The 72089-nt window shown below is 40.2% G+C and overlaps 1 protein-coding gene across 1 annotated transcript in view; it reads right to left on the bottom strand.

The window, feature by feature from the left end:
* Positions 1-70150: 70150 nt before the first annotated feature.
* Positions 70151-72089, bottom strand: part of LOC134609398 (uncharacterized) — a 2793-nt gene continuing 854 nt past the window's right edge. The window contains exons 1-2 of the mRNA XM_063453075.1: positions 71779-72089; positions 70151-70803 (exon numbers count right to left, since the gene is read on the bottom strand). The exon at positions 71779-72089 is cut by the window's right edge and continues 854 nt beyond it. Coding sequence (XP_063309145.1) covers positions 70151-70803; positions 71779-72089 — 964 coding nt within the window. The remainder of the gene's footprint in view (positions 70804-71778) is intronic.

Genomic DNA, 72089 nt, shown 5'->3' with positions numbered 1-72089 from the left:
AATATTGCACATGCAGTAAACTTGTAGAACGCATACAGAAAAGAGGAGAAATAAAAAAATATATATTTCTCCTCATTATTTTTAATGTGTACCCTGTTTGCCCCTTGAATTGAAGAGTATTGTAATGTAAATACATTTTAATATAATTTTAAAAGAAAACAGAACATTGTGTGAAAAGGGTAACACAAAGATAAACACTCTCGAGAAGTCATGACAATCTTGAGAGGAGTCTGACGCTCACTGAGCAGAGTTTAGTAGGGACAGATAGTGAAGTGGGAGAAGATAAGACAGCTGGGGAACAGTTTGGCGAAGTAGCAGAGGGGGAGGTAAGAAAAAAGTCCTGACTTTTTGCAACCTAGCAGATTTGTCTGTTTGAGTGAAGATGTTGGGAGCATCAGCTCAGGAGTAGCTGTACTAGGGGAAGCTGTTCCTTCTAACAGCTGAGAGAACAGGCCCTCTAGTATGGGTGTGGATGAGAATGAAAGGAAGGCTAGACAGGTTGTGGTGGTAGGGGACTCTATTATTAATAGAGTAGATAGGGTAATCTGCTGTCCTGATCGACTCAGTTTTCTCGTCATGTTGCTGACAGAGATTATTGGGAGGGGCTGGAGATGACACGGCTGTCATGGTCCATATTAGAGGACCTTAAATAATAAGTTCAGGGTATTAGGTAGCAAACTTAAGAAAAGGACCTCCAAGATAGTATTTTCAGAGATATTCCCTTTGCCACGGGCTACAGTGGAAAGGCAGTGGGAAATTAAATAAATGACTAAAGTCTTCGCGGTTTGGGTTTTTTAGAGCACTGGGCCAATTATGCGCTTGGGTACAGTCTTTATAGCCTTCATGGATTGAGCCTAAATGGGAGAGGGTCTGCAGTGCTGGGGGGACAAGATTGCTAGAAGGTTGGAGGATATTTTAAACTAGTGGTAGGGGGAAGGGACATAGTGATCTACAAAATGGAGATAGGACAGAAAGTAGATGGACTGTAGCTCAGTACAAGGGGGGTGGAGATGTGGGGAGGTGCAACATTAGAATTGAGGAGGTAGGTAATTGTAAAAAAAAATTACATAAAATACAAGTGACTCATGATAATATTAAATGTATAAACATAAAAACATAGAATGTGACGGCAGATAAGAACCATTAAGCTCATCTAGTCTGCCCAATTTTCTAAATACTTTCATTAGACCCTGGCCTTATTTTAAAGCTAGAATAGCCTGATGCCTATCCCACGCATGCCTAAACTCCTTCACTGTGTTAACCTCTACTACTTCAGCTGGAAGGCTATGCCATGCATCCACTAGTCTCTTAGTAAGGTAATACTTCCTAAAATTATTTTTAAACCTTTGCCCTTCTAATTTAAGACTATGTCCTTTTGTTGTGGTAGTTTTTCTTCTTTTAAATATAGTCTGCTTCTTTACTGTGTTGATTCCCTTTATGTATTTAAATGTTTTGTCTTTCCTCCAAGCTATACATGTTAAGATCCTTTAACCTTTCCTTGTAAGTTTTATCCTGCAATCCATGAACCAGTTTAGTAGTCCTTCTGGAGATAAGGTCTCCAGTACTGCGTACAATACTCCAAGTAAAGTCTCACCAGTGTTCTGTACAATGGCATGAGCACTTCCCTCTTTCTACTGCTAATGCCTCTCCCTATATAACCAAGCATTATACTAGCATTTCCTACTGCTCTATTACATTGTCTGCCTACCTCTAAGTCATCTGAAATAATTACCCCTAAATCCCTTTACTCAGATGTTGAGGCTAGGACTCTATCAAATATTCTGTACTCTGCCCATGGATTTTTACATCCAAGATGTATTATTTTGTATCAACATTAACTCCTTAAGGACTGAGCCAAATGTACATGTTGTGATCAAAACAAAACATAGACAAAATCTGGAATTTGATTATATGTCTGTTCAACTGTACTGCGACTCTTTCATATTAAGTGCACCCACACTTATTATATATCATTTTATTCAGGGAAGCAGAGTTTTCATTTAACATCAAATATTTAGGTGTGCAACATAATTTAATATGAATAAAATATAAAAATATGGGAGGAAATAAGATTTTTTTACAATTTTTTATTCTATGTGACATTTTAACTGTGAATTTCATAATACTGTTTGCTTTTACTGCAATAAAATACACATATTTGTATTCATCCATATCTCACGTTTAAAACAGTACCCCATATGTACAGGTGTTATGGTGTTTTGGGAAGTTACAGGGTCAAATATAGCATGTTACATTTTTCAGTTTTTTTCAAATTTAGATTTGCCAGATTGATTACGTTGCCTTTGAGAACGTATGGTAGCCTAGGAATGAGAATTACCCCAATGATGGCATACCATTTGCAGTAGTATTTGCAGTAGTCCAAGTTATTTCAAATGGGGTATGTCCAGTCTTTTTTAGTAGACACTTGGTCACAAACACTGGCCAAAGTTAGTGATAATATTTGATTGTGTGTGAAGAATACAGAAAACTAATTTGAATGCCAATTTTGGCCAGTGTTTGTGACTAGGTAGCTACAAAAAAAAAGACTGGACATACCCCATTTGCAATACCTAACAAAATATATATATTTTTTTTACTTTCCCACTTGCAGGTCCCCCTGCAGGCAGATCCACAGCCAGCTATAGGAGGCCATTTGATGGGCTGTCAGGCAATCCTCCCGAAGAGGATCGCGGTGAAGGTAAGTACAGATGAGCTCTTGGGGTAGAAAGCTGTTACGGCGTTCTATGCTGCCGCAACGGCTTTGAAACCCATTTAAATGGGGATGGCATAGAATGCCGTAACGGCGTTAAGGGGTTAAATGTCATCTGCCACAACTCTGACCATTTTTCTAGTTTACCTAAATCATTTGCCATTTGGCTTATCCCTCCTGGAACACCAACTCTGTTACATATCGTAGTTTCATCAGCAAAAAGACATACCTTAACATCAAGACCTTCTGCAATATCACAAATAAAAATACACTGCTCAAAAAATAAATAAAGGGAACACAAAAATAACACATCCTACATCTGAATGAATTAAATATTCTTCTGAAATACTTTGTTCTTTACATAGTTGAATGTGCTGACAACAAAATCACACAAAAATAAAAAAATGGAAATCAAATTTTTCAACCCATGGAGGTCTGGATTTGGAGTCACACTCAAAATTAAAGTGGAAAAACACACTACAGGCTGATCCAACTTTGATGTAATGTCCTTAAAACAAGTCAAAATGAGGCTCAGTAGTGTGTGTGGCCTCCACGTGCCTTTATGACCTCCCTACAATGCCTGTGCATGTTCCTGATGAGGTGGCGGATGGTCTCCTGAAGGATCTCCTCCCAGACCTGGACTAAAGCATCTGCCAACTCCTGGACAGTCTGTGGAGCAACGTGACGTTGGTGGATGGAGCGAGACATGATGTCCCAGATGTGCTCAATTGGATTCAGGTTAGGGGAACAGGCAGGCCAGTCCATAGTATCAATGACTTTGTCTTCCAGGAACTGCTGACACACTCCAGCCACATGAGGTCTAGCATTGTCCTGCATTAGGAGGAACCCAGGGACAACCACACCAGCATATGGTCTCACAAGAGGTGTGAGACCTAATGGCAGTCAGGCTACCTCTGACGAGCACATGGAGGGCTGTGCGGCCCCCCAAAGAAATGCCACCCCACACCACTACTTACCCACTGACAAACCGGTCATGCTGGAGGATGTTGCAGGCAGCAGAACGTTCTCCATGGCGTCTCCAGACTCTGTCACGTCTGTCACATGTGCTCAGTGTGAACCTGCTTTCATCTGTGAAGAGCACAGGGCGCCAGTGGCGAATTTGCCAATCTTGGTGTTCTCTGGCAAATGCCAAACGTCCTGCACGGTGTTGGGCTGTAAGCACACCCCCCACCTGTGGACGTCAGGCCCTCATACCACCCTCATTGAGTCTGTTTCTGACCATTTGAGCAGACACATGCACATTTGTGGCCTGCTGGAGGTAATTTTGCAGGGCTCTGGCAGTGCTCCTCCTGTTCCTCCTTGCACAAAGGCGGAGGTAGTGGTCCTGCTGCTGGGTTGTTGCCCTCCTATGGCCTCCTCCATGTCTCCTGATGTACTGGCCTGTCTCCTGGTAGCGCCTCCATGCTCTGGACACTACGCTAACAGACACAGCAAACCTTCTTGTCACAGATCGCATTGATGTGCCATCCTGAATGAGCTGCACTACCTGAGCCACTTGTGTTGGTTGTAGACTCCATCTCATACTACCACTAGAGTGAAAGCACCGCCAGCATTCAAAAGTGATGAAAACATCAGCCAGGAAGCATAGGAACTGAGAAGTGGTCTGTGGTCACCACCTGCAGAACCACTTCTTTATTGGGGGTGTCTTGCTAATTGCCTATAATTTCCACCTGTTGTCTATCCCATTTGCACAACAGCATGTGAAATTGATTGTCACTCAGTGTTGCTTCCTAAGTGGACAGTTTGATTTCACAGAAGTGTGATTGACTTGGAGTTACATTGTGTTGTTTAAGTGTTCCCTTTATTTTTTTGAGCAGTGTATATTAAAAAGAATGGGTCCAAGTACAGATTCCTGAGGAACCCCACTGGTGACAAGACCATGCTTCAAATATACTCCATTGACTACAACCATCTGTTGCCTGTCACTCAGCCACTGCCTTACCCATTCAACAATATTGGAATTCAAACTTAAAGATTGCAGTTTGCAGTATGCTTGCTAATGCAAGGAACCTAAATAACAAATTTGGGGAATTAGACTCAATAGTGTACTTTAAGCAATATTACATAAGAGGCATAAAAGAAAAATGGTGGAATGAGAAAAGGACATTTATCAGTATGTGGCATTGGGTAATAAATGTAAAGAATCAAAGCATTTAAATATGACAAATTAGAGGCATCCTATAAAAGATATAATGAAGTCAATAATGCAGGCAAAAAGGCAATTAGATTTGCTAAACTACAAATTATGAAATTATAGCCAAAGAGAGCAAAACCAATCCGAAAGCATTTTTAAGTACATTAATTCTAAAATAAAAAAAAAATAAAGTTAGGTAATGAAGACCAGGAAAAGGCAGACATTTTAAGTATCTATTTCTCCCCAGTATATATTAAGTAAGAACCTATGGCTATGGATATGCAAGTAATTTCTGCAAAAAAAACTTGCAGAAAAAGTGTGATTGAATGACAAGACAAGGTGCTTCTCCAACTAAAGGAAGTTAATATAAACAAAACTCCAGGGCCTGACGGTATTCACCTACAAGTAATTAAAGAACTAAGTGTGGAAATAAGTGAACCTCTGTTTTTAATCTTTCAGGATTCTTTTCTTTCTGAAATTGTACCAGAAGATTGGAGGAAGCAGATGTGGTTGCTTTATTCAAAGATGGTTCAAAATCCTTGCCTGGAAATTATAGACCTGTGGACCAAACATTTGTGGCTGGGAAAGTATTTGAAAAGTTATTACGGGATGATATTCAGGAATTCATTAAGAAGAACATGGTTATCAGCAAAAATCACCCTGGTTTTTATAAAACATAGGTCATGTCAAGCTAATTTAATTGCATTTTTTAATACGGTTCAACACAATAGATTAGTGTTCAAACTCTAAGAAATTGGTCTAGATGAAAATTAGCTTAAAAATAGAGTACAGAGAGTTGTCATAAATAGTAAATGTTTAAGCTCTACAAAAGTGGCAAATGATGTCCCTCAGGGTTCTGTTCTGGGATCGCTTCTATTTCTAAATGATCTTGAAATAAGCATTAAAAGTCATGTTTCGGTGTTTGCAGATTATACAAAACTCTGTAAACTAATACAATGTGAGCAGGATATCACTTTGCTGCAGAGGGATTTAGATAGACTGGTGCACTGAGCACTAAAATGGCAGATTACATTTATTGTAGAAAAATGCTAAGTTATGCACTTCGGTGTAAAGAATACACAAGTTATTATAACCTTAATGGTAGTGAATTAGGGATAACAACATACTGGAAGGATTTGGGAATTCTTATAGACAACAAACTAGGCAACAATGTGCATTGTCATTCGGCATTTGCTAAGCCAGTAAGGTATTGCCATGTATAAAAAGGGGCATAAATTCTCGGGATGAAAATATCATTTTGCCTCTTTATAAATCACAGATAGGACACCTGTTCTAAAGAAGGATATTATGGCACTATAAAAAGTGCAGAGGTGGGCTACAAAATTAATAAAAGGAATTGAATAGTTTACCTACGTAGAAAGGTTAACAAATGTAAACCTCTTTAGTTTAGAAAAACGGTGCCTCAGAGATGATGTGATAACATTATAGAAATATATCAAGGGCCAATACAAACCATTGTCTGGAAATCTATTCACAAACAGGATTATACATAGGACACTAGGTGTTTAGACTGGAGTAAAGGACATTTAGTCTAAAGCAACTTAAAGTTTTTTTTACAGTAAAAACAATAAGGATGTGGAATTCTCTGTCTGAAAAAGTGGTTTTATCAGAGTCTGTACAGATGTTTAAACAGCAACTAGATGCATACTTCCAAAAACATAATATTCAAGGATATTATTTTTTATATGTAGGGTCTTAGCTTCTTTATCCAATGATAAATCTTACTGCCAGACTGAGGTTGAGAAATATTTTTTTAGTAGTTTGTTGCAAAATTGGAAGTGCTTCAAACTTTACCTTCTTTTGGATCAACAGCAAAAAACAGATGCGAGGAAGGCTGAACTTGATGGGCACATGTCTGTTTTCAGCCTATGTAACTATGATTTCTCTTTCAAGAACAGATTTCAAAGTTGTTTTTGTTATAAACATTGATTACGGTGGATAATTTGCGAAATTGACCAATTGACAAATTTGTTTTAACTATAGATATTTTTAAAATATAGTAAAAACCAAAGAAAATATTACCTGCACTCTCTCCTAAATCCCTATGTATATTTAAACAAATGGAGGTCATTTAGTTACTCCAATGGCCCCTCAGCTGGCAAAGATATCTCTAATGAGACAGAGAGGGGTATTTTTTATTTATATACACCCCTATATACTTATTAACTCTTAATAGTGAACATATTGGATGGACGGCAGCATTGTAACATAGCTGTGTGATACAAAAAGTAAATACAAATATAAAAAAACAAGTCTTGCACATTTTTCACTGTTTGTATCACACAGCTATGTTACAATGCTGCCACCCATCCCAATGGCCATTGGAGTAACTAAATGACCTCCATTTGTTTAAATATACATAGGGATTTAGGAGAGAGTGCAGGTAACTTTTTCTTTGGTTTTTACTGTATGTATTGGGGCTTATGTGTACTGTGGTCATTGCTACTGCCCAGGAGTGATGGGAGTGAGGCAGGACTTGTTTTTAAAATGTAACTTTTTTGACTTTTTGATCTTTATGATCTTAGCCAAATCTATGCTTCCCCATGGCGAAAGCATTCAGAGACTAGTATGCACAAAATGAAAAATTGCCACGTTTTACCAATCAAATGCTGCTCTTGGTGCAGCATTTAATTGAGAACCAAGTTTCACTCAGTTCTCAGGAAAAAGACTCTAGTTTTTTACATTGCAGGGTTAAAACTGAATGGCCTCTGCATATAGACCATATTCATTGAGATTTAAGTGGTCTGGGTTCCATTAGTAGTAATTTAACTCCCTTCACTACTGAGCACTTTTTGATTGAAAAAAACATAAGCATATACTTTAATTGAACAAAGGATGTATAGCCAGTGTAATAAAAAGTGAAAATAAAAAGCTTTAGATAGTATACTTTGTCCTATATCATGTAATATTACACACATGATATGAGATGTAAACATACAAGCAAACATTACTTTCTTTTAATCACATGCAGTAGATGTGATAAAAATTGATAACGTATAGGTCTCCCCCCTAAGCGGCAGTGTGTATTCCAGGGAGAGAAGTGTGTCGCCCTTCCTCCCAGCGGCTGAATGTGTTACAGGGAGAGGAGATGGTCGGTCTCTCTCCCCAGCGGCAGAGTACCATGCAGGGAGAGGAGAGTATTGTCCTCCCTCCCCAATGGCAGAGTGGATTATTGGGAGAGGAGACGGCAGCAGAGTGTGTTACAGGGAGCGGAGTGTGTCGCCCTTCCTCCCCAGTGGCAGTATGAGATCCAGGGAACAGAGACACCCGGTCTTGTTCCCCAGTGGCAGTGTATCTTACAGGGAGTGGAGACAATCGGTCTCACTCCCCAGCAGAGTGTGTTACAGGGAGGGGAGACAACCGGTCTCACTTCCTAGCGGCAGTGTGTATTCCAGGGAGAGAAGTGTGTCATCCTTCCCTCTCAGTGGCAGAGTGTATTATTGGGAGAGGAGACAGTTGGTCTCTCTCCCCAGTGGCAGAGTGTTTTACAGGGAGCGGAGTGTATCATCCTTCCTCCCCAGTGCCAGAGTGTATCATTGGGAGTGGAGACAACCGGTCTCACTCCCCAGCGGCTGAGTATGTTACAGGGAGTGGAGGCAATCGATCTCACTCCCCAGCGGCAGTATGTTTTACAGGGAGCGGAGTGTGTCGTCCTTCCTCCCCAGCGGCAGAGTGTATTATTGGGAGGGAAGACAACCGGTCTCACTCCCCAGCGGTATGTGTTACAGGGAGTGGAGACGGTTGGTCCCACTCCCCAGCAGCTGGGGCTGTCGTCCAGTGTTGCAGCCTACCCAGATCCCCAACTGTACTTTCCCTACCATGGTCCAGGTGCGGGAGAAGGAACTACGGCCTCTAGTGACCCCATTCCAACAGAAGAGCTGGCATCTGGGCAGAGTGCAACTGGCCTCTGCCCTACCTACCCCTTTGTTCCGGGGTCTGACAACCCACCAACCAACCCAGCTGAACTGCTGGCTACAGGACAGAGCACCGCTGGCCCACCAGGCACTGCATCCTCATCCCCAGCAACAACTTGATCCAACTGGGGGGAGTGCGTCCAGGTTGTTTCTCCCCCAGACGCTGGATCTACAACTGGGCACTTGTGGCAGGAGGCCATCTGGACGACTACGCCTTTTTAGAAAGGCCACCAGACTATCACAGACCCAGACCGATTGAAGGTCTGGGGTCTGGATAGTTTCCCCAGAAGGGGGAAGATATGTGGCAAACCCACCCTTTTAGCTGAATTTGACACGAGTTTTGTGAGAGGACTACTTGCCAGCCTTTTACCCTGGGACTATGGACCCTGTGATAACCCATATTCAAAATACTGTTTCTGCCCCTTGGACTCTTAACTGGAACAGATTCAAACATGTGGCAGCTACCATCTTAAATTGTCCAGAGGTGTTTTGTCATCGAGTGTATGGAACTGTTTTGGACATGGGACCATGTGCACGGTGGGGCAAAAATACGACTTCCAGGAAATTCCTGAACCCCTGAACCAATCTGGGTGATTTTTGAATATGTTGTTCACCCAGATTGGAGCTATCAGGGGATGTGGGGATATGTTGCATTTTGGGGTACTTTTTGGGGTTTGTAAAAATGTATGTTTTTTCTGTTTAGAGTTAATTCAGTTAGTCCATTGTCTTTGTTAATTGTATCACAGGAGGAGGGGAGGGATTGTGTACACTTTAAGGGAGTGTCAAACATTGTACATTGTTTTTGTTGGTTTGTACATCTTGTAATTCAATGTTCTATCAGGTCCAGGGGGTGTTCCCCTGGCCTGAGGAATTGTATAAAAGCCCACCTTAACCATTAAAGCCGAGAGTCCTGCTACACTCCAAAACTGTGTGTCGTCCTGTTATTGGAGGGAAAGAAGACTTGCTCCTGTGTCTTGCAAGAGATTCAATGGGGAAAGTCCTTGTAAGGACTAGAGCTAATTCCCCAATCGGCTCCAGGAAGGAGCGGTTCCAGGGCCCCAGTCCAGCCACGGCGACTGTGGGCAGAAGTGCTGCGGTTTGTCCCCTGTTCCATCTAGGAAGCGATCCTTTAGCAGAGTTACCCAGCCGGCCCTGGAACCGACGACACACAGTTTTGGAGTGTAAGCAGGAATCTCAGCTTGAATACATACACACAGTCTGCTGAATACACACACACAGACTGCTGAATACATACAGACTACTGAATGCACACACTGCTGAATACACATACCTTCAGACTGCTGAATACACACACACAGAATGCTGAATACATACAGATAAATGGCAATAATAATAATAATAATAACTGCTGAATGCACACACTGCTGAATACACACACAGACATATTGCTGAATACATACACACAGTCCGCTGAATACACACACACACAAACATACACACAGACTGCTGATTACGTATACACAGTCCGCTGAATACACACATACAGACTGCTGAATACACATTGCTGAAAACACATAGACTCCGGGATACACACTGCTGGATACACATAGAGATAGATTGCTGAATACACACACAAAATGCTGAATACACACACACACAGAATGCTGAGTACACACAGACAGACTTCTGAGTACACACAGACTGCTGAATACATACAAACATAAGTCAAAAGAAAGGAGAAAAGAAGTCAGTGACAAAGTCAACCGGCCTCCAAGTGTGTCAGGGGGATCCAAGAAAGGGGGTAACCCTTACATACGTGAGAAAAAAACAATATTTACAAAAAGGTAGACCTAGGTGGATAAGAGGAACCTCCCCATCCCCACACTAAGTCGACCCAATAGGAGACCCCTCCCTTCGGTAATGCTTCGCTATAAAACTTAACGTTTATTATAATTAATTAAAATAATTGATTGATGTATATAAGTGCAAATACCAATACAGAACAAAAAGGTGAAAAAAAGGTAGAAAAAGTATAAAACAATAATGGGGAGAGCCACAGAATTAATAACTGAGGGTATGGACCACAATCTATAATATATATAGTCCTACCAGAAGGCACCCCAGATAGAATTCCAGCTAATAGGTTCAATAGCCAGATAGGGTGAGATGTAAAGAGAGGAGCTCCAAGTAGGTATAAAGACCCAGTGTACTAGATAACCACTATAGTAGCAAATAGAGTCTAGTATACAATGTTGCTAAATTACTCTTAGATCCCTGTGTGGGATGTTGTATCAAATACACATGGTTCCTCAATTGCTTCTTGAATCCCTGTATTGTGGGATGTTAAACATGATTCTTGTTGCCACTAAGAGGCAATAGAGTTAGATTGATAAACAGGTTATTGAAAGCTAAACGATCGAGCTAGAACAAAGGAGGCCCCTTGTCTCAAGGGATTCCCCTCCCAAAACCCCCAGATCACAGGAACAGAGTAAAGCATACAAAACTCCTCTCTATGCAATTCACATTCTCAGTCCCCAGATTGCTAAAACTATTTCTCGCTGGAATCTAAATTCCGTGGCTGCTCCTGACTGAATTAACCTAACGCGCGTTTCAGCGACTTAGTGCGCCTTCGTCAGAGGTATAGTGTCCGCCAGTCCCTCGTGCGGCTCTTTTATACAGGTATATCGGGTCCGAGAACAGTGGGTGTGTCCAAACTGTTCGCGCCAAAAAATCCCGTTCAAGTAAACGCCGCCCCCTTGTGAACGTCACCCGAAGGGAGGGGTCTCCTATTGGGTCGACTTAGTGTGGGGATGGGGAGGTTCCTCTTATCCACCTAGGTCTACCTTTTTGTAAATATTGTTTTTTTCTATACATACAAACATACTGCATTGAGGGGTACATTGTATGTGTTTGGGTGTACGTGTGTGGAGTGCTGTGTGTGAAGGGTGCTGTGTGTGTGTCTCTGAGGGGTGATGTGTGTGTGGGGTGCTGTGTGTGTGTGTGTGAGAGAGGGGTGCTGTGTGTGGGGGGTGGTGTGGGGGGGTGTGAGGGAATGCTGTGTGTGTTGGGGGTGCTGTGTGTATGTGTGGGGTGCTGTGTGTGTGGGGGGGTGCTCTGTGTGTTGGGGTGCTGTGTGTGTGGTTGGGGGTGCTGTGTGTGTGTAGGGAGGGCGGTGCTCTGTATGTGTGTAGGGGGTGCTGCAAATATATTAATACAATCTGTGTGTCCCCCCCTCCCTTCTTCTTACCTTTGGTGAAGGAGGGGGGGACACAGCCAGCCCTGGTGGTCCGGTGGTGGTATGTAGGACAGGTTCGCCAACTCTCCTGTCCTCCCGCGCTCAGAATGCTGTGTGGAGTGTTTCCATGGTAACACGTGGCAACGCTCCACACAGATTGCTCGCGGGAGGACAGGAAAGCTGCTTCTCAGTTCCCTCCTGGATCATTCCCCTTCCGTGTCCTCCCGACACGGAAGCAGAGTAGGTGCCTGCCATTTTGTGCTGGCAGGCAGGTGTCTACTCTGCATTGCAGCCGACCGGCGACCTATGGCCATGTGCCCACATAGAGGGCCAGGCGTGCCACCTGTAGCATGCGTGCCATAGGTTCGCCATCACTGGTATAGGTTCTCCTGAAGGCATTAATAACAGTACAGCATACTAAATGTGGCAACATCATTTACAATTAATTTCTGCATTTATACATAATGCCCACATACAGTAAAGACAATTAAATTATATATTTGTGAAATAAAGATATTTAAACTGCTGTAGCAATGTTTTTCAATCTCTGGCATGCTAATAAAAAATTGACTGTGAAATGGTAGAGTACATTTATTCCTACCCTCTCCCTGACTATAAGAATAATGCTATATATTGAAACTTTCTGTACTGTTTGGAAGCAAGTGGTGAGATTACATTTTCTGCAAATTTAAAGGATTTATATTAGTGATCAGTGATTTCAGACAGATAAATGTTTTCCTTTTCAGGCTGTAGTCATAACTAGAGTATATATAAGGGGGGTAAAAATGCTTTATGGACTATAGTTCTTACTGCAAACAACATTAAAATTAATATGTTTATATTCTGTTTGGTTTTTGAAGGGGTCGAGTAACACCACAATTATCATAATCACTTCAACTGAGTCTATGGATTTAATTTGCAATACCAATTCATACCATGGATTAACCCCTTAAGGACCAAACTTCTGGAATAAAAGGGAATCATGACATGCCACACACGTCATGTGTCCTTAAGGGGTTAAAGGGACTCTCCAGTGTCAGGAAAACAAACCTGTTTTATTGGCACTGCAGAATCCTGCAGTGCCCCTCTCCCTCCCACCCCGCATCCCATGTTTCTGATGGGGTTAAAACCCCTTCAGTGATTTACCTTAATCCAGCGCCAATGTCCCTAAGTGCTGGGTCAGGCTTCACCCACGATTAATGGCCGCGTGTGCATTAGACCTCCCCATAGGAAAGCATTATTCAATAGCGTGAGGACGTCTAGCATTGTTTAAAACACTTTTCGTGTTTTAAGAACCTGGAAGTCCCTCTAGTGGCTGTCTGAAAGACAGCCACTAGAGGAGGACTTAACCCTGCAAGGTAATTATTGCAGTTTTTAAAAACTGCAATAATTACCTTGCAGGGTTAAGGGTGATAGGAGTTGGCAACAGGAGCACTGCAATGGGCAGAAGTGGTCTGGGTGCCTGAAGTGTCCCTTTAAAGCAAGTTGAGAAAACTCTTAACCTATCACTGCCCACTACCCCTGGTATGATGTTAGACAGAGCAGAACTTCTACATTGCTATATCATCCTTGGGAAAGTGCTTTAGGTAATCATCTAACTTTGATGTGGGACAAGACAGCTGCAGACTCCAAGCACCATCAACACATCATTCTATTGAAGTGGTTATGGTGCCTACAGTGTCTCTATAAACTGTGTATATATTGAAGTAAACAGTATGTATCCTATATTTTCATGATGATAGCATAATAGCTGGATATATTCTCTTCTTACACAATATATCCCTTTGAATTTACTGCTGCTTGTGAATACCAAACAAATGTCTTAAATCCCCCCCACCCCCAAAAGTAAAAAAAACATACATACATATATATATATATATATATATATATATATATATAGAGAGAGAGAGAGAGAGAGAGAGAGAGAGAGAGAGAGAGAGAACAATAATTCAGAGCACTCCAAAGGACTTGTTTGAAAAAAGGCTTTATCTGTGTGAGAAGATCGACGTTTCGACCCGCAGGTCTTTATCAAGTAAAAATCTTCTTGATAAAGACCTGCGGGTCGAAACGTCGATCTTCTCACACAGATAAAGCCTTTTTTCAAACAAGTCCTTTGGAGTGCTCTGAATTATTGTTCTCTGTATACCTACGCTCTGCAGCACCAAGGCATTTTTTGAGGACAATCACTTAAGGTAGAGTGCCAGATCTCGAATTTGTGTATATATATATATATATATATATATATATACATCGTAGTAGCTTGCACTCCAAGAAGACTTTTGTAGTGCCCGGTGCTGGTTATGGGTGTAAAAACAATCGCACTCCTGGGACTTGGTTGAAGTAGTAAAATTTAGCTTTTATTTATTCCACATAAAATATCAACGTTTCAGCTCCAACATGCTTTCATCAGGACAAGTAACAATGTTAGCCTGAAATTGTGGGAGGCGTTTGTTATGGCCTACTTAAACTCTGGTAACCCCTGCTTACCAGTCGTCACTGATTTAGAAAGTTCCTGTTTTTCTTCCGGTTCGCGCAGACCTCTGACATCATTCCGCTCACAAACGTACCAACACGAATCCAGCGGTCTTTAAAAATCATACAGTTCATTTCATGAGTATTAAAACATATGAACACGGTCACTTCGACAAGCTTAACGAAAACCGTAAGTAGTTCAATTATACGAAATTTACTTATTTCATGCGTATATCTAGTCGTTGCAATTCATTTGCATATATTGAGTTTATTAAATGTGTTTCGTGCTTAAATCCTTCATTTGGCTGATGAAACAACTTTGGTTTCTTTTGTACATCCAAACGCCAAATTTGTTTCCAACATTCGTGGGCTTCATATTCAATTCATGCGTTTCGTTATATTCTGTTCATACTGGGTTCAGCTTTGTTTAGTGATTTAAACGCATAAATCATTCATATGAGTTTCTGTTCGTGTAGCTAAATTAATGTGGTAATATAACTGTTCATGCAATTTTAAATATACATATTATTCGCTAATTTCCATTCATTTCATTTATATACTTGTATCCAATCTAGTAGAAACCTACATTAAAGTATTCATTTAAGTTTATTAAGAATTAAGCTCAGAAAAAATTTAAAAATGTTTCCTTTTTTTTTTTCTCTCTTCCTGCTCTCAGTGTATTATTTACTCACATAAGAGCTATTTCAGGTTTACATTTTTTTTTTATTAGGTTTTCTCTCTCCCTTTTCCTTTCTCGCTTCCCTCCTAATTAAAAGGTCATAGGTGATTCTGATGCCACGCAGTCCAATCTTAAATCCTAGAATTCTTATAAACATTATGGTAGGTTATAAGTTTGTTTCCTTCGCCATCTCCATTTTTCTATCTTAAGAAACTAAAAACAAATATAAAATGTTTTCCCGCTTTTTTCCCCCCTCCAATAAATATTGTGTTTAGGTATTACTATGTCTCCCATGTGCAAGTTCAAGCATTACCTGTAAAACCTAAAAAAAACATCTAATTCTGTTTAGTAAATGTTTGCATTCTTGTGGGAAAGTTTGTTTCTCCCCTTTTCACTTTCTTCGTCTGGTTTGTTAATTCTGTACATAATCTAACTATAATATCAAGTTTTTACTGACTATAATTTTACTGCTCAGAACATGGTGGTTATAACTCATCCAATAAATACAAATAATATCATATGGTACGTATGGTGATGTCTCATGTTCTATCATGATCTATAAAGATCATGATACTTTAAAAAAAAACAAAAAACAACCACTCGAGCCATATCATAGATAGAGCCTCTCAAGCCACTAGGCAACTAGTAAGGGTGTCACCTGTCACCAAATTAGTTAAAGTTTTTGCCACTTGGCACTAGACTAGAGAGCTGGTTTACTTCATACCTAGCACATTCATATCAATAACCAAATTAATTTCCTTTACACCCATAGTATGTCTAACGCTTCACTACAAGGAGATGACCTGTCGCTTACCAGATCAAATTCCCCTATGAGGCAGAACATAGTTGCCAGCCCAGCCTCCAGCTACAGATCATGGACAATACCTAAAATTACAGCTGAACTTAAAGAAGGAACAATCCATTTCAAACTACAGCCAGGAAAGCTGAACTGTTCCGATTATTCAAAACACAAAACGATAACGAAGACCTTGCCCCAGGACTGAATGTAACATCCAAAATAGCTTGTCAGAACTGCATAATATGGTGTCCTCTCTGATGGGTTCTATAAATACTATAACAATCGATTGGATAATCTGGAAACCACTAATCGTGCAGTTATGCTGGAAATTCAACAACCCATAACTTAACCTGAACCAAGTCTAGAAGGTAATTCTAACCCATTACCTAATAAAAATACAAACATTATCAACCTGGTACATCTTATCCCACAAAATTTTAAATGTCACATCTTAGAGGGTAAACATGTTAATTTGGCCTCCCTCCTCATTGCGTTAGGATATTATCTAAAACAGATTTTACACATTTGGCGATTTATCAGTGGTGATGAAGTCTAGAGACCCCAGACTAAACAATAAATTAACTATTCCTGAATTTGTATTAGCCTTTGGGTTGTTTAGGGATGTAATTTGCTCCTCCTTTACCCATCGGAGAGAGGAACTTGATTTATACATGCACAAACTGGTGGACTAAGGTATAAATATGAAGGCTACTTTTTTATGACTATCATAATTCCTTCTCAGCAAAGTCTGCAGCACCTCTGGCCCAGTTTAATAACCATACTGACTGGAGCCAACTAGATACAGAGTTGTTTTGCAGACATTTTGCAGGACTTAAAACACCAGTTTGTGCTATATGTTCCTTAGCCTCACATGTAGCAAATTTCTGTCCCAATGAAGTTGCAGTACCCTCCACTAGCAATGCTGGTAAAGAATACCAACCTAGTACTGCTCAAAGAGAATTAAAAGACAAACTAGGAAAGCACAAATGTGTGATAATTTTAATGCAGGAGGTTGTAGTTACAACGCATGCAGGCTCCTTCACGAATGCTCTTTGTGTTTAGAGCACATGCAAAAACCATGTGTCCGAAAAAACTATTTCCTAAAAAATTGCTAACCTCAATAAACGTACCCAATTTGCAACTTTATCTGACTGATCATCCTTCCCCACATCTTGTGGAATTTCTAATCTCTGGTTTCTCTTCCGGGTTTCACACTGGCTTTATTACACTTCCTAAAGGTATACTAAAATGCCCCAACTTACAATCAGCAATCACAGGTCCTATTAATCTACAGACACTCCTTTAACAAAGAAATTGATAACAGTTTAATGATAGGGCAATTCACTACACCAACCTTCACATACTGGATAACTAATCCCCTAGGAATAGCAATAGGGAAGTTTAATAACAAGAAGAGACTTATTGATTTTTCAGCCCCTCACTCCTCCTCTACCCCTAGTTTAAATGCATTAATTCTGCATCTTACACGGGTAAGGGAGCTTGGATGAGCAAAACGGACATCACAAAAGCATTTAAACTTCTCCCAATACATAAATAATTCTGGCATTTGCATGTCGTTAAGTGGGAAGACCAGTACTACTTTGCTACAAGACTAACTTTCGGTTAAAAAAGTAGTCCAAAACACTTATTTAAAAAAAAGAATTTATGATGAGAGCCTATTAAATAAATCAATAGAAGAGGTACAACAGATAGAAAGAAAAGTACTACTTGAGGAGTGTTATTATGCTTGTGGTGTATGTAGGGCATGCCAAACCACTGGATCATCCAGAAGATCCATTAATCAATTTGACGTTAATAAAAAGACATATACAATTAAAGAATGTATAACCTTCCACACAAAAAATGTTATATATTTGCTCATCTGCCCTTGCGTTCTATACTATGTGGTGAAGCACTACACGAAAGTTACACATCAGGATAGGGGAAAATATATAAAACATTAGCAGAAGTTATACACATCATCAAGTTTCACTTCATTTTAAAGAACACGATAATGCAAATCCCACATTTTTTAAATTTCAAGGTATACAAAGGGTATCCTGAAATTGGAGAGAAGAAGATTTTATTAAACAGTTAGGACAGATGAAAATGAGATGGATTTTTGAATTAAATACTCTAATCACCCATGGTCTCAACAACAATTTTGAATTATGCCACTTTCTATAAACACATGGACCTCTTTCTGTCTGTCACTTTCATTCCCCCTGAGACATATCTATATCTATTTTTATTTCTAACATATATTCTTTATATTTTTTCTAAGAATAATGCCCCATCTATTTTTCTCTGACATTTTATGTAAACTAACCTTTAAGTTTTGAAATGTGTTATTTATTTTTCAATTATTTTTTCTATGTATCTTCTATATATTCTCACCACAAAGTACTCTTAGTACAACTTAGACTGGTGTTGGTGACTTAAATACTTCTATACACATGTAAGACTGAAACTGTGATATACCACTTTAAGACAATATTAATCTATATATGTTTTCTCTTCCCTCTTTTATTTAGTTTTTAGATGATTAAAGGTTGAAATATTTTAATTGTCTAGAATATTTTAATTGTCTGTATTATTTAATAGGAGTTAATGTTATGTTTAATATGTGTTTTATATATAACTATATATAATAAATGACCTGAATAAGGACTATGCTAATTAGATACATTAATTCCTCCAATATTCTAGCAGCAAAGATGCTATGAACAGCCTTTAAATACCCACATCCAACATGGTGGATTCCTCACATTGATATCCTGAAGAAGCCAATCGGCGAAACGCATAGGCACAGTGATGAAGTAACGTATTGACGCAAGCTACGTAACCACGTAATCAAGTGGGTGGTGACATCGATATTCTGCAAACTCTGCTTTGATATCCTGAAATCCATATACGGGAAATGTTTAAATCAGCACGGTGCACTTAAACAGTCATTGGGCAACCAGATTACCATTTCTCCATGAAGGAGCTGAGACCCCTGACTTTGCCTCAGCAGCACACACACAGAGTTCATTGTGACCAAATAAGGTGCTTGTGACTAGCAGTTTTACTGCACATACTCACCAACTACTTTCCTGTAAGAGGCTTCATGGATTATTAATTATATTGTGTTTTACTATTGTGTTGCTGAATGTATTTTTAGATTTTTTTTAGCTTGTGTATAATTTGAATATAGTTAATATTTCTAATAAATGTACCTATTATTTTAACTTATTTAGGACTAGTTAATTCCATCTAGCCTTACAGTACTTCACTATTGTATATATTCCTTTTTTCTCCATTTCATGTGAATCTGAGCTTTATCCCCAAAATGATTATTCATTTCAAGCACTCCACCAGTTTAAGTATAATTTTGAATTGCTATTTGTGTGTTGGGTATAAGGGTACAACACAGGTGTGCAGCAGCATTTGATGTAATACATATTTATGCACTAGAATATATAGATGGTTGGGTGACATTTTTATTTATTTTTTCACACATTTTTATTTCACCTCTCATTTAATTTTTGTATAGAAATTTTGAAGTATTACACTAAATTCAGTAACTATGCAAGCTAGCTTGCCCCAGGGAAAAGTAGATAGGGTCCTGACATATATTGATTCCTGCACTACCCGTGGGTCGTGTACTAGAATGGAATTACAGTCACTGTTAGATTCAATCAACTTTGCATTGAGGATTATTCCTGAAGCAAGAGATTTTATCTCCAGATTAATTGTACTCCTACATAGACTTCCAGATGACAACTCTAGAACAATTTTAGATTACCCAGCCAGGGCTGACTTAAAAATGTGGCATCTCTTTTGGTCCTCATGGAACGGCAGATCTTTATTTATTCCACCTATATCAGATAACTCCCCAATAATATGGACTGACACAGCAGGTTAAATATGTTACCCTGCTATACACGGTTATGATTGGGTACAAGACATTTGGCCACCAGAAACTTTTACTTTAGAGAATGTTATCCATACCTCAGCACTGCTTGAAATTTTTCACATAGTCGTAGCAGCTCACATATGGGGTAATGAGTGGAAAGGAAAAGCGATAAGCTGTTTTTCAGAAAACTTGGCAGCTTGCAACATTATTAACATAGGCCGGTCCCAATCCCTTACCATAATGAATTTAGTAAGGAAACTTACTTGGTTAGCAGCTAATCGACAGTTCTTTTTGCACTGCATTCATGTACCAGGCATTCTGAATAACGCAGCTGACGCTCTATCACGTTCTAATTTACAGGAATTTTTCAGACAACAGCAATCATTCAGCAGAGAGAACCTCTGCAGTACAAAGACCTAATCATGCTTTAATGTTATTATTAAATCAGAGTGTATCTCTTGCTCAGGCAGGTTTGTCTACAAACACAAAAAAAGATTATGCTAAAGCATATGGGTTGTATAAGAAATGTGTGTGTGATTTCAGTGTAATAAATTTATTTTCTATTGAAACCATAGTAGCTTTCACACATCTCTTTGAAATTAGCCTATAACACGATCAAACTATACTTAACAGGGATACAACATTACATGTTAACAATATACTCCAACAAAACACCATTTTTATCATCATATCCGATTAAAAGCATGCTGAAAGGTATTCAGAGACTAAAACTTCAAAAACCACCTAAAAGACTCCCAATAGACAGTAACATCTTCAGGAAAATCTCTGAATTAATTGATAAAAGGCCTTTCGATAACCCTACCAATATAGTAATCAAAGCAGCAGCGTATTTAGCTTTTTAAGTTTTTTTGAGACCAAAAGAATTTTCGGTCGAGAAAACATCCAACACTCTTGCGTGCCTTAAGCAAAAGAATTTGAAGTAAATGACCATTATGTTCTGTCAATTCCTCATACTAAAACATGCCAAACTGGTTCACCAGTAGAAGTTGCATACTATCCTATCTTTTCTAAATGATGCCCGTTATACGTTCTGGACAATTTAATTCAAAACCAGGTTATCCAGAATCCAAATTACCCTTTCTTTCTATAATATGACGAAATAATTGTTATTTGTGAATAACATTAAACTTCTGTTCATATTTTTGCCCTCTTTATTGCAGGTCTAACCTCTTGTCGGTCTTGGCACACCTCAACTGAGTTATGTTTTTATTGAATTACTCACATTTTAACTATACAACTTAATATTATCCCAGACAGAGAATAGTCAGGGACACATCGAGGTCAAGGAAGATAGAAATCTGAATAAGCAAAAATACAAAAGCTGAGTCACAGGGAAGGAGAAAGGAGAATAGTCAATCACAGCCAAAGTCAAAACCAGAAATCAATCAACAATATAATGAACTATAGGAAACAAAAACTTTGAACCATAATAGGGCAATGATCTAAGCCCTGTGAGGCATTTTATGTGTTGTCTCTGTAATTGAGTAACCATGCCCCACAATGTTTGTATTAGAAAGTTTTGGCAGGCCATATCATAAAAAGGGGCAGAGATACATAGGCCTGCATTGCAACCACTGAGGAAAGAGAGAGGACCTTGAGGATTGTCCCTAATGCTATCCTTACCTTTTGTCTTACTTTACCCCACTCCCTCTAGCATGTAAGCTCATTGAGCAGGGCCCTCAACCACTCTGTTCCTGCGCATCAAACATGTCTGGTTACAATTACATGTTTGTTAGTCCACCCATTGTAAAGTTCTACGGACTTTGTTGGAGCTATATAAAAATAATAATAATAATAATAATAATAATTGTCCCCCTACACATGGATGAGGTCCCCAGGCTATTTCCCACCCTGGCAATTAAGGACAGGTACCATGACAGGGAGACAGTTCAAATCCAGATTCTGGAGAAGTTTCTGCTTGGACATGGGTTTCACTTTGCCATTTTCCTCAGCATACCATACTCATTCTAATAAAGCTGTCAAGAAAACTAAATTAGTATTTGGTAGATGGTAATTAGAAATATAGAATAGCATATGTAAAACAGACTAACAGAGTGTCTCCAACTCAGAGTCTACTATTGTACTGGGCATATACGGAGGATCCAAGGCAGGTTTATTAAACAGTGTAAAGCAATGTTTTTGCTTAAGAAGAGATTATCAAGCAAATATAAACACAAACTAAAACTTATATGTAGTATACAAAAGTGTAAGAATACTTATAAAAGCAGTGTCATGTGTAAAAGGCAATCAAACTGTGTACAAACCCAATAAAATGTGCACAGCATAATTAAGACAGTGATGACATCATACTATCAAAAACATCATACTATGAATAAACTATATATAAACAAGGAATTCAGGGATTGACTTGGTGGACTGTATTAGTCGTGATGCTTAGAATTAACAACATACTTAAAAAATAAATTAGTTATGGTGGTTTAACTTGTTTTATAGTATAAAAAAACTTATAGAAAACGGTACATGCAGTGATAACACCACAAATAAATCAGTAAATGAATAAAAAAGAAGAGTAGCAGCTACACACCCACTCTAGCGACTTGATGAGTTATATACTCAGAAATGGAAAATAGGGTGTGTGCGCTTAAGATTATAAAACTAGATAAATAGTATAAAAATTGTCAAAAATAATTTATTAATTAAGTAAAAAATAAATCAGCAAAGGACTAATTCCGATCACCACTGTTATACCTTAACCGGACAATTAAATACAAAAATCTCATAAAACAGAATAACAAAAAAATAAATAAATAAAAAAAGGCAAAAAATGTATCCACAAACTAACTGCACTGAATGGCCAAAAAGATGGAATAACCTCAATATAAAGAATATATATATAGAGGTCTGATCACTAAATGAAGGTAGGGTGGATACAAATAATATACCAATAAACACAATAATAATAATAAATAGGAAAAAAAATAAATAATATATATCTGTCCTCGGTGTGGGCCCCCACCTGAGGTAGATATAACCAGAAGATGAATAAATGAGATATATAAAAATAAAAGACAAGTGACAAGAAACAATAATACTGAGTGAAATAATATAAAATGAAAAAAACCAGTAATTGTCCAGAAGTCCTCCCTGGGTGGGCAGAATAAAGGTGATGTTGGGCGGATCAAAGAGCAACCAGATGAACCCTCGTTATGGGAACTCCAACTCTCTCACACTGCGGTCGGGATCTTCAAAAAAGACCACAGTGGAGGTGAAGCCGTGAAGATGGACAAAGTAGGTGCAGAGTGGTACAGCAACCGCCCAGACAGCAACCAGCAGATAGAAACCGCGGTCGGTATTTTCAAAAAAGACCGCGGTATTCAGCCAAAGATGAAGACAGGACGTCAAACCCAGGGGAAGTGGAAAGAAAGGAACAGCCAGCAGCCCACAGATCAACGCGTTTCGTCCCAAACTGTGGGACTTTATCAAGATCAGTACTTGTGCCTAGATCACCACCCAGGGTTTAAATACCTGCTCAAGATAAAGCCAGCAGGTGAACCCCGGAGTGGATAATTATCAGTAATCAAGCTACATCAGTGAAACCTGTTAAACATAGAACAGGTGCTAATGATACATAGACTAAACTGACAGTTTAACACACAGGTAAACAGTTTAACAAATTAGTTCCACACAATCTGATTTAACATTAGCATATAAACAAAAAATTTTTTGCGAATTATTTCCACACAATCTGATTTAATATTAACATATAAAGCTCCATTAGAACTATACACATAATATAAAATAAATTTATAATAAATTCTATTAGACAGCAAAAATCTAGGTCAGGGGAAAAAAACCTCTCCATACAAAGAGAATACAGTGCAGATGCCCCCTATATTATTGTTACATCTCAATAATATAGCTATATAATTTTCCTCAATGAACCAACTAGATATAGAAAAGTGACCTCAAACTAAAAAAGTTCTATCTCCTCGTTTAGGCCATTGGGTGTGAGGGAGTCTAACCTAAAAATCCATAAGGACTCAGCCCTGATCAGGTGTCTTTTCCTAATAGCAAAATCCCTAGTGGGAGGTATAAACTCTATTCCCATCACTTTAATAGATGCCGGGTCACTATTATGAAACAACTCAAAATGTCGAGCAACCGAAGATCTCCTATCTTTGTTCAATATAGCCAGTCTATGCTCTCTAAATCTAGATTTCAGGGGTCTGGTGGTCTGTCCCACATAATGCTGATTACACGGACAAATCAAAAGGTATACAACAAAGGGGGTACTACATGTAATCCTATGGTTAACCACAAAAGTTTCTTCTCCCCTACATGATTTAAAGGTGGACGTATTATGACAAATAAACCCACAGGTCAGGCATCTGCTCCGCCCGCAACGTAAATTGTTGACACCATTCTTACTAGTAGCTGGCCCCTCCACATTGTCCCTTAGTTTAGAGGGGGCTAATATATTTTTCAGGTTTGGGGCTCTCCTAAAGGTAATCTTCGGGAGTTCTGGAATACTAAAACAAAGTAAAGGGTCCTTTCTAAGGATAGGCCAGTATTTATAAACGACACTAATAATATCATCATAACATTTGTTAAAAACCGTAGTAAAGACAGGAGAAATCCCCACCCCCACATCCTTAGTACTGATATTGTATTTAGCTCTCCTCTTTTGTGGACGGTTATATTCATCCAAAAGGTTAAGGATAAGTTCGTGATTGTTACTGTGTGACACCCTAATCAAGTGTGACTCTTTATCAAGTGGCCCTACCCTATTCTTTAAACGGCCTAACGGAGGGACAAGGTCCTCTCTATTTAGTGTCCCTGCCCTCAAATAAGCCCGTCTGATCTGCTCAGCTGGATACGCTTTTTCTATGAAGCGACGACATAAAACGAGTGACTCTCTCTCATAGTCCATAAGGGAGGAACAATTGCGCCTTAACCTATAGAATTGTCCAGAAGGAATATTTTGGATCCAAGTGGGGTGGTGGCCACTATCAGCATGGAGATATCCATTAACGTCAACACTCTTTTGGAAGGTCCTAGTTAGAACTCTCCCCTGAAAACCAGTCAGGGTGAGATCAAGAAAATCAATGGTGGACAGATGTCTATGGTAAGTAAAGGTAAGTCCCCATAGATTATTATTTAGGTAGGAGATAAAATCTTCTAATTCTTCCCAACCCCCCCTCCAAATGATAAGGATGTCGTCAATGAACCTGCGATAGAAGGCGAGTCGCCCCCTCCAATGCGAATTTTCCAAAATCATGGTGCTCTCCCAGAGGCCCATGAACAAATTGGCATAGGATGGGGCGAAACTCGCCCCCATCGCAGTCCCCTTGGTTTGTAGATAAAAAACTTCATCAAATTCAAAATAATTATGCTTTAAGATAAATTCTGTGAATTTCAAAATAAAATCAGCCTGTAATTCCGGTAATAGAGGATCAGATGAGAGATAATAAGAAATAGCTTTGAGGCCAAGAGCATGATCAATATTAGTGTAGAGTGAAACTACATCAATGGTGGCCCAACAATAATGATCTTGCCACTCAACCTCTTCCATAAGGGACAGGACATGACCTGTATCCTTAATAAAGGAAGGTAGATGGGGAACATACCTCTGAAGGTGGAAATCAACCCATTTAGAAATGGGAGCTATAAGGGAACCTATACCAGAAATGATGGGACGACCTGGCGGTCGAGTGAGGGATTTATGGACCTTGGGCAGATGGTAAAAAGTGGGTATGTTACACTGTGCGGCCAAAAAGAAACCCTTTTCCTTCTTATCTATACATCCACTAGAGAAAGCTAATTCTATAAGGACTCTTAACTCCTTTTCATAATGCTTCGTAGGGTCATTCTTTAAAACCCGATAATATTCTCTGTTACCCAAAATATTCATAGCTTCCTCAATGTAATCATTCCTATTTAACAAAACAATTCCACCTCCCTTATCCGCCCCTTTGATAATAAGATCAGGGTTATTCTTCAGACTCTTAATGGCTAATAGCTCCTGCTGGTTAAGATTATTAGAACTATTTTTCGATTTGTTAATAGCGCCACAGCGCAAACATAAATCCTTAAACTCCTTCAAGACCAAATCATAAAACAATTGAATAAACTGTCCCTTATCAGCCTGTGGATAGAAAGTAGAGGGGGCCTTCAACCCCGATGAGATGTTAGCTTCAACGATACGCATAACATCCATCTCCAGTGATGGCAAATCCTGCTCCTCCAATAGAGAAAAAAGGTTATGGAAAACAATTTTATCTTGTGGATTATGGAACATCCTTGGACATTCTGTGGTACCCACAGTTTGCTTAATATTAAATGACCTCAGAATCGTGAGCTTCCTCACAAAATAATTAAGATCTTTAAAAAGTTTGAATATCTTAGGTAGTCTATCAGGTGAAAATTTCAACCCTTTATTCAGGAGAGACATCTCCCCGGGGTTAAGGGTGTGCGAGGATAGATTAAAAATGCCTTTGATTACAGGCACCTCACTTTGGACGGGCTGTCTACCACATCCTCTGCTTCCTCTAGTACTGCACCCCTTTTTTTGGAAAGAGCAGCCTTGAATAATGGAAAGGTCTTTGCTGCCCCAGCTGGAGCTATCTCTAAAAAATCCTCTTGTTCCGAGTTACCCCTGTTTATCCTATTAAGGGACGTCTTAGGTCTGGCACCCAACTCTTGTGTAGGTGGGAACCTTGCCTCAGACGTCACTTGGTTCCTAGAAGTGAAACGGGAACCATCAGTTACAGGAATAAAATTGGGGTTATCAGACCTAGTCTGTTTAGTATGCTTATTTGGTCGTGGAGAGCTATAAAATCTCCCATCATTAGCCCTCTTCCTATACACAGGCTGTAAGGGGTGCTCCCTCCACGAGTTGCTCCTCGCTACTTCTGCATAGGTTTTCTGTTTGACCCCTGACCGTTTATTAAATGCCATTTTGGGACCTGGCGGGGTGCTATCAGTGGTGTTAAAGATCGCACGCCTCCTGTCACCAAATGATTGCCTGAGTCTTTTCTTACGCTGCCAACTCCTCACCTGTCCTGTCTGATAGTCCTTTTTATCCCTTAAAAATTTCTTATTTTTCTGGAGCATTATATCCTTCTCAAATTTAATCAGGCGTTGATTGATGACATCATCCAGTTTAGAGATCTCAGCCGTATTCTGGGTAGAGCCAATTTGTTTTTGAAGATCATCAATCTTCTTCTCTGTAATCACCAATCTTGATTCCCTATATTTAACCAGGATATTCATTAATATCAAGGAGCAAGAGTCAAGTGCTCCCAGCCATTCTTGTTCCAATAAAATTTTATCTTCAAAGAACGGTTTTTTATCAAACCTCAATCCTCTAGGGATGAACTTATTTTCTATATACTTATTTAAAAGGACACTGTCCCACCAATCTTTCATTTCATTCTTCAAATTTTTCTCCAAATCATAAAATAATTTGCGTATATCAGCCTCATCTGAACAACCAGTAACACCAGAAACATGATCATTTTCTAGGGTAAAGGTTTTTCTCCTCTCAAATCTGTCATTAATGCTATTCAGGCTCATAATAGTTATTTAAATTAAAACACCAATTAAAAGCTGTCTAAATAGGTACCACACCAACTGCGCTATTAAAGAACAAAAAAACTTATAGAAAACGGTACATGCAGTGATAACACCACAAATAAATCAGTAAATGAATAAAAAAGAAGAGTAGCAGCTACACACCCACTCTAGCGACTTGATGAGTTATATACTCAGAAATGGAAAATAGTGTGTTATTATAGTATACTTTTGATAGTTTTGGAATTTTCTGAACTACATTTTCTATATTATCCAATGTTTCTAAAAATATATGGTTCTCAACACTTAATACTAATGTTGATTCACAAAAAAACAGCCAGTAATTAAATGGAAAAGTAAGGATAAATAGCAGAGCTGAAAAAAATAATCAATCAAACTAGTAAGATTTTTAACTACAAGCAAGCTCTCTAGTCACGAGAAACTGATATTTCATGGGACAAAAAACCCTCTATTGCTCATGTTATCATTCTCTCCTCTTTATGGAGGAGCATAGACTAATATATTTTAAATTATTTTTCATAAATGTGTGATGTGCCATTTTTTAATCTTGCATATTATGTCCTTAAGCACGATGCTGAGTTAAATGATTGCCTCCATTTTAATATTTCATCGTTCAATTTTAATTTTAATCCTGAATTTTTATTGTGAGTCTGTAACTTATTGCAAGTTCATGTAACTTTCTTTTTCCTATGATTGACACAATCATTGAAGTCAATAAAATGAAAATAAATAGATAAATAAAGATATATATATATATATATATATATATATATATATATATATATATATATATATGTAGCCCAAGTCCTTGCACTCAGATTGACCCTGCTATATATGATTTTAATATGATTTTAATATATCATTTTGTATTGACAAAACAAATGTTCTTTTTTAAAAAGTATTTTTTTTTCTTTCTGTAAAACGTGTACAACATTACTTTAAATCTTATTTAAATATAAAGTCAAACCAGAAAAGCATGTACTTTTTTTACTTTGTAGACATTTCTCCCTTGTTATGATGTGGCATGTAAAATGTATATTTGAACTGCTTGTAATCCTTCTGCAGATTGTTATAAATTGTATGCTGTGATCTCTGACCCTGCCTGCATCTTGTGGATTATGAAATCATGATTGACAATATACACCCTACACACTCTGTACATGTCTTATTCATTTTTCAGGACACCTCTTGCTAAAAATGATGTTTTTAATCTATCAGCATTTGTGAGAAGAGAAAAAAAAGTAAATACTGACTATGTCATCCCAGAGATTGGCTCAGAAAATTGATTTATGGATTCTTATCTTTTATTTTATATCATGACACCATGAAGGTGAATTAACAGTATACTTTAAACCAAATATCTTAAAGCTGAAATTCAGCAAACCTATTGCATGACATATTTTATGGATTTCACCATTATTCACACAAGACAGAAAGGATAATTCAGAAGTTTCACAGTATCTATTTTACAGCAGAATTTTTTTTTCTTATACAGTATACTTATATTAACCCTTCACTGCTAAGCACTTTGCAAAAAACTACCCCTAGAATCCCAGTATTTTGGATGTCCTAGAAAGGAATGTTTTATTGTATTTTATTTATAGTGTTTTTTAGCAAGGTTGTGAGCTGTATGTAAATGTGTGTATACAAGTTTTGCTGTGTGTACATGTGAGTAACTGTGCATTCATGAGGTGACTGCAGGGCCGCCCCTAACTCAGCTCAGGGTCTGGGCCCCCTGGGGCCCACCTCCAATCCCGCCCACAGGGTCCACCTCCAAATCCCGCCCACATGAATACAAACACAGACACAAACACACACTGATACAAAAGGACACAGATACACACACATAGATACATACTAACAGACACACATACTGCAACAGACATACACGCATATAGGCATACATGCTGACACACACATACTGAGTCAAACACATACAGACACAGAGGCATACATAGTGACATACAGACACATACTAACATACACACTGACATACATACAGACCCTGACATACACACATACACACATACATACATACATACACACAGACATACATTCATAATGGCCTACAGACATACATACATATATATACAGACATACTGACAGACAGACAGACACTGACATCCATACACACATACATTTATAATGGCATACAGACATACATACATTCAGACTGACATACATGCATATATACAGACATACTGACAGACATACATACATACTGCCATACATACATACAGACATCCATACACACATACATATGTGCATAATGACATAGAGACATACATTGATACTGACATACATACATATATACATACATACTGACAGACAAACAGACATATATGCATACATACTGACAGGCATACATAATGACATACAGACATACATAATGCAATACATGAGTACAGACATCCATACACACATACATATGTTCATAATGACATACAGACATACATTGATACTGGCATACATACATACATACATAAATACATACATACTGACAGACAAACAGACATATAAGCATACATACTGACAGACATACATAATGACATACAGACATACATTGATACTGGCATGCATACATACATATATACATGCATACAGACATATTGACAGACATACAGACATATATACATACATACTGACAGACATGCATACAGACATACTGACAGACATACATGCATACAGACATACATGCATACAGACATACATATATACATACATACATAATAACATACATACAGACATACATGCATGCATTCATTCAGACACACACACAGAGCTCAGTTTCCATCCACCCTCCTTTTTCTTACCTTTTCCTTGCAGGAGGGTGGCTGGGGCTGATGGGACTGATAGTCGGCATGGCTCTCCCTCACTGCCGGGCGCGGGCTCCTCCCGTGCAGAGTGAGCTGGGGGGAAGTTACCACTTCCTCCCAGCAGCACTTGCTGTGGCTGCGTTTTTTTTTTTTTTTTTAAAGGGGCCCGGTCACGCTATTACACGGCCACAGCGCTGACCGGGCCCCTGAAGATATAGGGCCCATCGGGTGGCCATAAATAAGTCCATGGGCCGCCCGATAGGCCCCATCAGCGTGCGGGCCCCATCAGCGTGCGGACCCCATCAGCGTGCGGACCCCATCAGCGTGCGGACCCCCTGATGTGACTGTGTGTGTGGGGGGGGAGGGGAAGGGGGTTGTGACAGTAGTCACCATTACTGGGAGAATAGGTCTGAAACTTACATACTTCTTGTCAGTCTTTGTCTTCCATGCCTCATTATGAATATTGCATTTTGTTATATGAGTGCCTGTATGATTCCCCAAATTATTACATTTTATGTATAGAATTAATGTGGATAGGGGTTAGTCCTGATTGTAAATAAAGAAGTCTGGGCTAGTTCAATTGGGACATGTGTACTTTTTGGTTTGTTCAGGGATTCCTGAATCATAGTTTTCAGAACTGCTTGCTGGCTTGCAAATTATGCATATGGGATTCCACTTACCCTTTTAAGCAAGTGGGTCACATGAGAAGAAATGCAGATGAGAGTTTTGCATTGATATCTGTTGTAGCGGAGTAGAAGTATTAACTGCAATTTCTCCGCTGGGAGACTTTATCAGCATTCAAGAGAAGCGTAGCACGACAATTCCCATCCCAACTCCCCAACAACTGGACGATACACAGCTTTGGGAGTCAACTTTTTTTATTTGAGCCACAGCTAGCTTTTACACAATTCCCCATACAAGGGGATTCTTTAATTACATTCCAGGGGTTTTCCCCTGGTGGACCTTGTTGGGGACAGGGAACACAGACACATTTCCCAGACTCCTTTTCTGTACTTGTAAGATAATTGCATAAGGACAATCATTTAATTAGATTATCTTCCAAGTACAGAAAATGAAATAATATTTTAAAACATCATAACTTGAAATAATATTAATCAGAACTCCACAAAAGACACCGAATAACAGGGATCTGAGCACCCAATCTGTTGAAGTACTGCTCAGATCCGTTTGGTAGAACAGGAACGCCATTCGAGTGAAGGTTAGACCGGTCAACCACGAAGCGAAGCCCCAAAACAGTTCCATGTGGTTGTATGCTTTGACCAGTCTTCTTTCAGGAGTTTTCACTATTAAAATAATGAATACAATGGTTCATGAATGGGTTAGTCGTGTGCCTGGTGTTCATTTGTTCAATTTAGTCAAAAGCCGCTCTTTCTAGATGAAGGGAAATTAATGTACGAACAAGATGGAAGTACAGCAGTGTTCGCACGGTTGAGTGTCCGATTGTAGTTCCACGCACTCTTTGTTTGTGCGCAAAGATGGCCGCCACCATGTATTCAGTCATACGACCACCCATCCGACCATTTAGAACCCAGTGGTTTTCTGGTGTTACAATAGTCAATTGGAGGCACATTACTTATTTGGGTGGTCTCCCTGTTCGGTGGTTGGAACCAACTCTGTCTCATACAAATAAGAGGCTAGTTTTGCCACATGTGTCTTAAAGGGAAACTATGACTTCAGCTTGTTTTAATGGTATGTAAACTTATCCCTATACTATATTTGTGAGGTGTGAAAAATAAAATAAAATAAAAACATTTAGACCCTTTTATCCTGCAACTGTGCTTCTATCTTAGCTCCATCTCAATCCATGTTAAATGCTTTGTCCTTTGCACCTTCCAGTCAGCATAGAGAAAGCATAGAAAGCCCTGTCATACCAAACTCTTTCTTGAAGATTTCAGTGTGTTTTGCAAAGATTTCATTTTCTTCTTGAAGATAACAGTATTATTGCAAGTTAAATTTAAGGGGACATTTCCAATGAAAGTGTGGTAACATGTTCAGGCTTTTTTGTGATTAATTCCACAATTATTTACTACTGTTTTTATGTTTTCTAGTTTTCGTTACTTAGGATGTGTCATTTGTGTATGTGTATGTATGTGCGTGTATGTGTATATGTGCATGTATATATATATATATATATATATATATATATATATATGTACAAGTAGAGATTGTAGCCGTATTAGTCCAGTAATGTAGATGTAAAAACAGATAAAATTCATATCTTGTAATATCTTTTAAATGGGACTAACAGACTTTTTTTTAATGACAAGCTTTCGGGACAACCTCGTTTCTCAAGTCTGAAGCATTTCTCAGCAAGAAGACACATAGAGTTCAAAGTTGAGTTGTGATACAGGGGCTAAAGCGACATGAGTGCAGATAAGACACGGGTTTGTTAGAAAATAGACACCATTCTTGCAGAGGGTCATAAATATCTTTCTAAAGAGCAGAGTGAGGGGGGAGAGGGAGAATAAAAACAAGCAGACAGTGCAGAAGATGGTACTCTTTATACACACACATAAATATGTATATGCAAACGCGTAAATGCATGAACACATATACATATACATACATGCACGTGAACTCATATACACAAATATAAATGCACAGTCACATATATAAGCATACATGTATAAGAGTATGGGAAAGCATAGGTCTACACATAGTACTTATATATTGATAAAATAAACATATTGGAATGCGTTTTAAAGTGTTGATACATATGACAGAAAAGTAAGATAATGTGGGGGAGTGTTCATGTAAAGTGTTGGTAGTGGGACAGGATACCCAAATCAATATTTAGTCCTGTATTCTTGCTGTTAAACCATTTGATCATTCTGGTTTCGAATGTTTTTCTTCCTTGGGTATTTTTAAAACCCCCTTTCAATACTTTGAGTTTTAGGTCCTTCATTGAGTGGCCAGGCTGGGTAAAGTGGTGTCCCACGGGAGTGCAGTACGATCTTTCTTTGTGGTGTTTAATGGTGTGCCTGTGCATATTCATTCTGCCATTTAATTGCTGGGTGGTTTCCCCAATGTAGCATCCTCGGTGGCATGTGGTGCATTGAATCATGTATACCAAATTGCTGGATGTGCAGGAGTTTGATCCTTTAACCCCTTAAGGACTGAGCCAAATGTACACGTTGTGATCAAAACAAAACATAAACAAAACCTGGCATTTGCGCTATTTGTCTGTCCAACCGTAATTCACCTCTTGTTAAATGTACCCACACTTATATATCATTTTATTCAGGGGAAATAGGGCTTTCATTTAACATCAAATATTTAGCTATGAAACATAATTTAATATGAATAAAATATTTTTAAAAATGGGAGAAAATAAGATTTTTCTAATTTTTTTAGTTCTACATGACATTTTAACTGTGATTGTCAAAATACTGTTTGCTTTTACTGTAGTAAAATACACATATTTGTATTCAGTGATGTCTCACGTGTAAAACAGTACCCCCTATGTATAGATATTATGGTGTTTTGGGAAGTTACTGGGTCAAATATAGCATGTTACATTTTCATTTTTTTCACATTGAAATTCGCCAGATTGGTTACGTAGCCTTTGAGAATTATTTTAATTTATTTTAATGTGCTTATTATTTATATTTTATAATACTATCTATACAATATATATAGTTATTATATATATATATATATATATATATATATATATATATATATATATGTGTGTGTGTGTGTGTGTGTAATTTAATTATAAGTGTATTTTTATATATATATATATATATATATATATATATATAAAACAAACACTTAGTTTGAATTTCATTATGTATATAAGATATATATTGTGACAATCTGCTCTTTGCCACTGGCTTTTGGAGGAGCCTGATTGCCAGCCTCCTGCATTATGACTATGACCCCTGGGGTGTATTGCCATTTAAAAAGTCTATTTGGGCTTATTGGATTTTTAAAACACTTTTTCTGTCCCTTTAATTCCATGGGGAAATGGGCCTCTTCCCCTCCCCCTCTTTCCTGTCCTATTGTTCTTCAGCAGGGCATTGTCCCAGGTACACTGACAGACCAGTTGAAACTGGCTGCTTTGTCCCTCCTCAATCTCTCATCAGCCCTTGCTATTGTTTAACCCCATGGCGATCCAACTGTATTCATGGGATCTGAGCTCTTTTCAGACATATTGAGCACTCGGATCCAAGCTATCTGGGGATATGTTGGAAATATAGGTTAAACATTGTATTATAAGAGCTATGCATTTTTATGTAGTTTTTGTAACAGTGTTTGGACTTAGAGATAATTGGCTTACCACAGCCACTTAAGAAGATTATCTCCAGGATAGAGGAGAAGATCGACCGGCTGCACAGCCTAAATCTGTGGAACTGTTTTAGGCATGAAAGCCATGCTTGCAGTCAGTCAAATGTGACTTCCATAAAACTTTTGAACCACTGCTCTAATCCGGGTGATTTTTGGATATGTTGTTCACTCAGATGGGGGTATGTTGTTGTTTTGGGGTGTTTCTGTGTTTTGGGTAAAACTGTATATTTTCTGCCTGTGGTAATTAAGCTAGTCCATTGTGTTTGTTAATTATATCACAGGCAGAGGGGTGGGTTTGTGTGCATTAGCTGGAAGTGTCTGACTGTACTGTACTGTGTTGATTGGCTGTTGTAACTTTGTGTCCTGTGTACCACAAGGTTCACATGGGTGGTAACCTGGTGGGAAAATGTGTATATAAGAAAGTCATGTGTGCTCATTAAACCAGTTCTACTTCACCCTCAATTTAGAGTCCTGTCTCTAATTGGGGGAATCTGCTACAAGGGATTGCTATGCTCTTCATACTCCCTTGAATAATCACTAAGCTCTTGTAAGAGCTTGTTTCTGCTTCACTCTCTGGGGAAAGATAGGTTCACCCACTGGAACCTGGAGCCTTGTCACAGGTCCAAGGTGGGTAGGAGACGGAGAGACCCAAACCAAGCTGCGGCGGTTTGTGGGGTCTGCAGTGCTTATGCTGTCAAGTGGAGTGCTTGGAGCCCTCGGGAAGTGCTAGGAGCATCCTTCAACAGAGGTACTCAGTCAGGGTGTCAGGTGATCTGTTACATATATATAGATATAATACATGTATATATTATAAATTTTTTACTTTATTTTTTTTTATTTTACACTTGCAGTGAGACAGGCAGTACCCCTGCAGGCAGATGCATGGACAGCTATTGTGGCCATGTGACAGCTCTGTCAGAGTGATCACGTGGCCGCAAGGTCCTTATTTGCCATGGGGAGACTGTCTGGGCAGACAGGCAGTCCCCCCGGACCTGGAGCAACGCCGATCACCACTGGGGAAATGGCGGCGATCAGGTAAGTACCAAATACCATTATGACAGTTCAGGACCGTCACCGGTCCTCAAGGGGATGTTTACGGTGATGGTCCTAAACCGTCATCGGTCTTTAAGGGGTTAAAGGTTATCTGTAAACCAATGAAGAGAAAGTGAATGGTGTAAAAACTTGCCTGAAAATATATATGCAAAACATCTAAATATGTTTTGCTCCAAGAAAATAATTGGGAAATCTATATCCAAGCTAAAGTAAAAACTGAAGAAAGAAGATAGTTTCAGAAGAGTAAGAATGGAATTACTTTGGTAAATAGAAAGGAGAACGCAAAGTTAAATGAGAACATAAAGGAAAGAAAAAAGGGGGTCGTGAACTAAGTAGTGAAATGGCAACGGCAAATATCCCAAAGAAAGAGCTAAAAAAGGATAATAAGCATGACAAACAAATGTCTACCTTTTTCTCTCCTCAAACCAAACAAGGAGTTAACAACTAATTCTTAGAATAGTCTTTTATGGAGGAGAGAAGAAACTTTTCCTCCAACTTACAAGAATTTATTAAAACAAAACTGGAAAATCAAATAGAAATATTAAAAAAAGGAAATAAGCAATAGCACATGGCAATTAAAACAACAGATAGAAGAGATTAGCATGAAATTAATTAAAATGAAAGAAAAATATGAAAAAATAGAAAGTTTATGCAAATCAGCACTGAAAGACCAAGAAAGAATGAAGACAAATATGATAAACTTGGAACTTAGACTAGATCAAATGGAAGACCGACAAAGAGCAAAAAACAATCAGATTAAAAAATATATCTGAGGATATCATCTATGAGAAGACAAAAGGTTTCTTGTTGGAATTTTTCGCAGCACTAAATATTAATTTAGAAAACCAAGAAATGGTGATTGAAAACACGTATCAGGTAAGAAAACCACAATATATTCCAGATTCATGTCCTAGAGATATGGTGATCTCCCTATACTCTCTACAAAAAAAAACCCAGCAAATAATTCAAGCACGTAGAACAATGAAGATAACAGAAGAAAGATTTAAAAACATCAAAATATATCAAGATCTCTCATCATCCACAAGAATGTGGAGATAAAAATTTGCCTCAGCTTTGACGCCACAAGCTAAATAACAGAATATATTACTGGGGCCTAACAGGACAATAATAGTGTACTGGAAAGAGACAAATAAAACATTTGTGGAAGCAAGGGACCTGGAGGAATGGACAAAAGTACAAATGAAATGAACAGACCAAACTTAGCATGATGTTTTCGAGAGGAACATGAAGAGAAGAAAGGAGAAGAGTAAAGAAAAAAGAGAAAAATATTTTTTTTCTTCACAAATCACTAAAGATAACATGGAATAAATCACAAAAAACTGTCACAGAGAGGAGAAAGAAACACAGTGGACTATGATAAAGGACATCTGGGTCTATTTTTTTGTATATGGACAGGGACTGGGATTAACGTTCATAATGAACAGAAGTTTTAATATATATGATATAAGGTGTGACTAGCAGAGATATAAAGAAGGGAAAAGGAAAGAGAAAAAGAAGGAAATAGAAATAAGGGAATATTACTGTATAAAGGAAAAGAACCCTGATTTACATAAAAGGAAAGTAGAGAATATAAATATATATTAGTCACAGTGCATAACATATTTTATAGACAAAGAAGCATGAAAAATAAAGGAAAAGAAAAAGCACTTTTTACATATAATTTTTTTTTGTGTGTGTTAGATAAATGACAAGTATTTTGTTCAAATGGGTGTGTCTATTTAGTAAGGAGGATTATAAATATAGCTAAGCTCTTGGGCCCCTCTCTATGTTCCTCTTATATTTGGCACCTAGTGCCTAAACCTCTAAAGCCTTAGTAATCAGTTTCTATATGGGCACTAAAAATTAGAATTGGAAATACATTTTAAACAAATATTTAGACTGGAAGTGGCCGGCCTTGGTCGACCTCACAAAAACACTCCTGCTTTGAGATCACTTGGTAGATCTTAGCTCTTGACATTATGGGAAAACATGTCAAGAAATACAATGGGAGGGAGTCGGTGACCCCACTCTTGTATGTGAGAATGTATGTGGTTTGTGGCAAACAAAGCCACTTCAGACTATATTTCCCACTTAAGACTGCATTTAAGTTTGTGTGATACTGTGGCTTTAAGACTACCTAAACTGTCATGTTCCCTATTCTATATTGTATGTGAACGAGAGCATTTGTATGCTGGTGGCACAAAAGCCACCAGCATTCATGCAGTAGTTTCACGAACAGTGAATTTCAACACTGTTCGCAAAACGAACAAACTACCGAATGGGAGACCACACACAGGAGCTCGTGTGGCTCCCATCAAGGATTGCAACAATGTATCTTTCAGCAGTTAATAGGTGTTCAGGGTGGCCACCGTTCAGATACCGACCACATGGCGGCGGCCATCTTGGATCCTTTGTTAGCCCGGCGGTATTTTGTCGTCAATTGCCTGGAACTAAAATTGGCTACTCGACGGCACGCATACCGCTGGACTTCCAGGCCGTTCGGGAGCCCCGGTCTTTTGGTATTTTATCCCTGTATGTGTATTCGTGACTTTGTGAAGAATGTGTGTTCAAGTGTATTTAGTGCGGTGTTCGGCTGATTGTGCTGGGATCTGAGCGGTACTTTCACGAAGTATGCGCTCAGACCCCAGGTATCTGCCGAACGGTCATTCGGTATAATAGCACGAAGAATGTTAAAGTTATAGATTTTTATGTAAAAAGTCAGTTCTGCTGCACGGAGGGATAATCCACTTAACTGGATATTCTAGTGGGAGTATCCCTCTCATACATCAGTGCATGGTGGGAGAAATATTCTGGTTGTTAAGTTCCCCATGTAGTCCCCTACTGTACAACCCCTGTAAAGCCTTTATAGTAATGTGGGAAACTGATTGATCCACTTAGACTTTGTATTTATTTATTTTAACTTTTTTTAATGTCAGACTTTCTCCATTATAGATTCATATTGTGTTGATACAGCGCAGCCCTTGCCCTCGCCAAACAGTCATACTTTTCCTCTCTCATTAGTTTATGCTCCCCCAACCCCAGGCATCTCTTTGGCACCTTTAACTCTCTTCTTCGCCCTGCTGTGGCCACCCCTCAAACTAACCTTACAGCCGAGAGCTTTGCATGCTACTTTACCGACAAGATTGAACAGCTAAGGAAATAATTCTCCCCACTTTGCTGTTCTCTTTCTCAACCTCCCATAGATCATGCCTATCCCCCTTGCATGGGGAACCACATTAATACTGTGACCTGTGATTAAAACCTCAGTTAACTCCCAGCCTATGTGTCGTCTAGTTCTTGGGAAGGAAGGATCTATATAACGCTACCAGTATTATTGTATGCTGTACTTGTTTTACCTGGATTATTGCATGCTTTTCCTGTCTACCAGTGGAGATATTGCTACATAGTTTTCCTTTTTTTATAGGAGAACCTTGGTTTTGTGTAGAAGTTTTTTGTGTAAAACCTGTGAGGAAAGCTGAGAGCGGGATAGGTAGCGGATGGAATGATAATACCCTGAAGTATATCTCAATGAATATACAAGGTCTGAACACTCCATTTAAAGGAAACTTTTGTATGAATTACTCAGAAAGGAACAGATAGGTATAGCCATGTTGCAAGAGACTCATTGGAGAAGTGAAGAGAAAATTAAATTGAGATATGAAATTTATGAAAAAGTAATACAGGCATCTCTGGAGAGGAAAGAGAAAAGAGAGGAGTAGCTATTATTTTTTTCAAAACGGCTTACCAGAGAGATAATATACACAGAAGTAGACAATGAAGGAAGATACCAAATCCTAGTTTGTAAGGTTGACTCTGTAAAATATACTTTTGTAAATCTGTATCTGCCAAACATAGCACCAATAAAATATTTAAAAAAGATAATGAATAGAGTAGAAAAAGTTAAAATGGGAATCTTAGTTATAACAGGGGATTTTAACTGCATCCCAGATTCGATATTAGATTAAAAAGCTAAAGATAATAGGAAATTAGGTACCCAATTAAAGAAACAGTCCAACATTCTTAAAAAATATTATGAAAGAAAATAATTTGTTGGATATGTGGAAAGTATACCACGTAAAAGAAAGCAAATTTACATACCGATCAAGAGTACACCATCCGTTGTCTAGAATTGATCTGGATTTGGGGGAGAATAGTTTGGCAGAACAAATTCAAAAAATATCCACAAAGGAAAACCCATGGGCAGATCATGGATATAATTTGTTTGAGATGAAACAGGAAAAAATATACAAACCTTTTAATACTTGGAGTCTGGATGATAACATTCTTTCCAGAATCGAAGATCAAAAATATATTAGAAACTTAATAGAACTATATTTTAAAGAAAACAAAACGGAAGGAATGTCTTATGCAACAATCTGGTGTGCTTTTAAAGCAGTAGTGAGAGGGTATTTGATAAAGTTAAAGAGTAAAATCCAAAAAGAAAAAGGAGCCTCGAGGAAAGAATTATATATATATATATATAATATTGTGGCAAAACTAGCCACTTAAGACTGTATTTGTATTAATGTGTTGCTGTAGCTTTAAGACTGTGAGAACCAAGCGTATACCTATATCTGTATTTTATGCGAACAAGAGCATTCGTATAAAACTGCTTCCGGGTTTTCTGTTTGTGGAACGCATCATATGTTCCACCGCCGGCTTCATGCGCGTCACTTCCGGTCAGAAACCCGCTGACGTCCTTTTGGGCAACGACCTGGGGGAGCTGACTTCAGCTTTTGTTCCCCAACCCACCGTTGTGACCCGGCAGCAGGCCCGCACCACAGCTCCATCTAACCACTCTGAGGCTCAGGTAAGCAATGAACCTCCCATGCCCGCTGTCATGCCCTGGGCGACCCCCCTAGAATTTGGTAACGAAGTGGCCCTAGATCACTCCCTGAAGATATACAAGGATCACATAGACAAAGACCAGGCAGGGCTAGAAGGGGAAAGGTACACCTGGGACAAGGGGCTGCTATACCGCCACGCAGAGAAAGTCGTGGCCGGATCCATACCCCTACCCATTAAACAGTTAATTGTGCCTCGGAAATATAGACTGGAATTATTACGCATCGCCCATGATATTCTCCTGTCTTTTTCTGGCCAGGTATCTCACAGGATGTTAGACGATATTGCCAGACCTGTGATACCTGCCAGAGGGTAGGGAAGAGGGGAGACCGATACAAAGTCCGGCTCCGTTCTCTACCCATAATTGAGGAACGCTTCAGTAGGGTGGTGGTGGATATCATAGGACCCCTAGCAAAACCCAGTCCCTCCGGCAAGAAATATGTCTTGACCGTGGTGGATTATGCCACCAGATACCCAGAGGCAGTGGCCTTAACGAATGTGCACGCGGAAACAGTAGCAGATGCCCTGATGCGAATATTCTCCCGCGTGGGATTTCCCCGGGAAATTATTTCAGATAGGGGCACTCAATTTACCGCCAAAGTCACACACCAGCTCTGGAAGATATGCGGGGTACAACAGATCTTGAACTCCGCTTATCACCCCCAGTCTAATGGGCTCTGTGAACGATTTAACGGAACACTCAAACAGATGATCCGTACATTCATAGACACTCAGAAAGACTGGGAAAGGTTTCTAACCCACTTACTATTTGCCTATAGGGAAGTACCCCAATAATCCACCGGGTTCTCTCCTTTTGAACTGCTATTCGGGAGGAGAATGAGGGGCCCCCTTGATTTTGGGAGAGGAATGTCTCTTGATGACTGGTTGGCTATTTCTTTAAATATCACCCAGTGTTCGGCTCATTTGGAGAACTACTATCAAGTTTTATATCAGTGGTATCTGGCTCACTCCAAGCTCCAGAAAATATACCCCAATTCTACAACATTTCTGCTAGCGCGGCTGTGGGTGTGGTGTCTTTGTCCAGATTTACAATTGTTTTGGAAGATTGCACATACAATAATCAGGGATATCACTCCTTCTGTTGTGACTTTGACTCCAGAACTATGTTTACTCAAGTCATTTCCTGAAAACTTTACTAAAGTGGATAAGATAATTGTAGGCCATGTCGTGATAGTGACCACTATGGTAATACCACGATATTGGAGGTCTCACATAATTCCTGCTATTAAAGAGGTATTAACATTGGCCTTAGAGAATAGGTGCTATGAGATGCACAACAGATTGCCATCAAACACAACAGAATCATTAACTTACCATTGGAACATAGGGGGGGATAATGTCAAACGAAAATACTCTTTATAATGACATTTTTGCTGGATTGTAGTTTATGTGCCTCTCCTTTTACTCTTATTCTGTTTGTATACACAACTGTTTGTACACTATTTATCGCCAGTATGTGTAAAGTGCTTTTACACCCTATTTGACACTATTTAGTGTTTTTCATAAAGCAAATGTTATCAATTTTATAATGGATGGATATTTTTCCCTATGCTTCTTTTTGTTTATTTGATTTATATGTTTTCTGCATTCCATATATTTCATTGTTTTACAATTATTATTATTGTTAAAAATGAAAACCTTTTAATAAAAAAAATTTGATAAGAAAGCATAGAAGAAAATAATTGACACTATCAATTCACTAACCACTGTAATGGCACTTCTCATATTTACTAAAGCCAAATACGGTCAGAATTTGGTCAGCGCTGAGAGTATTTGCACCAATTACCCAGTATTGGTATGTATTTGGTGTCTGGATTAAAATCAGTAGTTTCGCTTCTAAATCGTATACAAAGTATAGGATTTGGAAGAGTCACATAGCACCAATTTTAAACTGAACATAGAGCAACTGCATTAAGTCGGATACACATTTGCAAATTATATTCACTTGATTTCATGCAAGTGAATGATAATATACAATAGCACTATTTGCCTTCTGGCAACATTAGCATCCACTGGCAAATATTTAAATAGCCCTCAGCAATTGCTAGCCAGCCACTACATTATTATTATAATTATTATTATTAATGCCATTTATATAGTGCCAACAGATTCCGTAGCACTTTACAATGTTATTAGAGAGCTGATTTGTCTTAATAGGACAATTACATGAAAACTCACAGGAACGATAGGTTGAAGAGCACCCTGCTCGAACAAGCTTACAGTCTATAGGAGGTGGGGTGTAAAACACAATAGGACAGGGAATAGCAATCAAAATAGGTGGGAGTGAAGCAGAGCTGGAGGAGAAAGTAGAGTGCTGCCTTTCAGGAGAAAGCAAGAGACAGTTATGTGAGGTAGAGGTTACTCTGGGAGGCCATAAGCTTTCCTAAAGATATGGGTTTTAAGGCACTTCTTAAATGATTTAAGACTAGGGGAGAGTCTGATGGTGGTAGGCGAGAAGTCCTGCAAGCGTGAGTTGGCTGTACAGACAGGAGAAGGTCACGGGCAGAGCGGAGAGACAGAGAAGGGGCATTCCTATGGATCTGTGAAGAGATATAAGAGGGGTTAGAATTGGTCAATACTTTATAGGTATGGGTTAGCATTTTGAATTGACTCCTATAGGATACAGGAAGCCAATGTAAGGACTGAAAAAGGGGTGAGGTGTGAGAGGACTGATTAGAGAGCAAAATCGGTCTAGCGGCAGCATTCATTACAGACTGTAGTGGGGCACTATAGTTTTTAGGAAGACCAATTAGGAGAGGCTTACAGTAATCCATGCACGGACAAACTCTTTGGTACCATCTTGCGTAAGAAAGGAGGGGATGCTGGCTATGTTTTTAAGGTGGAATCTTCAGGATTTGGTTACATGCTGGATGTGAGGCTCAAAGGTGAGACTAGAATCAAATATGACACCAAGACAGCGCGCTTGCAAGGATGGACTGATGTGGATACTATTGACTTGAAGGGAGAGCATAAGAAGAGGATCAGTATTAAGAGGAGGAAAGACAAGGAGTTCAGTTTTTGAGAGATTTAGTTTTAGAAAGCGGGAGGACACCCAGTCAGAGATGGAGGAAAGACAAGCAGTGACATGTTGCAGGATGGCATGGGAGAGGAGAGATATAGCTGGATGTCATCAGCGTACAGGTGGTAGTGGAATCCAAATGAGGCAATACGTTTGCCAAGAGAGGCAGTTTAAAGAGAAAATAGAAGGGGACCAAGGGCAGAGCCAACAGAGACAGGATGAATGGAGATGGTATTATTAGACAAGGAGACACTTAATGAGCATTGTGAGAGATAGGAGGAAAACCAAGAGAGGACAGTGTCACAGAGACCGAGTGATTGAAGAGTTTGAAGAAGGAGAGCATGATCAAAGGTGTCAAGGCAGCAGAGAGGTCAATAAGTATTAGTATGGAGTAGTGGTCTTTAGATTTAGCTGCTATTGGGTCATTAGTAACTTTGAATGGAGTGGAGGGGGCAGAAGCCATATTGAAGAGGGTTAAGGAGAGAGTTGGAATTGAGGAAGTGAGACATATGGGTAAAGACAAGTCTTTCCAGAAGCTTTGAGGGAAAAGGGAGTAAGGATATGGGATGATAGTTAGAGGGGGTGAATGGGTTGAGGGATTATTTTTCAGGTAGGTACTACAGTAGCATGTTTAACCCCTTAAGACCGCAGGACGTACTATGCCGTCCTTATTTTGGTGGCTCTAAAAGCCGCAGGACGGCATAGTACGTCCTGCGATCTTATGTACTTACCCGGTCGCCGGCGATCCCACGCCGGCGATCGCGGTATGGGGGACTTACCTGGGAGCCCAGGGAGTCCCCCTGCGTCCTCTTCAGCCGCCCAGGGCCATGTGATCGCGAGGTCCTTGCGAGGACCCCGCGATCACATGGACGGCATAGCCGTCCAAGGCATTGCCAGCAGGGGGAGTGCCTGTAATAACAGGTACTCCCCCTGCTGTCTGAAAAAAAAATAAAAAATGTTAAAACAGTGTAAAAATAAATTATATATACTTAGATCATATATATTTATTATATATATGATCTAAGTATATATATACACACATATACACACATACACATAAATATGCATACACTGTCTACGTGTATTTTAACCCCTTAAGGACAGATGACTGATATATTCCGTCATGATTCCCTTTTATTCCAGAAGTTGTGTCCTTAAGGGGTTAATATTAATATATACATAATTATATATATATATATATTAATATCAAAATACACGTACAATGATATTGATTAAATATATATATAATTTTCATTATATATATATTTATATATAATAAAAAATAAATAAATATATAAATACGTTAAAAAAATAAATAAAAAAATAATACAAAAATAAAAAAAATAGATAAAAAATATATAAACATGCATAATTTCGTTCTAACTGTATTTTAAAATTAATATATATATATTGATATCAAAATACATGTAGAACGAAATAATATATATATCTATATACATAAGTATATACGTATATATCACTATGTATATACCTATATATAAATAAAAATAATTAAAAAAAATTATATATATATATACACACATATATATAATAATTCTACGCATATATTTATGTAATAATTTTACATAATTAGGTCATTTTATTAATTACAATTTGCAGGACCTGCCTGCCAACCCAGGCCAAAAGTTCAGGGAATTACATTGTCTAGCACTATATTTAACTCTGTAACTTTCCAAGACACCATGAAACCTGTACATGGGGGGTACTGTTTTACTCGGAAGACTTCGCTGAACACAAATATTAGTGTTTCAAAACAGTAAAATATATTACAACGACGATATCGTCAGTGACAGTGACATTTTTTGCATTTTTCACACACAAATGGCACTTACACTAACGATATAATTGTTGTGATACGTTTTACTGTTTTGAAACACTAATATTTGTGTTCAGCGAAGTCTCCTGAGTATAACAGTACCCCTCATGTACAGGTTTTATGGTGTTTTCAAAAGTTACAGAGTCAAATATAAGGTTTGCGTTTCAGTTTTTTCACATTAAAATTCGCCAGGTTGCCTTTGAGACCGTATGGTAGCCCAGGAATGAAAATTATCCCCATGATGGCATACCATTTGCAATAGTAGACAACCCAGGGTGTTGCAAATAGGGTATGTTCAGTTGTTTTAGTAGCCACTTAGTCACAAACACTGGCCAAAATTTGCGTTCAAATTAGTTTTTTGCATTTTCAAATATTAACACTAACTTTGGCCAGTGTTTGTGACCAAGTGGCTACTAAAAAAGACTGGACATACTCAATTTGCAATACCTTAGGTTGTCTACTTTTGCAAATGGTATGCCATCATGGGGGTAATTCTTATTTCTGGGCTACCGTATGGTCTCAAAGGCAACGTAACCAATCTGGCGAATTTCAATGTAAAAAAACTGAAATATGTAACACGCTATATTTGACCCTGTAACTTCCCAAAACACCATAAAACCTGTACATAGGGGGTACTGTTTTACACGCGAGACATCGCTGAATACAAATATGTGTATTGTATTGCAGTAAAAGCAAACAGTATTATGACATTCACAGTTAGAATGTCACGTAGAACTAAAAATTTTTTAAAAATTCTTATTTTCTCCCATTTTTTAAATATTTTTTTCATATTAAATTATGTTCCATACCTAAATATTTGATGTTAAACGAAAGCCCCGTTTCCCCTGAATAAAATGATATATAATAATGGGGGGTGCATTTAATATGAAAGAGGTGAATTATGGTTGGACAGACATATAGCGCAAATGCCAGGTTTTGTTTACGTTTTTTTGGATCACAACTTGTACATTTGGCTGCGGTCTTAAGGGGTTAAGGTCAGCAGGTACAATGCTAGAAGAGTGAGAGGAGTTGAATATGTGTGTCAAGGAAGGCACAAGACAAGGGGAGAGAGATCTGATAACGTTAGATAGGACAGGATCAAGCAGGCAAGTGGTGGGGTGAGAGGAAAGTAGAAGCACAGCCACCTCAGTGGCTGTAGAAGCAGAAGCACAGCCACCTTGTTCAGTGGCTGGGGAGAAAGTCTGAAGGGTAGGATAGGCATGATCTATGGGAGGTTGAGAAAGAACAGCAAAGTGGGGAGAATTATTTCCTTAGCTGTTCAATCTTGTCGGTAAAGTAGCATGCAAAGCTCTCGGCTGTAAGGTTAGTTTGAGGGGTGGCCACAGCAGGGCGAAGAAGAGAGTTAAAGGTGCCAAAGAGATGCCTGGGGTTGGGGGAGCATAAACTAATGAGAGAGGAAAAGTATGACTGTTTGGCGAGGGCAAGGGCTGCGCTGTATCAACACAATATGAATCTATAATGGAGAAAGTCTGACATTAAAAAAAGTTAAAATAAATAAATACAAAGTCTAAGTGGATCAATCAGTTTCCCACATTACTATAAAGGACTTTTATTTTTTTTAAATATTCTTTATTTGTTTTTCGATACAATGACAGACAATACATTACATAAACATTATATAAAACCATCCATAATATAAACTGACTCATTCAATCAAACATCCTAACAAATACAATACTGTGCAGTAGGGCCCAAGCAGAGAGAAAAGAAAGAGTAAATAATCTAATACAATATAACTCCTTTTACCGAAATGCACTTATCACTTTATTATCCTAGCAGGGACATAACTCTTGAAAGGCAGTTTTCTTTTGCTTTTATTTTCTTAACCGAAGACTTATTTCTCCAGCATACCCCCAGTGCCATTTTCAATTGGAATATTATTTGGTTTTCCCAGTGATAAAATTATATTTATTTTGATTGTTTCCCTTCTCTTGCTATAATAATCTTCAAGGCTAAAAAACTATGGATAACTAAATAGTAATTTATATCAGTTAAATCAGGCCAACCCAAGTGAAGAATTGCAGTGACTGGGTTTTTATCATTCCTAATCCCTTCTAGTTTAACTAAAGTACAGTAAACTTGATCCCAAATTTGTTTTAAATTTGGACAGTTCCACCAGATATGTAAATAACTCCCAACTGCACTTGAACATCTCCAGCATATATTTGAGACATTAGTATCTAGTAGGCATAGGCGTGCGCACGGGGTGTGCCGGGTGTGCCTGGGCACACCCTAATCCCCGTGCGCTGCGCACGGATCGAGGCCGGCAGGGAAGATCAAAATATCTCCCCTGCCGGCTCAAGCACAACAGATTGGCCCCGAGAGAGGCTCTGAAGAGCTCCGTTCCGTTTGGATATGGAGCAAACAGCCTCCAGGCAGCCCTCTCGTGATCTCCGATATTTTCAGAGCGTTGCTGTGTAACCCGTGGCAACGCTCTGAAACTCCAGCTCTCGCGAGACAAAGGCATGGTCTGTACCCTGCGGAGATACAGACCACATCACTAGCCCACTGGATCACCAGGGATGACCAGCAGCATGCTCCCTCTTCCCCCTGCAAAGAAAGGTAATAAGGGGAAAGGGGAGTAAATGTGGTGTAGTTTTTTATTTTTATTTTATTTAAATAATGAAACAATCAAAATTAATTATATAATTATACTACATAAACTATATTATATTACATAAACTATACCCCACCACTTACTCACTGCACCCTATATACACACTGCACCTACACACACTATACACCTTATATACACCCCCTACACACTATACCCCTATACATAACACTACACCTCCTGCACCTACACACTATACCCCTATACATAACACTACACCCACTATATACACACTACACCTCCTGCACCTACACACTATACCCCCTATACATAACACTACACTCCCTGCACCTACACACTATACCCCCTATACATAGCACTACACCCCCTGCACCTACACACATTATACCCCCTATATACACACACTACACCCTCTGCACTCACACACTCTATACCCCCTATACACTGCACTCAACTACACAAACTCTATACTCCCTATAAACATACGTATTACACTGCATACACACACACAAAAGCATTCATACTATGCCGATATACACCTCCTGTGCACCCACTGTACCCCTATGCACACACAACTCCCCTAAATACACACTACACCCCCTATTATTACCACACCAATACACACGTGCACAACACCTATACGCATACACACAATGCCATCCCCTGCAACTCCGAGATACACGAAATACAGTCCTTACATGCAAACGCAACACACCACTAGGCACACACACTCTAAAGACCCTATAAACACACACACATACACACATACACACATATATTATACAGCCCAACACACACCTATACACTACAGGCACCAGCTACATATTATACACCACAAACAGACCCCTTTACACTCTACAGCATAACCGGTCTCCTCTACACACATGCAATCACATAAAAAACATCCAAACACATATAACACCGCAGGGAGCATTCCCACATGTGCAAAATACATGTTAACAATCCTTTTCCACTAATGGGGACACCAGAGACAAGTCACTAGGACTTTTTCTCTATCAGACAGCACTGAATGCTCTGGTGGGGTATCACACTAACATAACAATTGGGAGGGCGGGGGGGTGCTTGTCAATGGTGGCGATATAACGTGCCACATTTCTGGCCCACCCTTCCTAGTGGGCTGCTCTGCCTGGGCTTACTTTTTGTCCCAGTCCAGCCCTGTTCACCGGCCCACAGGCAGGAGAGGACCCGGGGAGCTCTAGCCAGCAGTTCCGCTGGGTTCCTCTTGCGAGGTCGGAGCATTGCCACGGCCACGCTCAGATCTTGTGAGAGTGAACTCTAGCTCTGCAGGCTAGAGTTCACTCACTAGGACCACCAGGGATCAGGCATAGCAGCACAGACACACACGCATTAACAGCACCCTCACACACACACACACAGCAGTATGCGTATGTATATATATATATATATATATATATATATATATATACACTTATATATATATTCACACACACATATATATATATGCGGCGTGTGTGTTTGTGCTTTAGGGTGCACACCCTAATGCAATAGGCTGCACACGCCTATGCTAGTAGGTACTAAATACCATCTGTTGGTAACTTTATAAAAAAGTTTAAATCAAAACAATATTATGAACATTTTTCTTTAGTTTTTGTAGATCTTTTCCCCAAGCATCCACTTCTATGGACAGATTACACTCGGTTCCCCATTTATTCAAAACATTTGTAGTAATATTATATGGAATTAATCGAGACAACATATAACATTTTGATAATAATTTTCTAGAATTTGCATGAGCAAATATTTGTTTGATACAAAAAGACCACCTGTTCTTTCCCTCCACATAATTCTTAGAAAGAAAAGATTTCACCCTTATATAATTTAATGTTTCTGAAACAGGTAGCTCATATTCTAGCCTTAAAGTGGCGAATGATTTAACTGAACCTCCTGCCATAATGCTTCCGATCTCTCCAATATTCTTTTCTTTCCAATGATCTAGATTTATATCTTCTATAAGGGATTCTAAAATCTCTATCTCCATGAAGTCATATATCTTGCCCCTGTGGTTCATCTGCTTCCTCAGTTTAAACCATATCGGAAGAGTTTGGCAAATTATTTTATTTTGAATTTCTTTTAGGATTAAATTTCCATTTTCATGCCATAACATTTTAATTGCTGCTTAGTCAATGATATAGTCTCAAGTTTGTACCATCCTGTATTTATTGCTTCTTTTTTCGTTAAAATGTGTCTTAAGTTTTTAGATTACTCTCTGAGTACTCTGAATATTCAATAATCTGAGGAGATAAGAATCATATAGTTTTTGAGAAGTGAATGAGTTGTAAATAAACGAAAGTATATTAAGCATACTTAACACTAAAACATAGCGTCTAGAAAAAAAGGAAGATAATAAAGTGCTTTCTAAAGAAGAAAGGCCAGAAATTGGAGAAACGCCTCTCTGCCTTCTTTGTACCTCAGGAAGGCCAAAAGATTTTGGAACACTCCATCTTAGACCCCATTCAAGCTGGGGAAAACTTCTCACCCTTAATGCCTAAAGAAAAATAAATAGTAACATCCTCTTTCCTAAAGGCATGTATGGAAGATCTTTCTACTGATATTAAATCTGATTAGTCAGACAAATTTCTAGATATCAAGAAGGATTTATAATCTTTGGCGGGGAGATTACAGAGAATAGAGGATAGAGGCAGGGCCGGCCTTAGGCATTTGGGCGCCGTGTGCAAAAAATCTTCACAGCGCCCCCCCCTCCCCCACTCCTTACCCCTTCCCACACACCCTGTCACACACACACACACAGGCAGGCAGACAGCCACACACAAACACACACACAGACATAGAATGTGACGGCAGATAAAAACCATTCGGCCCATCTAGTCTGCCCAGACAGTCACACATAGGCAGTCACACACAAACACACACACACACAGGCAGACAGCCACACACACAGCCACACACAAACACACAGGCAGACAGCCAAACACACAGAGGCAAACAGCCACACACACACACACACACAGTCACACACACACAGACAAATAGTCAAACACACACAGACAAACACACACTGTCAGACAGCCACACACACACAGACAGACACACACACACACACACACACACTGGCAGACAGTCACACACACACACACACACACACACGTGCGCAGACAGTCTCACACACACACAAACATAGGCAAACAGTCACACACACACAGGCAGACAGCCACACACACAGTCAGACACACACACTCACTAACAGACAAACACACTCACAGACACACACTAACAGACACTGACACACTAACAGACACAGACACACACTAACAGACACAGACACACACTAACATACACAGACACACACTAACATACAGACACACACTAACAGACACAGACACACACTAACATACACACACTAACATACACACACACACACACTCACCCACATTAACACATTTTTTTAAATTTATTTAGACACCCCCCCAGCCTCCTTACCTTTGGGAATGCTGGGGGGGGTCTCTTCCTCCCTGGTGGTCCAGTGGCTGCTGGGCTGGGTGGTCGGGCGGCCGGCCGGCGAGGGAGCACTTCCCCTGAGCTGTTTGCTCAGCTCCCTCGCGCGCCGCAGAGTGAGGCTGGGAGCCGGAATATGACGTCATATTCCGGCTCCGCCTCCCAGCCTCACTCTGCGGCCGGCGAGGGAGCTGAGCAAACAGCTCAGGGGAAGTGCTCCCTCGCCGGCCGGCCGCCCGCCCGCCCACCCGCCCGATCGCCCAGCAGCCAGGCATGTCTGTTAGCCGCAAGGCTAACAAGACATTTGCCTTGGGCATTTGGGGGCGGCTTTTTTTGCCGCCCCCTTGAAAATGCCGCCCAAGGCAAATGTCTTGTTAGCATTGCGGCTAACAGACATGCCGTGTGAGCTATGCGGCCGCAGGGCGCCCCCTGCACCATGGCGCCCTGTGCGGCCGCACAGCTCGCACACCCCTAAGGCCGGCCCTGGATAGAGGATAGACAGAAAAATGTTGACCAACAGATACAAGACCTGAAAGATGCACAGATTAAGCTGACAGAAAATTATAACATAATGGAAGACAAACTACGTTAAACTACGTGATTTCGAAGATAGATCTAGACGTTTAAATGTAAGATTTAGAAATACACCAGAGGACATTACAGATGTAAACTTCTGGATTACTTAAAGGAGTTCTTTGACTGTTTGGGATTATCCTCTGAGCAATATGACAATAATTTGTCTCGGTTTCACCGCCTCTTTCAAAAGAAGCAGGATCCAAAATTCCCGAGAGATGTCACTGTAGCTATTGTCTCATTTGACCTTAAACGCAAGCTGTATCAGAAGGCAAGAAATACTGACATTAAGCAAGAAAAATTCAAGGCAATAAAAGTATTAACGGATGTCTCTCTTCTTACAAGACAATGAAGAAATTTTTATTCGCCAGTGTCTCCGTCCTTAAAGAAATATAATATTAAATTTAAATGGAACCAACAATCAGCTCTACAAATCTATTATAAGGACATTTGGAAGACCTTCTCAACACTAGAGCAAGTCCTTGTCTGGTTAAAAACCAATGACTTTTAGTTTTGCAGCATTCTAGAGTAATAGGGAAGGGTTTTTTTTTTTTCTCATTCTCTATGGTACGTCAGGTATTGTATATTAAGCTTAATATTAGCACTTAGAAGTAAATTAGAAGCATATTCATATGGCACTTTAATAATGATGAAACTAATGCACTAAAGAATATAAATCACGATTATTTAAATAATGACCTTATACCTGAGTAGCTACAAGATTCTTTTGTTGAGGTTTTAATTTTTTTGTTGAAATTTTCCAATGCAATGTGGGCATGCTATATTTCTCACCGACTCAAAAGTATATTTGAGAGATATCTTCACTAATGAAGCTAAAATTTAAATACGAGAATCACTGCTTTTTTGGTAGCCGTGATGCATTGAGGGGTTGAAAGTTTAGTTTATAAAGTTTTCCTTTTTTTTTTTTTATGAGATGGTTATAATTGTTTGGTGAAACTCCTTAAAATACTTTGGGTATGCTATAGTACTCACTGCAAGCAAAAGTATGGTTAAGAGATATTGTTATTAATGAAACTAAAATCCAAATATGAGAATCATTGCTATTTTGGTAATTGTGGTGTATTATGGGCTCATAAGTTAAATGTAAAAGGTTTAATCAATTAAGAGATATATCTACTTATGAGACAAAAAATTAAGTATGAGAATCACTGTTATCTTAGTAATTGTGGTGCACTAAGGGGTTAATTATTTTTTTTGCTCTCCTCCCATGGATTACCCTAGTCTCCCTAATCCTCCCTGTGGGTCTCCATATGGGTACCTAGTGCTTGGCTCAGAAGCCAAACCCGTTGAAGATCGGATTGAGCGGATCTTTGCAGAGGTGAGTATGGTGACCGCTCAACGTCCTGCAGAGCCACCCACATTCACACTTGGAGAAGCGGAAGTGATCGTTTAGATCGTTCCTGGAAGCAAAGGGGGAGATCGACGCCTATTTGGCGGACTTTGAAAGGCAGTGCGCACTTCACCAGGTACCCACCATACTATCTGGCAAGCTATACGTGAAAGTCTTAGAAGCCTTCTGGGCTATCCCAGTGGACGAGGTAACCCAATATCACCTTGTCAAAGACACTCTACTTAAACGTTATGCCATAACTCCTGAGGCATACCGGTGGAAATTCCGGGACACTAAGAAGGTTGTTCCACCCAGCCCCACTCATTATGTTGGTCCCCCCAGACAAGGTTCGAAGAATTCTAAGATGAAGTGTCACCGATGCCACACCACAGGACACCTGATGGCCAATTGCCCTCTTAGTCAACCCAGATCTTCCTGGAACAACTCACCACCGGTGCCAGCCCCTGCGGCATCCCATACCCCAACTGCCCACTGTGTGGACACCGATACTCACCCCAAAGAATACATATGGGGGTACTGTACGAAGTCAACCCATTCTATGCCGATTCAGAGGATAATAGACAGCAGCACCGACAAGAGGTCAAGATCGACGGGCAGACCTCCCAAGGGTTACGAGACAATAGGGGTACTATTATGCTGGTGCAGAAGCACTTGGTTCCAGCCCATAAGCATACAGGCCAAACCATGGCTGTTCGAGTGACTGGTAGATCTGCATTTCATCTACCTACTGCCCGCGTTCACCTAGACTGGGGAGCTGGATCTGGTACAGTAAAAGTCAGGATAATGGATGGTTTACCGGCAGAAAGGGTCGGCACGACATTCCATTGGTCGGACACTTAGGAAACACTCGTACCTTGCACCGGGTTACCCAGATCTTCTTCTGGCCTGGGGTACACGCTGATGTACGAGATGATGTACGAGAGTACTGCGGAACTTGCGATGTGTGCCAGCGAGTGGGGAAATTAGGGGATCACCCCAAGGCTCACTTGGTACCCCTGACAATTATTGAAGAACCCTTCAACAGGATAGCCATTGACCTAGTGGGACCCCTTGCCAACCCTAGTCCATCCAGTAAGAAGTATATACTTACCGTGGTGGACTACGCCACTCGCTATCCAGAAGCAGTGGCACTGTCGACTATACAGGCAGACGCTGTGGCTAACGCTCTGGTAAAGATTTTCTCCCGAGTCGGGTTTCCCAAGGAAATCCTCTCGGACCGAGGCACACAGTTTACTGCAGAACTGACCCAACAGCTGTGGAAGGTCTGCAGTAGTGTTGTCGCGAACCCGAAATTTTCGGTTCGCGAACGGCGAACGCGAACTTCCTCAAATGTTCGCGAACCGGCGAACCGCGTGAACCGCCATTGACTTCAATGGGCAGGCGAATTTTAAAACCAACAGGGACTCTTTCTGGCCACAAAAGTGATGGAAAAGTTGTTTCAAGGGGACTAACACCTGGACTGTGGCATGCCGGAGGGGGATCCATGGCAAAACTCCCATGGAAAATTACACAGTTGATGCAGAGTCTGCTTTTAATCCATAAAGGGCAGAAATCACCTAACATTGACACCTGTCCTCACTGACTGTGCAAATGGGCAAGGCATCCAACCTGACACAGAAGCTGGCAGGCAGGCAACTGCTCTTCTATTACAGTGAAAACAAATTATTTCTTTAAAATCTAAAGCTTAACCAATTGTTAAAACAGATATGAGTGGTGGCACTGACTGTGCAAATGGGCAAGGCATCCAACCTGACACAGAAGCCTGGATACACTACCCTCACGACCCAGAGAGTCGAAACCCCTGGGACAAGCCCCACTCTGACAACCCCCTTACTGCATCCCTGAAGCAGTCAGAGAAGGGATGCGGAAGGAAATCCACGAGATGTTACGGTTAGGGGTAATTGAACCCTCAGATAGCCCCTGGGCATCCCCCGTAGTTTTAGTACCCAAGAAAGACGGTACCACCCGAAATCTGTGTGGACTACCGCAAGTTGAATGACAGAACGGTGACCTAAGCATACCCTATGCCCCGAGTAGATGAGCTCTTGGATCGCATAGCCAGGGGACACTACCTAACCACCATTGACCTCTGTAAGGGTTATTGGCAAATTCCTCTGGCCGAGGAGGCTATCCCCAAGTCGGCATTTGTCACCCTGTTTGGCTTGTACCAGTTTAAGGTCATGCCATTCGGGATGAAGAATGCCCCTACCACGTTCTCGCGCTTGGTGGATAGACTCCTTGATGGTTTCAAGGATTTTGCTTGTGCGTACCTGGATGACATAGTGATCTATAGTGAGTGCAGGGAGGAATACTTCGCTCACGTAGGAACCATGCTGTATCAGATTCGAGCCACTGGCCTGACTCTGAAACTAGACAAATGCCATTTTGGGATGGCTGAAGTCCAGTAACTGGGACACCGGATGGGGTGTGGGAAACAGCTCCCGTAGCCTGTCAAAATTAAGGCTGTCGCTAACTGGCCCACTCCTCGCACCAAGACCCAAGTCCTGGCCTTCATGGGCACCGCTGGGTATTACAGACGCTTTGTCCCCGACTACAGCGCCAATGCCAAACCCCTGACTGACCTGACCAATCCTGTGGTCTCCTAACTGTAAAACTGCATTCCAAGCTCTTAAGACTGCATTAATTTATGCTCCTATCCTGGCTGCCCCAGTCCCTAACAAATGATTTATTGTTCATACAGATGCTTCAATATTCGGACTGGGTTTTAAGCCAGGTGGGAGAAGATGGAGGAGATCACCCTGTCGTCTACATCAGTAGAAAACTTCTTCCCCAAGAGGTCAAGTACACGGCAGTGGAGAAGGAGTGTTTAGCCCTGGTGTGGGCCTTGAAGAAATTAACCCCCTATTTGTATGGACAGGAGTTCACCCTGGTTACAGACCATAATCCCCTGGTGTGGCTAAACCATGTTGCCGGGGACAATGGCCGGCTACTGAGATGAAGTCTGGCACTCCAACCCTAAAACTTTACCATCCAGTACTGGCCCGGCAAGCAGAACGGCAACGCGGATGGATTATTTCAGCAGACTGACCTAAACCCCGAATAACAGCATCTGGACAGCCCCAAGTTGCCCTGAAAAGGCATCAATCCGGGTCTGCCAGAGTGTTCCACAAGGAGAGAGCCATTTGATTTGCAGTAGTTATGGTAGGGTTCTCCTTCCTAATGCTTCCTAATGCGTATTGCACTGAAGTACACGGTCCTGGACTTTGTTTCCCTGCTCTGGCTAGATTTTATATGATTCCTCGGGTGTTCGTTAGTGAATTCAGCAAATTAAGATTTCATCATGAATCGGATCATAGTATTCCAGTAACTGAACAAAGTGGAAAATGTCCGACCACCCTGCATATGGAGTGTGCTGCTAATTAAACACCCAGAACCTGCGGTTAACCGCAACTTAATTGACGAAAGGCTGGGTGGTCGGCGTTCATATGAACGAACACGTGGTGGTGGCCATTTTGTTTAGCCGTACGCACTCAGCGGTGTTTTGTCATTGACCGCCTGGAACTAAAATCTAAATACACACGAACAGAGCACTATTTCTGGAGAATAAACTACCGAACGAGACGCTTTCAACGAAGTTATGCACAAAGGGATCCCTTTGTGCAATTTGTACCTTATTGAAGGAGAAGATAGACCAACCCCCCAGCCTAAATCTGTGGAACTGTTTTGGACATGAAAGCCATGCTTGCGGTCGGTCAAAAGAGACTTCCATAAAACTTTTGAACCCCTGCTCTGATCTGGGTGATTTTTGGATATGTTGTTCACCCTGATCAAAGCTACCCAGGTGTGTTTCTGGACTTTGGGTAAAAATTTATATTTTCTGTCTGTGGATAATCAGGTTATTCCATTAGCTAACTTAATTATATCACAGGCAGATGGGAGGGATTGCTGACTTTATGTGGGAGTGTTACTGTACTAATTATTGTTCCTATTGGTTTGTGTCCCTTTTGTCCCAGTTTACCATCAGGCCCAGGGGGTGTGCCTCTGGCCTGAAAATGTGTATAAAAGAAATGCCTTTGTGCTCAATAAACCAGACCTTCTTACTCTCAACTCGCAGTATTGTCTCGTGTTGTAGGGAACAGCTATACCTGCTATATCACTGCTAGCTCTTGTAAGAGCTCTCTTCAGCTATACAGCTATACTCTCCTGGAGGAGAGACCCTGCTATACTCTCCTGGAGGAGAGACCCTGCTATACTCTCCTGGAGGAGAGACCCAGCTATACTCTCCTGGAGGAGAGACCCAGCTATACTCTCCTGGAGGAGAGACCCAGCTATACTCTCCTGGAGGAGAGACCCAGCTATACTCTCCTGGAGGAGAGACCCAGCTATACTCTCCTGGAGGAGAGACCCAGCTATACTCTCCTGGAGGAGAGACCCAGCTATACTCTCCTGGAGGAGAGACCCAGCTATACTCTCCTGGAGGAGAGACCCAGCTATACTCTCCTGGAGGAGAGACCCAGCTATACTCTCCTGGAGGAGAGACCCAGCTATACTCTCCTGGAGGAGAGACCCAGCTATACTCTCCTGGAGGAGAGACCCAGCTATACTCTCCTGGAGGAGAGACCCAGCTATACTCTCCTGGAGGAGAGACCCAGCTATACTCTCCTGGAGGAGAGACCCAGCTATACTAGCTCCTCAGGATATCGAGTTGGAGCTCTGCAGTGCTCTCCAGTTATGGGAAGAAGGACGTCCAGATGGTAGATACTCTATAGGGGTAACCGTCACACATCTGCTTCCTGTTATCGGCCAAGTTTACATTTCTGCTTTGTCTGGTGTCTTTCTCGCGTGTTTCGGATATTCAGAGATCGATGTTGACATTTTTTTTCTTTTTCCCCGACTGGGTCACGTTGTGTGTGTCTCTAAGCTAGATTCTTCAACGGTTTTTATATTCCTTTTCATTTTCGATTTCCAGTTTTGCGTGGTTTCAGCCTTGCATGGGTATATCGAGCTTGCCTCCTAGTTGAAATGGTCACCTACTGGACAGTTGCTGGTCTCCTGCATGAGCCTTCATAAAGCCGTGTTGGTTACAACGTTGGCGAGATGGGTTCCTTGGATCCTATCCCTTGCTGAGGTGGATCCCTCATTCGGTGTGCATTCTGTCCGCAGGGCTGCAGCTTCTTAGACCCTTTTGGTAGGTGCCTGGCTATCAGATATATGTAAAATTGAAGATTATACTAGCTTTAGTGTACTAATAATCTTAGTTTTAATGACAGGATGCTTTGCCATCCCACCCTTTCTGTTTGCTTTCTTTATATGTATCACTGATCTAAGGTAGGTTGGGCTCTTAATGTTTTGTTTATACAATGGTTTTATTTCCATTGGTATGGAGTTATCATTGTGTCATGGCTCAGCCCAAGCCCTGCAGACAGCAAGGCTTGACTGCCCCTTTAAGAGACCTGGCTGGGTTTGAACTCACTGCTCCAGCATCTCAGTCAGGTTCTCTGCCATGACATCCATGAGGGGGCTTCAGTTTCTGTTTGCATTTGCATTTTTTTCTGCTTCCTGACCACCTTGCCCTGGATTACACAGCACTGTGGGTTAGGAGTTAGGGATGGGGTAAGGTTAGGGTTAGGGGTAGGGTTAGTGGTAGGATTTGAATTAGGGGTAGGGTTGGGTTGTGGGTTAGTTTAGGGGTAGGGGTGTGGTGGGTTAGGGTTAGGGGTATGGTTAGGAGTTATGGTTAGAGGTAGGGTTAGGGGTTAGGGAATTGCCGAAGTCACAAATTGCCGAAGTGCCGAATTGCAGGAGTCCCAAATTGCCGAAGTGCTGACTTGCCGAAGTCCCGAATTGCCGAAGTGCTGACTTGCCAAACTGCTGAATCGCCAATGTCCCGAATTTCGGAAGTGCTTACTTGCCAAAGTGCCGAATCGCTGAAGTCCCGAATTTCGGAAGTGCTGAATTTAATGTGGAGGTAATGTTTGTTTGGTAACCTGTATAATTTCCTCCTTATCTGAGTAATAGTGTAGATGGCATATTATGTCCCTTGGGGTATCTGAAGGTGCCCCTCTGGGTTTCAGCGAGTGGTGTACTCTTTCCAGGAGCATTAGTCAGTCGATGAGAATTACTCAGTCGATTGGTCTTCCAAACAGCAGGTTATAAAGTTCTTGCAATACTTTGTGTAAGTCTTCCTGCTCTTGATCCGCCAGTCCCTTGAACCTTCTATTGTTTCTCCTGCCTCAATTGTCTCTATCATCTGGTAAGAGAACAGGAAGGTATTCTGCGTTTCTAGGGCATATTGTACTTGCTGGGGTTGTGAGTAGATCATGTCTCTAACATCCTCCAGAAAGATTACACGATCACCAACATAGCGGATGTTAACTCCTTAGGACTCTAATTTCTTTTAAAATGAGGTTTGCAACTTGTGGCACATCAAAGCCATGTCTAGAAGGTGAGTTTTTAATCCGATTGCGGATTGAAGGCGGTGAGATTTCAGTTTGCGATTCCGGCACCATTTTGAAAGCATCTTTCTCCAGTAATCAATAGGAGGAATATCAATAGCAAGCTATTTTTTGTGTTGGGGTCTTTCCTGAGGAATGGGTACTTTTGGGGTTGCACATTATCATGTGAGAGCCCGATGTCAGAGAATTCTAATGCTGAATTTGAGGAGCTCATCGAGATGCGTCCATGCAGCTCTGCTGTCTGACACATCTCCCCTCCCCCCAGTTCTGGATTCTGTGATAAATATGGATTTCCCACTGCTGTAGTCTGGATTGCTATGTTTATTTCTGGTTTTCCATTTTATTTATTCGATATTTGGACTTTGTTTGGGACCTTCGCTACAAAGAAAGAGGAGGAGCCTAGTGTGGCAGGGCCTTTTGTGTCATGTTGAAATGTTTTTTTGATTGGCCATTCTGTTATGATCTGTGCTCAGTAAAGAGAGTTATGCAAATATTCGCCTCCTGTCATTACAAAAATCAAGATTAAAAGTACATTCCAGTTGCATAATCTTCAATTATGTTATTGTATACATAAGTGTGTTGCCTTCAACTTGCATACAGTCTAATTCTAGAAGAGATTGTTTATTGTATATTTTAATAGTATTTATATGTATGTATATGTTATAAAAACAAATGTTCCAAAACAAAGTTTTAAGGATTTCAATGTGACAGTGACTTGAATCTCAGTATGTTGTTACAAAGTATAAAGCAAAATAAAGAAAACAAAATATAGTGATCTATCAGAAGGAGGTCAGATGGTTTCACAAAGGTTGCACAAAACCCAATATAAAAGAGCATTATTTTTATAGTGTGCTCTAAGCTGTGTTTTATATTCCAAGTTAAGTCAAATGTTTTATAAAGAACAGTTCATTTTATTTTTCTAAAGCACTTCCATTTTGTGCAACCATAAATGTATTGAAGGAAGTACTTCAGTTATAATGTATGTAATTAAAAACTAATAATCTAGTTGATTTCAAATAGATACTGTCTAGGTAAAGAATATTGAAGGGAAATAAAAATCAATTCAACTTAAGTAACACGTAACTTAAGTAACTTGGGACTCACCCTTTCGTCTTTTTCACCTTAGGTGTTAATATTGTTGGATGACATATTTCAATAGTGATACCTTATTCTTCACATTACTAGTCTCTTTTTCATTATCTCACCTTCTAATGAAAGCCATTCAGTGTCTTATTTAATGGTTCATTTCACTTTGTGTATTGTCTTGATAAACGTCCTTATGGAGTGAATCGGCAAGATGGATTTTTTTAAATATTTGCTAAATAAAGCATTACTGTGTCATTCATTTACAAGATCTCTGAGTGAACTTTGTATGGATATTATATTTTAGCTGGAGTCAGCACCAAGGCAATACAAGACCATTGAACGTGAATGCTGGGCACGTTGAATTTAATATATATATATATATATATATATATATGTGTGTGTGTAAACAAAAATAAGATCTGACACTCTACCTCTAATGTAGCAATAATCCAATAGACCACGGTGCTGCACAGCGTGAGCAATACAATAGATAAAAATGAAGAAAGCACTCGATGGATTTTCAGAATGAAGTCGTGTTGTTTAAGCGATCAACGTTTCGACCCGAAAGTCTTTATCAAGATGTGCATGAGCATAAAAACAGTGTTTATATAAGGCATAAGCCATAAAAAAGGTAATCACTTACCCAGTGCATGTGTTACCCCTTGATCCGTGCTCAGGCATTGTGTGGACTGGTGGGCATGACCGCGCGTGCGTGATGGACGTGTGCGTGATGACGTGATGTGTATGACCTAATTTGATGGTGATCGCGTCTAGTAACCACGGTGCAAACATAAGTGTATGATATACTGTGCATGTATGCTAAAAGTCCATAAAAATAGGAGGATAATGTATGTAAATGTATATAAACTAAATAACTAGATAGACTGTGTAAGTCTGTAACATGTAATAGACCACAGAGGTAGAAAACCAATGTGTGGATGAAGAGAAAGGAGCTGGTGTGTGTATGATGAAGAGAGTGTGGAAAGTGAAGGGTGAAAAGTGTGGAGCAAAGAGAGAAATGGAAAGAAAGGATGGTGGACAAAAACGGGGGAAAGATGAAAATGTGAATTAATGTAGTTGAACATAGAAAGGTGATGTGAAAGTGTGAAGTGTGAGGAGTGTGAAAAAATGTGAGAAAGTGAATGGGAATGTGACACCCAGAAACCGGGAGCAAAACAAAACCTGAAAAGTGATAAAAAGTGATAAAACAAATCGACATCTTATCCAGCATTACATCACCTGTCTAACTGACCATGTAGTATACATGACACCCTGCCCTTGTGGCCTCTATTACGTGGGAAAACAGATCTCACCCTACGTGGCACAACACAGCAGCCGGCCATCACAATATACGTGGTGATGCACGCCCTTCCTCATTACAGCCATCCATCCCATCAGGGAAACACCAGCCACCATTCCCAATATGGCCGCCATTCTGGATGCCATCTAATGATGACCAACATTGTTACCATTATGTGCGCCGACATCATCATAGACGTGCCAGCGCACACAGCAATGCCCCCACTAATGGCCAACCATGGCCGTAACTTAAGCTCCCAACCCCACTCCCAATATGGCCGCCATCTAATGTATTACCCATGCTGCCATAGAAGTTCCCAACGCCACTCCTAATATGGCTGCCGAGATATACGTCCGCCAACCAAAATATGTCTGCCGTCTAATATATTACCAGTGCTGTCACATGAATTTACTTATTTTACTTATACTAGCCTCTAAACCCTTTGTATTTAACATGTTTTATTACAAAAAAACATTTAATTGAAGTACTAAATTTAAAAATCTGTCTCTTTCTTCTTTTATGTCAACTATGTATATGTTAAATTTAATTGGCAAACCTAATTTTGGTGCCAATTTTAACCATTTTAGCCCAATATATACTCCAACTGCCAGGTTGTATACTACTCTATCCACTTGAAGAAGTCCTAGGTGAAACGCGTTTGGATATTTTATATTGTGAATTAATTAAATATATATGTGCCAATTATCTTTTTTCTTTTACAGTGATTTTACATCCTGGCATTTTACTTTTCCTGTACCCCAAACAATCCTAGGTGAGGATCATACCACTAATGCTTATACCATAGAGCAGTTAGCCTGCTCTATCCTTGTAAGTACATTTTTATTAATTTTATTTATTGATATTTTTATTTTGAGAGCACTATTAGTTGTCTTTTTATCTCTTTCCTGAGTTTTGGATATCACTCCTGAGGTGGACACTTACTGCATATACTATAGATGGGGATTATAATGCTGTACACCTATTATGCTAGAGCTTGCTATAGCTCACATAAATGTGAGTGTACTACCATTATTTCTACTTATAACATATCTCTAATCATATTTATTGCACTATCCACTGTCCTCTGTTTTTTGTCTTTTATATATGCAAACTTAGCACTCGGATTAATTGACTCATCGTTTCAACTGAGGAATTTTAATTTTTCTATCAAGTACTTTATATTGACTCTCATCTATAATTATAGTCACCTATACAAGAGGATCTCTTACTAGCACTCTCTCTACTACTGATATTATCTGTATATATATATTTTTTATCTTTTGCGCAACCTTTCCTTGTCTTGTTTTATATTAGTTTCTTGTAGTTGGCCACCGGGTTTTCACACATCTCAGGAGAGATGTTGTCCTCTTTGCAGATCCTCTCCAAGTCATTAGGGTTTCGAGGCTGACATTTGGCAACTTGAACCTTCAGCTACTTCCACATATTTTCTATGGGATTAAGGTCTGGAGAATGGGTAGGCCACTCAAGGACCTTAATGTGCTTCTTCTTGAGCCACTCCTTTGTTACCTTGGCTGTGTGTTTTGGGCCATTGTCATGCTGGAATACCAATCTCATTTTCAATGCCCTGGCTGAGGGAAGGAGGGTCTCACCCAAAATGTGATGGTACATGGCCCTGTCCATCGTCCATTTGATGCAGTGCAGTTGTCATGTCCCCTTTGCAGAAAAACACCACCAAAGCATGTTTCCACCTCCATGTTTGATGGTGGGGATGGTGTCCTTGGGGTCATAGGCAGCATTCCTCCTTCTCCAAACACGGCGAGTTGAGTTGATGCCAAAGAGCTCAATTTTGGTCTTATCTGAACACTTTCACCCAGTTCTCCTCTGAATCATTCAGATGCTCATTGGCAAACTTCATACAGGCCTGTACATATGCTTTCTTGAGCAGGGGGACTTTGCAGGTGCTGCAGGATTTCAGTCCTTCACGGCATAGTGTGTTACCAATTGTTTTCTTGGTGACTATGGGCCCAGTTTCCTTGAGAACATTAATAAGATCTTCCCGTGTAGTTCTGGGCTGACTTTTCGCCATTCTCATGATCATTGAAACTCCACGAGGTGAGATCTTGCATTGAGCACCAGACCGAGGGAGACTGACAGTTATTTTGAGTTTCTTCCATTTGCGCATAATCGCACCAACTGTTGTCACCTTGTCACCAAGCTGCTTGGCGATGATCTTGTAGCCCATTCCAGTCTTGTGTAGGTCTACAATCTTGTCCCTGACATCATTGGACAGCTATTTGGTCTTGGCCATGGTGGAGAGTTTGGAATCTGATTGATTGCTTCTGTGGACAGGTGTCTTTTATACAGGTAACGAGCTGAGATTAGGAGCACTCCCTATAAGAGAGTGCTCCTAATCTCAGCTCGTTACCGGTATAAAAGACACCTGGGAGCCATAAATCTTGCTGATTGATAGGGGATCAAATACTTATTTTACTCATTGAAATGCAAATCAATTTATAACTTTTTTGACGAGTTTTTCTGGATTTTCTTTTTTTTATTCTGTCTTTTACTGTTAAAATACACCTACCATTAAAATTATAGACTGATCATTTCTTTGTCAGTGGACAAACGTTCAAAATCAGCAGGGGATGAAATACTTTTTTCCCTCGCTGTACTCTCACTATTTCACCCACCCTCTCACACACTGTCACCCATCCACACACACTGTCACCCATCCACACACACTGTCACCCCCTGCACACACTGTGAACACTTCCACATACTGCCACCCACACCTAACACACTGTCATCCCCTCTCACACACTGTCACCCTATCTACACTGTCACCCCCTCCCACACACTGTCACCCCCTCCCACACACTGTCACCCCCTCCCACACACTGTCACCCCCTCCCATACACTGTCACCCCCTCCCATACACTGTCACCCCCTCCCATACACTGTCACCCCCTCTACACTGTCACCCCCTCTACACTGTCACCCCCTCTACACTGTCACCCCCTCTACACACTCTGTCATACCTCTCCTCACACACCGTCCCCATTTTCGGCACTCCATCACCCCTTTCACACTCTGTCACCCACCACACACACTGTCACTTCTCCACACTATGGCTCCCCCTTCTACATCCCTGATCCAGTCACACTCACCCGTCCAAATAATGCCGCACTCCCCCTAATCCTGTCACAGTCACCTTTTTCACATTGTCTCATTCACCTCCCATCCCTATCGCACTCTCACGTTCTCACATTAAGCCCTCCAATCCTGTCAAGCCCACCTCCCCTCATCCTGTCACTCTCCCTGCTCCAACTGTGCAACATTCACCCCCAGCCCTGTCACCCCCCCAACCCTTCCACACTCACCTTGTCACAATAAAGCCTCTAAACCTGTCACAGCCCACCAGCCCTTCAACCTGTCACAATAACACCTCTAATCCTGTCACACTTGCCCCCTTAATCTTGGCACATTCACCGCCACTTGCCCTGTCACTCACTCCTCCAACCATGCCACATTCACCCCAACCCTGTGATACGCCACACACCTTTAATCCCCTAATCCTGTCATACATTCCTTCTCTCACCCTGTAATATTCTCTTGTCAAACCATGTCACTCATGCCCTAACTCTGTCTCATTCACCATTTTGCTCTGTTACATTTACCCTGCCACAGTTACCCTTTTACTCACCCTGTCACCCCCTGAAAACAATCATTATGCACACAATCATAAAACATAGCTGCACCATAAACTCAGGCACAGGCAGCAGTCCCCTCCCATACACAAAACACTGCATGCAGCTGCCCCACACACACATACGATCCCAGACACAAACATACATATGCTCAGAGAAACATACATACAAATACAAGGATACTTACTGTCAAACCCACACTCTTAGGCACACAGATAGGTAGACAATGCAAGACACACTCAGAAATCATACAGACAGATAAATACACATTGTGACTGATTTTTTTTAAAACCCCAACTAAATTTAAAATGTTTGTTTCCTATAACCCCTTCACACTAGCACTTATGTATACACAACTGCCAGGCTATACAACCATACCCCACAATTGTGTATAAACAATTTGCATAATTGCCTATTTAAACTTGTTTATGGCAAATTATGCCATAACTACAGTCAGACAGCTCACAATGCAGTGGCACAGAGAGCCGCAACAATGCAAGCCTCTGAACGATAAATACAAAGACCTATATCCAATGCAGCAAGCCCACCCATCAATATATCTACAGCTAATGGTGTTAGTGGGGGACTCATGTTTGAGTTTCACCTAATGCCTCACAAAGTTTAGAGCTGCTACTGCCTGCAGTGCTCCAAAAATGCAGTAACACTGTGTTTTGTGATTATCGTGTAGTATCTAACGTAAGTCACGTCCAGTTTTATTTTTGTGGTCCTGCTACTTCCAGTCTAATGAGTCAAGCCTCAATTGACATGCAACAACTGTTTTTCAAAGCTTACATGGAATACCCCATTGGGCAAGAGAATACTGAGAAAAGATAACAGCTCAAATATCTTACCCTTGTGGGTAACTGCTCAGTTCTAAAGATAGCTTTTTTTTTTTTATATATGTTGAATGATGAGAGTTAAATATAGAAGCAAGTGCGTTTTCTATTATAATAAGGCTGAAAAATGGTGACAAAGAATTAGAATTTTCTATAGTGGTTCACACTTTTAAACCAATTTTTCATTATAAACATTTTTAGGACTTTGTTTTCCAACTGTGATTAGCAGGGGGTGAAAACATTAGCTTGCAGAAAAGTTTCATTGATGATAACTCAATTCTCTTTTTCTGCCAAGCTAGCATTCTTTTAATTTGTCCTCTAATTATTTTCTGGCCATAATTTACTAATGTAAGTTTAATAGCTTCAGTTTTGAAAATTCTGACAATTTGCTTGGGGTAATTGTTGTTGAATTACATTTTTGGAAACAAATGCTTGATCTAACTGTAAGAAAATAACTTTTCTATGGCAGAGTAACAGATTAAATGCAGGTGCAAAACAAATGTCCTTTTGTTTCTTTAAAGTGCATTTTCAGTGATCACAAAGTTACTGGGTAATAAAATGTGTAATTGACAAAAAGTATCTTTAAACTGGAGTATTTATATATTTTTTTTCAATTTTTGCATAATATTACAAATACTACAACCAATAGAATTAGTCTCTAAATATATAATTGAGCCAGTAAAATACATTGTTTAAAGCAGCTAACAAAATAATTTTATCTCACTAGAAGCTATTTTTCTACACTTTAGTATTATCTCACATAAATCTACAAACCAGACTTTTTTGTTTTTGTATATATTTAAGACTGCATTGCTAATTATGGCCCACTTATATTGGATTATTATTAAACAGTACCTATGTTGGTGTATATATTTAAATCATTAGATTTTTCGTTCATTGTTCTATGTTGTAGAATATATAAACCTGTCATTTGTAGATTTTACTGAAATACAAAAGTTGTACATGAGTGTTTGGCAGAAATTAACAATTTAGTAAGTTCTCCTCACATCCTTAAGAAACAACTGAAAGCTTTCAAAAGACCAAAAGCATGTATTAGCATTTATTTTATAAGTATGTTTTTATGGAGAGATAGAACATTGCTAACATAATACACGTATTAGCTACAACATTAAAACCACCTGCCAAATAGCATGTTGGTGCCCTTGGTGCTGCCAACACAGCTGTGATACGTGGAGTCATGGACTCCACAAGACATTTGGATGTATTCTGTGGTAAACACAAGAGAAAAGGATGACCCTAAGTGGGACCTGTAGTGTGTCAATGGAAATTAGAAGGGGGTAACCCTAACATTTTCAAAACTGTACACTAAGGTGGCCACTGGACATAATGTCCAGTGGACACAGTAAAGTCCCTACAGATTTGCAAGAAAAATGTAAAACCACAATTTATTATGGTATATTGAAAAAGAACATAAGTAATACACACACACACACACACACACACACACACAAAATCACACAACATATAATACCATAAAAGGAGCTATTGAGCTCTGCAATCCTAGTAGGGTAGAAAGGGTAGCAGAATACATGAGGCTGCTTAAATGAAATTGAAAGGTAGCAATAATGTGGAAACCTATATTCCATAAACCTCACCAACCAACAGTTGGGGGGAGGGGGGCGGAAAATAGCTTTATCCCAGAATGTGAAGCTGTCCTGTATAGATGAACACAGATAAACTGTAACTGTAAACAGATATAACAGTTTAACATGAAACAATACAAACAAATACTCAAATAACTTAGGATAAAGCTGAGTTTGTGATTGAAAATGATCAAAGTCTCTGCAATGATCTCACATGGGTGTGTGATTGATTCAATATAGCAAGATCTTTTGTATATTGAGGGCAATTAAGATAACCTATAAATTTGCAGGGCCATACATGACTTCAATTTGGCCTCTGCATACAGTGATAGAGGGCAGAATAAGTTTGACTGAATACATTTATGAGATTATGTCAATCGGTACCTGTGAACCCTGTTACTTATATTAAACCAAGAATTCAAAGAAACATAATTTTTTACATTTGATTGGAAATTGCCCTTTAGAATTGACACTTTCATTTAAAGAATGTGGCCGAGGCTGTTGCCTGTAGAATGGTCAGTTTTCTTGTAATTAATTGTATAGTGATGTTTGTCACGAACGCACCCTACTCCAAGAGTGTGCGTGACGTAGTTGTGGTGGTGAAAGGGTTAAAGTACACTATTTGTCTGCACTAGACCGGAAATAATGACAAAATACCCCTTTTTAACACCACCCACACTTAAACATAATAATATAACTATTACTATCTTAACGCTGCCACCACCAAGACAATTTATAAATGGGGTGCCTTGGTCCCCCAGGTAAATCAACAATAAAACCCACCAAATATGACTTAGCACAATATCTATGTAATTACAAAAATACTAACTAGTCTCTTCAGGTAACGTGATTCTTAACCAGACAAAGGTAGAACTTAATAAATGAATGTTTATTATGAGCAAAAATAGTCACAGTGCATATACAAATATATGGTAAACAAATTATTTACACCAATAACAGATAAAAACAAAAAGGATAAAATACAGAAGTCCTAATTACTCACTTAGGTTTTTCAAAGTACAACTTCTGTCCAGGGGGTCTCTGGCAAGGAAGGATGATGGTGACTCACTCAAAATTAGATCTTGGCCCCAAGCAAGTACACACCACCCTTCAGAATCACAGGAGATATACCCTGTGGAATTATCACACCCCACCCAGGGGCGTACCTATAGTGATTCCAAGTGACCACCTCCTTTGTTCCAGAAACAGCAAGCCAAATATAAACTTTTTGGTTTTATCTCCTCTACTGTACCTGCCACAGAAATAATAATTGCCTCTATGAATTTGTTATTGTTTTCCCATTCCATAGACATGTTGCACGCCCCACCTGCGATCCAATAGGACAGACATCACAATTCCTGTCACACGGTTTAAGTTGTGCAACTCATGTTTAGGCTTAATTAAAAGACTGGGCTTGTCCCATTCCAAATATAATAAAAAATAGGCTTTATTATTATTCTGTGGGGTAAATATGAATGTTTTTGTCCTTCCTTTGGGTATGATACTGGAGCAAAGCTAAAATGGTATTTACATTTCAAAGAGTTTTACTCAGCACTTAATGGTACAGGCCAAATGGATGAAGAGACATTCAGACTTTTCCCAAGTGTAGAACCTCACACCTTGCAGAGCCTTGATTACTTCACATCCATATTAGTAAAACCCTTTGAACCTTGCCATGCCATCCACACTTCCCCTTCTGTCATCCAACCTCTGTGGGGGTCCCAGCTTCAAAAGATGTAACCCCTGTTGACCTCAGCAATAGCATCCTTTTGTGCCATTTACTACACAAATGGCATTAAAGGATAATATTTCATAATGTAATACTAAATTATGCACCCTTGCCGTGACACCTCCCCCAAATAAGAGACGCAATGGGAGAAGGCTCACATGCCTCTACCTTGCGTATCAACACTTGTTCCTTTTTGCCTCCACCTCATACACTCATCTTCTTCATAACTCTGGTTCTCCATGAATGGGGTAGCCCTCATGTGTTCGCACACCTCCCCCAAAAAGGCTTGCCCTTTGTCCCTAAGCCATAGAACAGCCATATCCACAACACGCATGCCTGATTTGCCTGTTTCCTTCTCACACTGCGCTCTGGTCACATCTCTTGGGCCGCACCCACTGTGCCCATGTAGTAGCTCTAAGGGGAAGAAACCAACCAATTTCTGCAGTACTCCCCTATAAGCACACAAAAGATGAGACAGAGGACACTCCCCGGGTACCTGCAATGTATCCACACTCCTTATCTTTTTTAGTTTGTGGTCTGCCTGCAGGGCTTGTTGCCCTTTTTGACTCTGAACCTTTGGTTCAGAATCAAAAAGTTGCTTAGAGACAGATTCCTTCTCCTGAGCTGGCTTGGGTGTATGTGTGAGATGTGATTGTGATAAGCTGACAAGGTTCCTGGTTCCCTCCATACTTTCACACAGCCCATCTGATACATTTGCTTCAGGCACATATTGGCACACATATTCATTCAGCCCTCTGTCCCTAGAATTCTCTTCCTGCACATTGTCACATGACACCTTTGACACCCCTTGGTCAGGCACATAATGTGGTACACACTCACATAATTTCCTCTCCCAGCCAGGCCATCCTCCCACAATCTCACATAGCCCCTCACTTTCTCCTTGTTCTGGCACCTGACATACTCCTGACTGACATACAGGGGAACATATCAACTCATCCTGCCCTGACTCCCAGTGGTTTGATCCACTTATGTTTTCACATGGCATCTCAAACAACCCTGGCTCTGACACAGATAGGCACACACGCTCTTCTAGCCCTGCCTCCCCTTGCAGTGGTTTTTGCCCACTCACACATGGTATTGCAGGCACTCTTATGTCTGGCCCGGACTGGCATGCATGCTCATTCTGCCCTCGCTCCCAGCACAATTGCCGGCATACACCTTCACATGTTTCCATGGACACCCCTGGTTCTGGCACAGATTGACACACATTCTGCCCTCCCTCCCAGTAAAGTTGCCCTGGCAAACTTTCCCCTGTTACCACAGACACCTCTGGTTCTGGCACAGCCTGGCACACATGCTCATTCTGCCCCCCCTCCCAGCACAATTGTCTGCATACATTTTCACAAGTTTCCACGGACACCCCTGGTTCTGGCACAGATTGACACACCTTCTGCCCTCCCTCCCAGAGAAGTTGCCCAGGCAAACTTTCCCCTGGTACCACAGACACCTCTGGTTCTGGCACAGCCTGGCACACATGCTCATTCTGCCCTCCCTCCCAGCACAATTGTCTGCATACATTTTCACATGTTTCCACTGACAGCCCTGGTTCTGGCACAGATTGACACACATTCTGCCCTCCCTCCCAGTAAAGTTGCCCTGGCAAACTTTCACCTGTTACCACAGACACCTCTGGTTCTGGCACAGCCTGGCACACATGCTCATTCTGCCCTCCCTCCCAGCAAGGTAGTCTACGTACACTTTTACATATTGCCCTCTGCACAGTAGGGCCCCTATGAGGCTTGGGTTTAAAACACACATTACCTTCAGGCACATACTGGGATAACAATCTACCTAAGTCAGTACCAAGTAATACATTTGCAGGGATATTCTCATCTACCCCCACATTTCTGAAACCCTTCCCCGCTCCCCAATCCAAATAAACTCGTGCCATTGGCACTACAAGCCGTATCCCCCCAATTCCTTTAACTGCTAGAGTCTTGCCAGGAATTAAGTCCTCAGAGCGCACTAGCTCTGGACGCACAAGAGTCACATCTGCCCCAGTGTCCCTGAGCCCCACAGTTACCTCTCCTCCGACTGTCACAGGTTGCAGATTCACATTGTTGCTGCCCTCT

The sequence above is a fragment of the Pelobates fuscus genome, chromosome 4, assembly GCF_036172605.1.
Source record: "Pelobates fuscus isolate aPelFus1 chromosome 4, aPelFus1.pri, whole genome shotgun sequence".
NCBI lineage: Eukaryota > Metazoa > Chordata > Amphibia > Anura > Pelobatidae > Pelobates > Pelobates fuscus.
Note: the sequence above shows the minus strand (reverse complement) of the source record. Positions and strands in the feature narration are given on the sequence as shown.